The sequence below is a fragment of the Entelurus aequoreus genome, linkage group LG13 (genome assembly GCF_033978785.1).
Source record: "Entelurus aequoreus isolate RoL-2023_Sb linkage group LG13, RoL_Eaeq_v1.1, whole genome shotgun sequence".
NCBI classification, from domain to species: Eukaryota; Metazoa; Chordata; class Actinopteri; order Syngnathiformes; family Syngnathidae; genus Entelurus; species Entelurus aequoreus.
In genome coordinates, this window is record NC_084743.1 from 30856168 (window position 1) to 30914955 (window position 58788).

At 39.0% G+C, this 58788-nt stretch overlaps 3 protein-coding genes across 6 annotated transcripts; all 3 read right to left on the bottom strand.

The window, feature by feature from the left end:
- Positions 1-3120: 3120 nt before the first annotated feature.
- Positions 3121-33347, bottom strand: LOC133663297 (zinc finger and SCAN domain-containing protein 21-like). Of its 4 annotated transcripts, none has more exons than XM_062067671.1 (4): positions 32762-33347; positions 9280-15306; positions 3280-4640; positions 3121-3210 (listed from the first exon to the last, which is right to left on the bottom strand). In XM_062067671.1, exons 1-2 carry the CDS (start codon positions 32952-32954, stop codon positions 14408-14410), a joined length of 1092 nt encoding a protein of 363 aa, XP_061923655.1. In that variant the 5' UTR covers positions 32955-33347; the 3' UTR covers positions 3121-3210; positions 3280-4640; positions 9280-14407. The 4 variants fall into 4 exon arrangements, with proteins under 4 accessions (XP_061923655.1, XP_061923658.1, XP_061923657.1 ...); XM_062067674.1 differs by having other exon boundaries at positions 3154-3210; positions 9280-15303; XM_062067673.1 differs by having other exon boundaries at positions 3154-3210; positions 9758-15306.
- Positions 33348-42067: 8720 nt separating this feature from the next.
- Positions 42068-44693, bottom strand: LOC133663827 (serotransferrin-like). Its single transcript, XM_062068528.1, has 3 exons — positions 44616-44693; positions 44380-44534; positions 42068-42178 (listed from the first exon to the last, which is right to left on the bottom strand). The coding sequence occupies exons 1-3, from the start codon at positions 44659-44661 to the stop codon at positions 42143-42145; spliced, it is 237 nt and encodes a 78-aa protein (XP_061924512.1). The 5' UTR covers positions 44662-44693; the 3' UTR covers positions 42068-42142.
- A 2420-nt stretch (positions 44694-47113) lies between these two features.
- On the bottom strand, positions 47114-56552 carry LOC133663299 (serotransferrin-like). Its single transcript, XM_062067675.1, has 17 exons — positions 56405-56552; positions 56167-56321; positions 53432-53531; positions 53162-53353; positions 52232-52361; positions 52109-52161; positions 51772-51935; positions 50301-50454; positions 50074-50237; positions 49912-50008; positions 49568-49588; positions 49220-49381; positions 48218-48368; positions 47901-47968; positions 47652-47833; positions 47368-47557; positions 47114-47289 (listed from the first exon to the last, which is right to left on the bottom strand). Exons 1-17 carry the CDS (start codon positions 56448-56450, stop codon positions 47246-47248), a joined length of 2073 nt encoding a protein of 690 aa, XP_061923659.1. The 5' UTR covers positions 56451-56552; the 3' UTR covers positions 47114-47245.
- Between the last annotated feature and the right edge of the window lie 2236 nt (positions 56553-58788).

A 58788-nucleotide genomic window follows, 5' to 3' on the forward strand; every position in this document is an offset into this window, starting at 1 on the left:
GTTCTTAAGTGGGACTTTAATAATGACAGGTTATATGATTATTTAATTTTGTATTCTGGGCACTTTATAATGAATTTGTTGGCTTTTTTTTGTAAAAACAACAAATAAATAAAAATGTTATAAAAGTCTAATTATTTAACCGTTTTATCTAAATATGTTCTAGAGATATAAATAAAATCTTTAAAAAGCCCAAAACCTAGTTAGTTTTACACATGTTTTAAAAAACTAGTTTCAACGAAATCCATGCAATAATTCGTTTTTGTTTAGCGCATAAACATACCAAGTGTGTGTTGGGCGGCGACATTGGGTTTAGAGTGGGATGAGGTTTGGGGGGTTTGGGGGCTTTCAGGAGTCTTTAATCAGTCAATCAATCAAAGTTTACTTATATAGCCCTTAATTACAAGTGTCTCAAAGGGCTGCACAAGCCACAACGACATCCGCGGCTCAGATCCCACACCAGGGCAAGAAAAAACTAAACCCAATGGGAACAATGAGGAACCTTGGAAAGGGACCGCAGATGTGGGGACCGCCCCCCCTTGGGTGACCGGTGCAATGGATGCCGAGTGGATACGGTTAATAATGTGAGAGTCCAGTCGGTAGTGGAGCCAGCAGGGGATCCTCTTGCATGTAGACACGTCGGGGTGCAGAGACGTTACTGACTGATGCATACGGAGTGGTCCCTCCTGGGTCCCGACTTCATGTGAAAGTCCAGTCTATTGGGAGACCAGCAGGGGATCATCTTGAATGGAGACGAGTCAGCAGCGCAGAGACATCACCAACTGATGCAAAGAGGAATGGTCCCTTGGGTCCCGACTTGGAACAGTTAGCGCCTCCTCCGTGGAGGCTGATTCGTAATCACCGGATAACCTCTCCACGCAGGAGAGTGGGGGGGGGGGGGGGGGGGGGGGGGGGGGAGCAGAGCAGAAAAGAGAGACAGCAGATCAACTGGTCTTGTGTATCGGGGCGCAGAAATACGACCCTGGTCAGGAGAGACCAGTGAGGACTGACAATGGATGGTCACATTAAAAATTCCACCTTTAAAAATGTTTAGGGAATATTTTGTATATCATTTGCCATATTAAATGTTTTGTTTAACAAAAAAACTATTAAACAAAAAAAAAACATGAAAAAATAATAAAACTTATAATCGACGGATAGATCTGACGTTGATCTAGAGACTTAAGTGTATAATATATTTTAACACTTTTATGAGTGGAACCCTGTGGGATCCCCAATAATTTTAGTGGGATTTACAAAAAACTGTCATTGATCAAAACATAATAATGATGGTGTTATAAATAATTGACCTATTTAAGGCTCCAATTAATTTTACAACAAATATTCCACTTAAAAAAAAATTGGAGAAACTATTGCATATTTTGTGTTTTTTTTACCACAAAAACCAGGTTTTGACAAAAAAAAGCATAAAACATAAAAAAACATTTTATATAAGCAGTTTGACCTGAAGTTGATTCAGAGATTTAAGCGTTGAATAAAAAAATAGTAATACAGCATTTGTTTTTAACCTTGTGATGACTGAGACCCTCCCGGGTCCCTGAGACCAAACTTGAGGGGAGCCCGAAAGGTTAAAAACAACCTATTTATTGTATTTATTTTGAAAATGAAAAATATCAAAATGTCCTCCGCATGCATTATTTTTCAGTGTGCCACCCTCAGTGGAAACATTTTGGACACCCCTAGTTTACACCAGTGATTCTCAAACTTTTTTCACCAAGTACCACCACAGAAAACACTTGGCTCTCCAAGTACCACCATAATGACCAACAGTAAAATACAGTAGCGTAGTGGGCCTAAGTATTCATTAAAAACAAGGCAAAGGTTTTGTTCAACATATATTTAATATTTTGGGACACTGTAACATTACGCATGGTTTGAACAGTAACACTGTGTTTGAATATTTAACTAAGTGATTTTTTGGTGTATAACTGGATGGAGCTGTCGTACCACTAGTGGTACTCGTACCACAGTTTGAGAATCACTGGTGTACATCACCACACATAAAGATATAGAAGATAAAATAAGTCATTTTTTAAGTGTATGACAAAATAAAAAACAAACCAGTTTAATGAGTGTCAGGATGTTCTCAAAGAAGACACTTTGAATACGAGACATGACGCCAGCACATCGCGGTCGGTGACCAGACAATATTTTTATTTTGACAATAAAACTTTTTAATGGAATTATCCAGAGTAAAGATAATATGTGTATGTTTTGTTAGTTAGTAAACAACCACGGGTGTCGCACCAAATTCTGGGCCCCCATACACAAGACTCCCAAAAGGCCCCCTATCGCACCCGAAACCCAACGTCGCCGCTTCATAGACACACACTTATTAAATGATTGCATGGAGTTGGTTGTAACAAGCTTTTTAAAACACATGCAAAACTTAAATTAGGTTAATGAGTTTTTAAAAGTTTGGATTAACATATCTAGAACATATTTAGATAAACCCCCAAAATAATTTGGTTTGTTTAGAAAAACCAATGAAAGTTTTTTTGTTACAAAACATAGCCAGAATATAAATTCAAATAGTTATTTAATGAAATATGATTATAAATATCTCAAGTTTTCCTTTTTCCAGAATGTAAAATACATCAGTATTATCATTAATGCGCCCCCTATCTTTAAAAGCTAATAACAACCGCAGTTTATAACTTTAATTGAGGGTCTTTGAACGCACCACAGTTACAGTATCTGCAATGAGATCCAAAAGTAAAACCTGTATGTAACTTTCTCCTGTGCTACCACAGATAGATTTATTATGTTTTTACCTTTCTTCTATCACCTCATCTTTGTTCCAAAATGTTGGTGCTGTGTGCGAATGCTTAAAAGTGAGCTTTGACGACGTTATGAAGGCTGTGTTGAGTGAAGTGTTCCAGGTTACCTTTACTGCTATCCAGGTAAAACAAACCATTTTGTACTTTTTAAAGTAGTCTTAGACATTAAATGTTATTGACGTAACCTTACTTATGAATTTTCACAGCTGTATTATTTTGTATTAACATTTATGTCTAAAAATAAAATAAAATTACATATTACAATACAATCCCATTTAGACAACGTAATTGACATGTAAACCAGAAATAATTCATTGCATATTTTGTATTTACAGTAAATAGTTAAACAGCTCACCCAAAATAGCGATCTTTTTGTATGTCGTATAGTCTGGGCTTGTCTCCTCCTCCTGGACTGGAGAGCAACACGGGTGGGTAAAGGATCAAGGAGGATGCGGATGATGATTGTTGAACAAAGACTTACTTTATTGAACAAGCCATCATCACAACAGGTGCTGCAGTATCTACGAAGAGATCCAGCCGAATGATACTCTGCATAACAGACAGATTAAGAGTCATCTCTCTCCCGCCTGTATGTTAGCACACATGTGTATGGAACGCCTTACACAACATGCTATTGCATAATACAGCAGATAGTACAATGTGTCTGATAATAATAACCACAAGTGTCATTTAAACACATTAGAACAAAACCAAATACAGTGAATCCACAAAGTTTTCACAGCGCTTCACTAATTCCACATTCCACACAGAACTTTGGGAATTTCCAATCCACACTTTGACCAGGAAAAGTTTTATTCATGAGTATGTGTCCTTGTGTGTGCTATCAAAGCTATCTTTTGAGAAAACATTTTACCACAAACGGAACATGGAAAAGGTTTCTCTCCGGTGTGTATTCTTGTGTGTCTCGTTAAACCATCTTTTTTAGTAAAACTTTTACCGCACACCAAGCAAGAAAAAGGTTTCTCTCCGGTGTGTATTCTCGTGTGTGTGGTCAGGAGATCATTCCGAGTGAATTTTCTACCACAGACCAAGCAGCTGAATGGTTTCTCCCCAGTGTGTGTTCTCATGTGACTTGTTAATTGCGTTTTTTGGGTCAATCTTTTCCCGCAAACTGAGCAGATAAAAGGTTTCTCACCAGTGTGTATTCTTATGTGGTTAACCAATGTTGAACTTTCATGAAAACCTTTGCTGCAAATTGAGCAGGAGAACGATTTTTTTCCGGTGTGAGTTTTTAAGTGTCTTTTCATGTAATCCTGTCGAGAGAAACTTTTTTTACAGACTGAGCAGGCAAAAGGTTTTTCTCCAGTGTGTCTTCTCATGTGTCTCATTAAAAATGCCTTGGCATTAAACGTTTTGCCACACTGAGAACATTTAAAGTGTGCGTTGTCAGTGTGACGTGTCTTATCAGCTGTGGAGTCTTCATCATCGGTGTCAGCTGAGTGTGGCGACGTGTCTTCACTATGTGATAGTGGAGCAAAGAGGTGGTCTGCTTGTGATCCTCCACAGTGTTCTCCGTCAGCTTTTGTTATCATATGTTGAGTTGAGCCACTGCTTGGAGGCTCCACCTCTCTCTTCTCCTCACTTTCACCTTTGTCTTCATCATCTTCACTCTTCACAATGACACAAATCACTGGAAACTCTTCCGATCCTTCAAAATTATTTCCCTCCTGACTGATGCGATGTTCTTCCTCCTCCTCTTTTATATGGGGGGGCTGTGACTCCTCCACTTCCTCTTTAAAATGGGGCAGATTCACCCTCTCTTGCTCCATCCTATAGCTCCACTCCTGCTGCTCAGGGGTAACAGGGTCTTTTCACAGGCATCTGCAAGACACAAGAGGACAAACACTTGCTTTAGCGAATCAGGCTTTGCTCCATCACCTGAGACACACCCTGCACCGGCATATGTTCGGACAATGTCACTGAGGACATTATCAGTCATTCTTGTCTTGTCTTCAAAATAATCAGACTTAAAATTTCTCACAGCTCAACGCAGTCTACAATCTGCATAATTGTTATGACACATGTACGATTATCGTTATGACAATTTGCGATAAAATTCCTGAAGGTAAGTGTTATTGTGTCAAATTTTAATCATCATAAAACCGTGACTGATTATCTCACTTTAAAACAACACAAGGTGATACGGCTCATTTCCGGGAGACGCAGATGCTAACATAAATACAAGACACATGAACGTATTTCCCCCTAACAAACACCTATTTATTCTTTAATATTAAACATTTTAAAAACGTATATATATATTTAAATATACAGTACAGGCCAAAAGTTTGGACACACCTTCTCATTCAAAGGGTTTTCTTTATTTTCATGACTATTTACATTGTAGATTGTCACTGAGGGCATCAACACTATGAATGAACACATGTGGAGTTATGTACTTAACAAAAAAAGGTGAAAGAACCGAAAACATGTTTTATATTGTGCTTCTCAAATATTTTCTGTTACGCCCACCCCCCTAGGAAAAATAAAATATTTTGCATCCCCCCGCCCACTCTCCACCATGACTATAAATAGTATAAAATTGTTATAACTATACCTCTGCATAACATTGTACGCTTATTAACATTAAAGCAAACAACACATCGGTCTTTCCTCGTCTCTCACCGTGGTTACAGTGAAGCCAAGTGCTACATACGCTTCGTCATATTCGGGTACGGCAAAAAAAACATGTTCCCCGAGGTCACACGCACCCCCCTGGCATCACACCGCGACCCCCCCAGGGGGAACCTGCCACACTATTTGAGAAAGACTGAGCTAGCCGGTGATGCACTTGTTATATTTTTTGCTTTGAAAAATGTTAATGTGAGGAAGTTGCAAACAGCACCTTTTTTAATAAATAAGAAGAGAAAAAATAGGCAAAACTGGCAATGTGTGTATTAGGGATTTCAGGAACAAATTCTATATCATAGTCATTATGACCAACATAATCACGGCTTGGGCCTAAGAACTACACTACGTTATGATCATGCAATGTAAACATCTGACTGAAACTGTTATTTTTTTTAATTGATAATATTTGTGAGAATCTTAGAATAGATGCCCGCTAATGTGATGCAAGCACACTGTGAAGACAGGACGGCAGCAATAACTTGGGAGGTACTTTTGTGTAGTACTGCAGCAATAGATTATTTTATTAATCGAGCAATCTATCGATTAGTTTGTTCGATTAATCAAGTAATTAGATAAAACACACTTTAAAGCCTTAATGCATATTTTACAGAAAAAAAATTAAGTACAATTTTTTTATGCTTGCCATAACATTCTTTTTTTCCTAATAAAAGTACATAATCAACATTGAAATTGCACTTTTAACATTTGTGCATTAATACAAGTAATAAAAAAGGTCTGTTGTTCTCCACCACATAGATGGAGGCACCCACACACCACCGCTCATATGTGCGCTGTATTGCAGCGTCTGTGTGGAAACTAGCTCTGTGTATTGCAATTTCCGGCCACTCCATGCAATTCAGATTTTGTCCATTTTTATTAGTTAATTAGTCAAACGATTAATTTAAGCAACAGAATATCAATTAAAGCCTTTTATTTAAACAAAATAATCGTTGCAGCCCTACTTTTTTGCACAACTTCAAATACAAACCACGACCCTAGTAGCCGACTGATGGGATGTTCATATCTTCCTGTTTGGATGGAGAATTAATCATAGTACAACCGTAAAAAAAAAAAATAAAAAAATTAAAAGTTTTTTGTAGAGATGTCCGATAATGGCTTTTTTGCCGATATCCGATATACTGATATTGTCCAACTCTTAATTACCGATTCCGATATCAACCGATACCGCTATATACAGTTGTGGAATTAACACAATATTATGCCTAATTTTGTTGTGATGTCCCGCTGGATGCATTAAACAATGTAACAAGGTTTTCCAAAAATAAATCATCTCAAGTTATGGAAAAAAAATGCCAACATGGCACTGCCATATTTATTATTGAAGTCACAAAGTGCATTATTTTTTTTAACATGCCTCAAAACAGCAGCTTGGAATTTGGGACATGCTCTCCCTGAGAGAGCATGAGGAGGTTGAGGTGGGCGGGGTTGGGGGGGGGGGGGGGGGGGGTAGGAGGTAGCGGGGGGTGTATATTGTAGCGTCCCGGAAGAGTTAGTGCTAAAGTATATATTTTCAAATATTTCTTATATATATATATATATATATATATATATATATATATATATATATATATATATATATATATATATATATATATATATATATATATATATATATATATATATAAATATAAATAATACGTTCATGAACGAGTATATCCGTTCGGACACCGTGTTCAATGCAGAAGTCTGATCTACAAAATGTGCAGGCAGCATACCCCTTCCCCTTCGAGCTGTCCTGGATGAACTGAAATTATTTTTTCCAATCATTTTGGAACTTGCAAGCGTACTTCTTCTTCTTACTCGTCGTCGCCATGTCTCTTCTTCGTTCTTCTGCTTCGTCTCTGTTATGTTTTTGGACATTACTACTTGCCGTAGTTTTGAAGCAATGCATGATTGGAATCCGGATGTTGTGTGTCAGTGTATTAACGTGCCGGCTGGAATAAACACACGCTGAGAAATAGCTCCGTGCTTGCCTACTTTATGGGTTATAGATAAATCTATGGATAACGGAGACATATATAATAGTCTCATTTTCAGGTGAGAGAGGACGCTAAAGGCAATGCCTTTAAGGCACGCCCCCAATATTGTTGGGGGCGTGGAAATCGGGAGAAATTCGTGAGAATGGCTGCCCCGGGAGATTTACGGGAGGGGCACTGAAATTCGGGATTCCACCGGGAAAATCGGGAGGGTTGGCAAGTATGCTTTATGGGCGCAATAGAGTACTTAAATTAGCTTCATTGTTAGCCACCTCATACCTGCAGTATAGAACAAATTAGTATGAAGAAAAAAAGAAAAACATGTGTTCTTGTCTTAAATAACCCAGGGATTGTGAATGATAGGCAAAATACAATTTCCACTTTAAGTGAAACAAAGTTTCTTTTACAGTTTATCTTTCACATCCAGCCAGGAAGTAGATGCTGTTGTAGCGTGCATACACATACTACATCACCATGACAACAAATACATCATCAAGCACTGCCTAGATCAGGGGTGTCCAAAGTGCGGCCCTGGGGCCATTTGCGGGCCGCAGGTCATTTTTTTACGGCCCCACAGCACATTTTAAAAATACGATTGAAAAAAATAAAAAACATTAAAAGTGGTATTTAAAGAGCAAACGGGTGAAATGTAACAAGAAAATGTAGCAATGTTCACACAAAGCTGCCATGTAGGCTGTTTCTTTCTTTAAAAAATAATAATGAATCAAAATTAATGTCATTATGAATTATTGACCTATTCAAGGCTCCAATTCCGTCACATTAAATATTTTGAGATATTTTTTGGGGAAAATGTTGCATATTTTGTGTTTGCCATGTAAAAAAAAAAGAGTTTTTTTTTAAAAAGAAGGGCCTTTGATTGATTTGATTGAGACTTTTATTAGTAGGTTGCACAGTGAAGTACATATTCCGTACAATTGACCACTAAATGGTAACACCCGAATAAGTTTTTCAACTAGCCTAAAATGAACAAACAAAAAACATAAACAACAATAAAACTTATAATTGACAGATAGATTTGAAGTTGATCTCGAAATTATTGTGTTACAAGTAAACAGTAAAAAAAAAGTTTTTAACACTTTAATGAGTAGGACCCTTTTGGATTCCTTACAATTTTAGTGTGATTAGTTTTTAAGTGTCATTGCTCAAAAAAATAATAATGAATTAAAATCAATGGTGTTATGAGTTATTGACCTTTTTAAGGCTCCAATTATTATATAATCTCAAATATCCCACTTAAAAATTTTATTGGGTGAAAATATTGCATATTTTGTGTTTATTTCATTAAAAAAATGGTTTTCTTTGACAAAAAGAGCATAGAATTTAAATCTTTCTATTGACAGATAGACCTAATGTTGATCTAGAGATTTAAAAACTTGAATAATAACACAAATAATAATACTGAATAATGACACATTTTTTATATTTTTTGGACCAAAACCCTTTGGGGTCCCAGGGATCAAGCCTGAGTGGAAGCCTAAATGTATATTTTTTATACATATTGTATTGGTTTTTAAAATAAAAAATATAAAAATGGCCCCCGCTTGCTTTGATTTTTCAGTGTGCGGCCCTCAGTTGAAAAAGTTTGGACACCCCTGGCCTAGATTGATACGCCTTTTATAAATTCAAAGTGTTATATTTGTTCATGGATTTCAATGACAGTTGCACGTGTTAGAAAAACACCGTACTGCACAATTTTAGCACTGCCAAGAAAAAAAAGACAGGACTGTATAGATAAGACACAAAGAAAACGGAGATTCACTGAGAAAACACGTGTTGAACAAATAGAAAGTTTATAAACATGTGAGACTGACCTGCTCGGTGCGACTTTATTCGAGGCTTGTAAACAGCGTCCAGTAGTTGACGTTTTTGTCGCTCATTCCTTTTAAAAGTACGAATATTTCTTCAAATTCCGCAGTTTGTAGAAATATTGATGATATATACTCCTTAATACAATATAAAATATGTTCCAAAATAACAAACCAAACCGTTTCGCTGCCTTATTTTCCTCGACTCTAGTTCTCCAGATCCGGCCGACGAGACATAAGGTAGTACAGTTTAGCATACTGCCTCCTTATGGTGGGCAGAGGCATTACATTCTTCATCAAATAAATTGCTTGCTTCTCGGGTGGGCTGATCACTAATGAACCCACGATTGTTATTGTGTTACAGCGCCTTACCTTGGTAAACTACGGTAACTATGAGTCCACAAACTGACGATAGAGCATTAACGTTTCTCACTCGAGCTATTTTATTGATCAAAGTACGCACAACATAGACACGACCACGTACATCCATTTTGTAGCTGCTGGTGATGTAATCACAAAGTTGCAGGGGGTCCTTAACCTGCACGCGACTGTCCTGTTTCGCGCCTGTACAAAAAACAAAACAATAATCGATTTCTTCAGATTCCAGCAGCTGTCAAAGACGAAGTATCCTTCCAGCGACGGGCAGTCAAAGCCGAAGCTCTATCGATCGCTGTCAATGACGTAAGAGGAAACATGACCACGGATGTAAATGGGGGAGGGAAGGTTTTTGTAGAGGGAAGAAATTTGGCGTGACAGTGACAACACTCAATATGGCCTTCGGTCCGTCACTCAAAGACGTCCGTGTGCAACATATACACAAATCATTATTGGGGAGTGTTACGTTATCGAAGCGTTTTAGCATAACGAACATGCGGATGATTCTCTCAGATTTCATTCGAAAACAACTGACATTTTCGAGTTTGTAGTCGTCACTGTGTCGTGCATATAATTACGCCTGGATCGACACGTTTGTCTCACTATCTGTAAAATGTATTTCAAAATAAAACACGTCTCTGACAGGAAGTAAGGTGGTGTATTTTCCAATAATTAGTTGGTTTCTCATAGCGCCTTTCACTGCAAATAATGTTTTAATGTAAACCTTTGACCATATTTTTTAATGTTGAACTCAAATTGTATATTGGGGACTTTTTTGTCCTTTCAAGCAAATATTTTCTCCAAATGGAGGGACCATTTCCATTGATGGTGTAGATCAGGGGTGTCAAACGTACGGCCAGCGGGCCGTATTAGGCCCGCGTACAATAATCCATCCATTTTCTACCGCTTGTCCCTTTTGGGGAAATATAAACATTAGAACGAAACTGCTGTTCTGTTGTGTTTGTTCGATTTCATTTCATACTTAAATCTACCATGTTCCCATTGGTTAAGTTTGGAGTTATGTTACCTTGATTTGGCTATGGTGTTATTTTGACAACTGTTTTGTTTATATTATAATTGTAATATTTGAAGGATGATAAATGAATGTGTTGCGGCAGTATGCAGATTTCACCAATGCGGTGGTTTGAGGAAACACTCGATTTGCTTTTCCAAACGTTTTTAATGGTGACCTGCTAACAGGAGAATGCTAAACAGGAAGTGCTAAAAGTTTAATGGCTTTGTAAAACACTAGGACAAAGTCAAAGTTCATTGTGTTCTTCATGTTTTTTTTGAAATTGCACCATTTTTACCTTCAGAATTTTCAACTGACTTCAAGTGTTTTGCCAAGAGGACTTTTTGTAATATGTACATTTTCAGAATGTGCTTGTTCTCTTTTTGGTCCAAGTAAGACAAATAAGGGTATTGGTTAACATTTTAAACCTCCATTTGTCACAACTTAGTTTTTTTAATTGTGAAAAATTTGCATAAAATAAGTTATATATACTTATATAATATATATACATATTATACATGTAGTAAATGCTGAAAGGGCTGGGGTTCTCAGGTAAAGATCAGGCCTTAATATACATAAGGAGTAGTAATAGTAATACAACTAATTTGGATGCTTTGTTTTATTGTTAAGAGTAAATAATACATATATTTTTTAATGGTATAGATCAGATATGCTATTTTACGACTGAAGTTGATTGACAGATTTTTTTAAAAAAGGGACGAAAAAAAGAAGAATCCCAAATGTTATTTTTCCACATACTCTTAATTGCTATTAGATTTTGCATGCTCCGGAATTTAATAAATCGGCTGCATATTTCATAGCAACCACATACTTTATAGAGCTTAACACATTTCTGGACAACAAATGAACCAAAATATTAACTTCTCACACACAAATAAAACAACTGCAAACGCCAATTTATGCATGGGAGCAAAATACTTGGCTTGCAACAGGAGAGCAACTGCAAACACTAATCTTCTGTATTACTGCAGATGTTGTGAGCTAATTCTGACAACACAGAAACTTTAACATCGATAAGTAACGATCATGGTTGATGGCAGTGAACCAAAATGTTCGTAAACAATCTTAAATGTATTATTAAGCCCTAAAATAGTTCAGTCCAGAAAGGGTTATAAAGCAGCCACAACTAACTTTTCAGTCGGTTAAATTGCATCATACACTTTGAAGGGCAAATGACCTCTTAAAATGTGTATTAGCCACTCTAGTTAGTCTAAAAATGTCTAATGTCATTTTGTATGGAGTCATAACTTATTTTAAAATCTCCAAGCTGTTAGTACCCTTTGTACAATGAGTAACACTGACACAGTTAATACAAAACATACAGTATCTGCTTCATTTAGGTCATTATTAGTGTTTGGGGTTGTAGTCCAATTATAAAATCCATTAGTCAGACATCTTTTAGACCAGTGGTCCCCAACCACCGGGCCGCGGCCTGCTACCGGTCCGTGGATCGATTGGTACCGGGCCGCACAGGAAATGTAAAAAAATAAAATAAATAAATAAAAAATTAATATTTCTGGTTCCTACATTATATATCAATATAGATCAATACAGTCTGCAGGGATACAGTCCGTAAGCACACATGATTGTATTTTTTTATGACAAAAAACCCCCCCCAAAAATACAAATCCCCCCGGTCCGTGGGACAAATTTTCAAGCGTTGACCGGTCCGCAGTTACAAAAAGGATGGGGACCACTGTTTTAGACAATAAAAGGAGGGTAAAATGATACTTACAATGATATTATAAAAGGATATTTACAATGATCTGTAGTAAAAATGTCTTTTATATCCAAATTTTTGTTTGGATTTTCAATTATGAAAAAAAACATCACCAGTGTAAACCTTAGGCATTAGACCAACCTTTGGAAAAAAATATAGGAAAACTAGCGAAAAAAGGGGTACATTCCTGTTGGGGCAAAGTGCTGCCACACAATTGATTTTTTTTGTTGAAAATCAAGACTATGTTTCCTGCAATTGGGTGCATTTCTACGCTATATTTTACCTATAGACTTATTCTCATACCAACCTCCTTTGGCTGTCTTTTTGACACTTAAATGTCCCACACATTGGCGCTGATCTACATTTCTGCCAGTGGGTGCTCGGTGTGTAAAAAATAAAAAATAGACATTTATTTTTTATTATTTTGTAAAAGGGACCAAACTCGCCACAGATTTAACTACAACAAGATTGATTTTTCAAAAATGATTTTAAACATTGAAAGTTGCCATCAATCCCACGTGGGTGCTCGGCATTGTCCGTGGGTGCTCGGGCCCCGAAGCACCCACGGGATCGGTGCCTATGGTCCCATGTAATGTACTACAGAATGTTTCGTTTTTTAAAGTAGATAATTTACTAACATTATTATCATTGAAAAATTAATGTCAAATGCATGTTGTAACATGCATTCAAAGAACTCAGAAAATGTTTCCCATTTGGCAACTCTATCCTATAGCCACACCCCCTTTGGTAATATACTTTGATTGATTGATTGTTAGTGTTGTGACCTCTGTTACATCTGTCACGTCAAAAATATACCTTTTCACTGGCTACTAATACATGCTCTAGAATTATTACTGGTTCGGAACTAACAGTGTTCGGATTGTAATCGTCCAAATATGATTAACATTAACTATTTGTTAATATTTAATAAATAAAAAAACGCGGAAGGGATTTTTGCAGACATTTCACATGCCTAAAACCTATAAACCACAGATATTCAACATTACTTTGAGCCAACGTTCCAGAAAGCTAAGCACCAGTGGGCTGGACTTCTTCCTTCACCAAGTCCTTTTTTGTATATTCTGGAGAAACAGCGTCCTCTATAGTAGACATTTGATTTTGGTCTATTTACTGTATTTTGTCAAGAGTTATAGGAGCACTCTGCTGTTTTTAAGGACATTCTGCAAAAAAGCTAGTCAAATATCATCTCTATGACAACACTCTACTGTTTTTAAGAATCTGCTGAAAAAATGTGAGTCTCTCACGTGTATATGTAAGAGCACAAATGAAGAAAAAGAGAGGACCTAAAATGGAACCTTGAGGAACACCACTAGTGTAACTAAAGAAGTTGAACAAATGACTACTGACTGCATCTGAAGTAAACAAGCTACAGCAACACCTTAGTTACATAAATCACATTACCAAGAATAACTACCAAGAAGAGGATGCTCTGAGGAAGGCCTCAGTTATGTAAATCACAAGTTTGGACAGCAGTGTTGCTAGCAAGGTTAAAATGCAATGCAAGAATCTGCCAATGTGTTTAGAATGGTCCAAGTTCCTCTATACAAAAGGAGTACTCTTGAGTTTTTAGGAATTTGCTACAAAAATGTGCCTCCCAAGTTTGAACTGAAGCCAGGGGCCGGTATGGTGTCATTCCTGGACCGGATTTGGCCCCCTGGCCGCCAGTAAAATAGAACTGCTATAAACTGAACAAACAAAATAAACAAGATTAATTATGCCACAGGTAACAATTTGAGTTGTTTTGCCTGCAGAGCATTAAGTGCTGCCTCCGGTGAGATATAACTTGAATAAACCACCGGTGGCTACATATTAGCATACTTTGCTTACTCAGTCACATATAATCTTACAGTCCTTCGCTGCTGTCACTAAGTAACAATGTACACGATCACTGGGCAATTCACACGCACAAACACAAATGTCCACCAACAATAATAAAGGCGAGGGTGTATTTCAGACCCGTGTCAGCTGCACACTTGTGTTTGTCCTCATTTAATGCTGCTGTTTTCACCAGCACACTTGTGATTGGTAAACTGGTACTTATAAGAGAATCTTTCATCACACACACTGCAACTCAACACTTTCTCACTGGAGTGTGTTCTCGTGTGTGCTACAAGTGTTCTTCGGTCACAAAAGCTTTTGTTGCAAATTGAACACGAAAATGGCTTTTCCCCAGTGTGTCTTCGCATGTGTATTTTTAAATATTGACCTCGTGTAAAACTTATACCACAGATTGAACAGGAAAAAGGTCTCTCTCCTGTGTGTATCCTTGTGTGTGATGTCAAATGTGCTTTCCGAAAAAATCTTTTGCCACAAATGGAGCAGTTGAATGGTTTCTCTCCTGTGTGGATCTTCATGTGTACGTTCAAATTTCCCATATGGCTAAATGTTTTCCCACACTCAGAGCAGCTGAGTGGGTTTTTAGCGTGCCATGCCTTATCAGCCGTAGAGTCTTCATCATCAGTGTCAGGAATGCGTGACGTGTCATCATTATCTGATAGTGGAGCAAAGAGGGTTTCTGCTTTTGATGCTCCACTGTGATCTCCATCAGCTTCTGTTGTCATATGTTGAGTTAAGATGGTGCTTGGAGGCTCCCCCTTTCTCTTTTCCTCACTTTCACTTTTGTCGTCATCATATTCACTCTTCACAACAACACTAATCACGGACAAGTCGTCAAGTCCTTCAAGCTGTTCTCCCACCCGACAGACGCTATGATCCTCCTTTTCCTCTTTAATGCGAAGGAGCTGTGGCTCCTCTTCTTCATCATGTAAGTTGGTGGGCTGTGGTTCCTCCTCTTCCTCTTTTAAATGGTAGGGCTGTGGCTCTCTTTGCTCCATCCTGGCACTCCACTCCCTCTGCCCAGGGGAAAGATAATCACTGATGTCTGCTGAGGAAACAAGAAGACAGACACTTGGTTTAAAAAGGTTCAGCTCTGCTCCATTACATAAAGGTGTTTTTCTGCACCAGCATATGTTCTTTCAATATTATTGAGGATATCACCAGTGTCCCTCACTGTACGCAGGACATCTCCAACTGATGCATAAAATAATATAATGATGTACGGACCTCTCGTCAAGTGTCTAAATGTTTTGACATGATTGTATGTAAGACTGTACGATTACACGTCATCTTTAATCGAGGTTTTAATTAGTGCTATAGCGTAATCGCATTGTTGAGCCTTGCGTTTCTTTGTCTCTCGCTTCAAACGGGGAGAAAGAGGTCTTACTCTATATCGCTCTCAGCACCTGAGCGCATTTATTTAACAGTAGAATTAAATGAACACAGTGAGCCCTTTTTTCAGTCATCCAGAATCTTTGTCTTGGTAAGCGGAGAGCGAGACCGCCAGCTTTTCACACACAGGAAGAATGGTCAGAAAGCCTCGCCACTCGCTAGTGAGAAGTGCCACAAAGTAACAAAAATTTAGTAGGATTACAAAGCCAAATGTCCTGTTATGGTAATATTTCAGTTTCACACCGGATGGGCAATATAAGCCCATCATCACTGACGAACGAGCAAGAATGCTGTAATCATGTAATGGCAACAACAAAAAAAGACAACGTCTGACCTAGTTTTTCCAACTGGGGGAAAAAATGCACTTAAAGATATTCAATATTTATATCAGTAAATGTTTTGCTTACAGAGAGGAGAGTCCATTTCATTTTTTTCCGTTTATTTATTTGAGCTGGCGACTTGTCCAGGGTGTACCCCGCCTTCCGCCCGAATGCAGCTGAGATAGGCTCCAGAACCCCCGCGACCCCAAACGGGACAAGCGGTAGGAAATGGATCGATGGATGGATGGATATTTAGGATAAAGTTATTTACGTTCAAATTACAACACATGGTAAACAATTCTACAGTAATGAGTAATAAGATAATATCATTTTAAATGGTTACTTGCATTATTATTATGTATTATGGTTACATTATAAACACTGTATTATTTTTTTTTATCGGTTACTGCTTCAGTTTAGAAGCATAATGTAGACAAAAGCTCTGAGTCTGTCTGCATAAAGCCCAATATTTTTAAAGTAAATTATGGCATCTTTAGACATCAATATGTTGATTGACAGTCTAAAAGTTACATGTCTTCCTTCACTCCATATTTTCGCAATTTTATGCATTCATATGTATAATATATGAAAATCGAGAATCAAATTACAATCACAATTTTGTAGAGAAAAATTGCAATTAGGTTTTTTCTCAAAATCGTGCAGCCCAAATTGTATATATAGTAGGGGTTCAATGATTTGTCGACATTCACGACAAAAATCACAATTAAAATTTGTCACTGACAAATGTGTCAATAATAGTTAATGACATCGTTGCTCGTGTTTTTCCGGATGAAAACGAACATGCGCTTGTCAGTGCGACTGGTGACTGCTGAGGAACAGGAGGAAGTGAAGACTAAACACGTCAAAAACATGAATAACTTGCTGAATTTGCAAAGCGGACCTTGCTTTTAATGGCAGTAGGTCTGTGATGCTGGAGCATTTGAAGTAGAGGAATGTCGGACATCTAACGGATGCAGTCGCTGCCTTTCCTCGGTGAGATAGCTTATTACTTTGCTAGCTAACAACATAGAAACAGAATTGTGTGAAAGTAGATTTAACTATAATTTTATACAAAGTCTGCCAACTAAACTTTGTCATTACACCTGTGTTCATCTTTCTAAACATACCATCACAAAAACCACTTTTCTTTCTGAAGAAGGTAGATACATTTGGTTAAGTTTTGGTTTTATTGTGGCTATTTTGAATGTCCTTTATTTACATTAAATCATTTATTTACATTACATTGTCTTAATTGTTAGAACATACCTACAAATATTTAAAGCTGAATGTGAAATCTGATGGCTAAATTAGAGCAACAGAATAAATGTACGCTTCATAATCCCAGTAGTCTACTAGTTAATAAAATAGTTGACCAGTGAACTATGGAAAATAGTTGTTACCTGTAGCTGCAGCAGCCCTAATGTACAGTATGTGTTTGGCAATTCTACTCTTGAACCCTTGCACACAAAAGGGTGAAAATGTGTCAAAACACAGTTTTATGACACCAAAAACATGGGGTAAAATGCATATCATACCCAGGAATTGAAATTGCAAAAAAACAAAAATCTATTTATAATTGATTAAATCAATGTTTTAGGAGAGTTACATTTTGTACTCAGTGTTTCCCATACACATTAACTTATTATAATTTATATTATATACACTACCGTTCAAAAGTTTGGGGTCACCCAAACAATTTTGTGGAATAGCCTTCATTTCTAAGAACAAGAATAGACTGTCGAGTTTCAGATGAAAGTTCTCTTTTTCTGGCCATTTTGAGCGTTTAATTGACCCCACAAATGTGATGCTCCAGAAACTCAATCTGCTCAAAGGAAGGTCAGTTTTGTAGCTTCTGTAACGAGCTAAACTGTTTTCAGATGTGTGAACATGATTGCACAAGGGTTTTCTAATCATCAATTAGCCTTCTGAGCCAATGAACAAACACATTGTACCATTAGAACACTGGAGTGATAGTTGCTGGAAATGGGCCTCTATACACCTATGTAGATATTGCACCAAAAACCAGACATTTGCAGCTAGAATAGTCATTTACCACATTAGCAATGTATAGAGTGTATTTCTTTAAAGTTAAGACCAGTTTAAAGTTATCTTCATTGAAAAGTACAGTGCTTTTCCTTCAAAAATAAGGACATTTCAATGTGACCCCAAACTTTTGAACGGTAGTGTACGTAATACATGTTAACTCATCTGATTAATCACAAAACAATGATTGCATTAATTAGATTAGATTTAGATAAATCATTCAATTTATTTTGACCTTACAAGGTTTTTTTTTTTTTACATTAACCGCGATACGGTTCGGGTCAGTGATCAGATCAATGCATACGTATGTACAAACACGCGTGAGAAGACTCAAACTGGTGTGCTTGCTGGCAAATTTCACTCCAAAATACTTACAACTGTCATGTTTTTGTTTTGGCCATGTGTTTGTTTTTTGGACTCTTTTTAGTTCCTGGTTGCACTTCCTTGTTTGGTTTGGTTTCCATGCTCACCCATTAGTTTTCACCTGTCATGTCACGCACCTGTTTCACGTTTTGAGTCACGCACCTGTTGTTAATCATGTCTGTTATTTAAGTCTTTCTTTCTGTTCACTCGTGCTGCGTTCATCGTCTTTGTCACATCGGTTCATGTCCCTTGCTGAACAAGTAAGTTTTCATAGTCCACGTCATAGCTTCTGCTCAGTAGCAGCTTCATTTGTGTTTTTGGCATGCTTGCCTTTTTGCTTTATTGTTTGCTTTTTTGATGGTAGTTTGAGTGATTTATGTTGAATAAATCCAAGCTCACCTTCACGCTGTCGTCCGGAGCCGTTTTTTGCATTGGAAGAACAACCCCGCAGCCAGCTGCGACCCCCCATCGTGACAGTATGAACGCAGCATACGTTCTTCCGCAGACGAGCCACGAAGAGGTGATGGAGACGCGCTGGCGAAAATGGAGGCCAGCCAGAAAGGCTTCTTTTCGCCAGCATGGCGCGTCGTTCCCCCAGGATCCTCAAAATTCCCCAACCAGCCCAGTCTTCCTCGCCGCCGCAGGAGACCCGTGCTGATGACGTCATCCCGCACACTGGTGATGACGTCAGACACCAAGACTTTTTTTTAGATTCTATTTACGCCCTCTGTCAGCCGCCCACTAAAGACTTTGTTTCTAAAAATAATCCTTTTGAGAAATTTTTTTCTAAATTTAGATTTTTTCAGACTCAGTCTAAAGTGGGGGTAGTGAATAGAATTTCTGGACAATTTAATGGGGAGGATTCTGCCCCCCTCCTGACCCCCCTCCACCCACCCCAAAAGACGGTTCCGGAGCGCGTCTGGGATCCGCTCCTTGAGGGGGGGCTAGGGCTGGGAACTGTTCAGGTGGGGCAGTTCTTCAGTCTGCCAAGCCACAGCCTCCAGCACGGCCGCCACCACCAGTCTTTCGGCCTGCTAAGCCGCAACCTCCGGTTCGGCCACCACCACCGGTCTTTCCACGCTGCCAAGCTCCAGTTGCTGCACCACGCTGCCAAGCTCCAGTTGCTGCACCACGCTGCCAAGCTCCAGTTGCTGCACCACGCTGCCAAGCACCACGTCAAGCTCCGGTACCAGCTCCACGCGGCCAAGCTCCGGTTCCAGCTCCACGCGGCCAAGCTCCGGTTCCAGCTCCACGCGGCCAAGCTCCGGTTCCAGCTCCACGCGGCCAAGCTCCGGTTCCAGCTCCACGCGGCCAAGCTCCGGTTCCAGCTCCACGCTGCCAAGCTCCACGCTACCAAGACCAAGACCCACGCCGCCAAGACCAAGACCCACGCCGCCAAGACCAAGACCCACGCCGCCAGGACCAAGACCAAGACTGCCAAGACCAAGACTAAGACCCACGCCGCCAAGACCAAGACCCACGCCGCCAAGACCAAGACCCACGCCGCCAAGACCAAGACCCACACTGCCAAGACCAAGACTGCCAAGACCAACACCAAGACCCACGCTGCCAAGACCAAGACCCACGCTGCCAGGACACGCCACGCCAAGCTTTTCCGCCCGACGCACCACGCCAAGCTTCGTCATCTGCTACTGCCACGTCGACGAAGTGCCTGCCTTCTCGTCTGCCACGGATGTGGCCGCTGCCTGGTCGTCCGCCACGCCGGGTGTGCCCACCTTCTCGTCGGCCACGGGTGTGGCCCTTCCCGGGTCGTCCAACTCGCCGCCGCCAGATGACTATGCCTCGGTGGATTCGGGGCCACTTGGCCTGGCGACCCACCGCCATGTCCCCCTCCCACCCTCCCATGACTCTTGATCCTGTTTTGTGTTTTGTTTTTTGGACATCTGGGATCTGTCCGTAAGGGGGGGGGGGGGTTCTGTCATGTCTGTTCATGTTTTTGTTTTGGCCATGTGTTTGTTTTTTGGACTCTTTTTAGTTCCTGGTTGTACTTCCTTGTTTGGTTTGGTTTCCATGCTCACCCATTAGTTTTCACCTGTCATGTCACGCACCTGTTTCACGTTTTGAGTCACGCACCTGTTGTTAATCATGTCTGTTATTTAAGTCTTTCTTTCTGTTCACTCGTGCTGCGTTCATTGTCTTTGTCACATCGGTTCATGTCCCTTGCTGAACAAGTAAGTTTTCATAGTCCACGTCATAGCTTCTGCTCAGTAGCAGCTTTATTTGTGTTTTTGGCACGCTTGCCTTTTTGCTTTATTGTTTGCTTTTTTGATGGTAGTTTGAGTGATTTATGTTGAATAAATCCAAGCTCACCTTCACGCTGTCGTCCGGAGCCGTTTTTTGCATTGGAAGAACAACCCCGCAGCCAGCTGCGACCCCCCATCGTGACAACATTAATGAATTTTAGGTAAAACTGTTACCAAGTTTTGCGCAAATAAATGCTTTCAAGTAAAACATTTAAAAACAATGTATATAAATATAGATACAGTATATACATATGTATATATATAAATATATATACATGTACAGTCATATAGATATATATACACACACACACACATATATATATATATATACCTATATATATATATATATACTGTACATACATACATACACACACATACTGCATACATATGTACACACATATGACATATATACATATGTGTGTATATATATACATGCAGAGATATACATATGTAAATAAATATAGACATATACATACATATGTATAAACACATATATAGTCATATATATATACATATGTACATTTATATACACACACACGCGCACACACATAGTTACATACATACATATTACACACATACATATACATGTACAGCAGTGTGTGTGTGTGCAGAAAACATCGCACAGGGCGATGTGATGCGTCTAGTGCAGTAGCCTTGGAGTAGTAGTACCTGTAGTTAGTGCATGCTGCATGCCGCTTTTGCTTGCTATGCTGCATGCTGCTTCTGCCTGATACTCATTGCTTTCAGCTAGTGCCGCCGGCTAGCCCTCTGTCTCAGAGGGCGAAAAGAGGAGCCGAGTGCATAAGCCTCCTCAGCCGGTACATAGCCTCTCCATTGTCAAGACTCGTACATGCCTCCTCGTGGCCACACACGGTAACTGGAACCTCGCGGTTCCAGGCTAAGTTGTACGGGATCTCGGAGCAGCAGGGGGCCCCAGAGACGGGGCATGCAGGCCCACCGGTGTGTGGACATGCCCTGGTGCCCAGTCAACCCCTGTCCCAGCTATGGGTAAATAACCCCAGCTATGGGCGAATAGTGAAAACCGCCTCAACGGTGGACCAGGCGGAAGATGGCGGCAGCGGAATGCACCACAACGGCTGGGAAGGCGGATGAAGGCTGCAGCAAAGACGGGTCCCCAGTCGTCTTGGTCTCCATGCCACTGGACCCTGGCCCGCTCAATGCCAAGGACTGTGTGGTGGCTGACCGTGCACCAGTCTCCCCACATTAAAAGATTCCACGCACAGGCGTCCTCCATATAGGACCCTACGGAGGACAGTCATACTCGTTTCGAGTGACCGCCGCCGACGACGACATGTACAGTATATACATATATACACACACATATATACATATATACACACACATTTATATATACGTACAGATATATATATATATATACATATATATATATATATATATATATATATATACATATATTCATATAGATATACAGTATATATACACTTATATATACATACATACACACATATATATACAAATACACGCATCGTATATATACACATATATACACACACACACACATATTACATACATACACACACATATACAGTATAATATACACTTATGTACATATTACACCCACACACACACACACACACACACACTTGTATATGTAAAAGTGTATATATACAGTATATACAGTTAGGTCCATAAATATTTGGACATTGACACAATTTTTAGTATTGCAGCTCTGTACAACACCCCAATGGATTTGAAATGTAACAATCAAGCTGTGCTTTAAGTGCAGACTTTGAGCTTTAATTTGAGGGTATTTACATCCAAATCAGGTGAACGGTGTAGGAATTACAACACATTTTATTTGTGCCTTCCACTTTTTAAGGGACCAAAAGTAATTGGACAATTGGCTACTCAGCTGTTCCATGGCCAGGTGTGTGTTATTCCCTTGTTTTTTTTCATATATTTCATTTACAAAGAGCAGATAAAAGGCCTAGATGTAATTTCAAGTGTGGTATATTCATTTGGAATCTGGGGAGGTCATCTCTCAATATGAAGTCCAAAGAGCTGTCACTATCAGTGAAGCAAGCCATCATTAGGCTGAAAAATCAAAACAAAGCCATCAGAGAGATAGCAAAAACATGAGGTGTGGCCAAATCAACTGTTTGGTACATTCTTAAAAAGAGAGAACGCACTGCTAAGCTCAGCAACACCAAAAGACCTGGAACAACACAGAAAACAAGTGTGGTGGATGACAGACAAATCCTTTCCCTTGTCAAGAAAAAGCCCTTCACAACAGTTGGCCAGATGAAGAAAACTCTCCAGGAGGTAGGTGTATCTGTGTCCAAGTCAACAATTAAGAGAATACTTCACCAGAGGAAATACAGAGGCTTCATCACAAGGCGTAAACCATTGGTGAGCCTCAAAAACAGGAAGGCCAGATTAGAGATTGCCAAGAAACATGTAAAAGAGCCTGTGCAGTTCTGGAACAACATCTTATGGACAGATGAGACAAAGATCAACTTGTACCAAAATTATGGAAAGAGAAGAGTATGGAGAAGGCGAGGAACTGCTCAAGATCCAAAGCATACCGCCTCATCAGTGAAGCATGGTGGTGGTAGTGGCATTCATGGCTGCCAGCGGAACTGGATCTCTTATATTTATTGATGATGTGACAACTGACAAAAGTAGCAGAATGAATTCTGAAGTGTTTCGGGCAATATTATTTGCTCATATTCAGCCAAATGCTTCAAAACTCATTGGACGGCGCTTCACAGTGCAGATGGACACTGACCCGAAGCATACTGCGAAAGCAACCAAAGAGTTTTTTAAGGCAAAGAAATGGAATGTTCTGCAATGGTCAAGTCAATCACCTGACCTGAATCCGATTGAGCATGAATTTCACTTGCTGAAGACAAAACAGAAGGGAAAATGCCCAAAGAACAAGCAGGAAGTGAAGACCGCTGCAACAGAGGCCCGGCAGAGCATCACCATGGACCATACCCAGCGTCTGGTGAGGTCTATGTGTTCCACACTTCAGGCTGTCATTGACTGCAAAGAATTTGCAACAAAGTATTAAAAAGTGACAATTTGATTTATGATTATGTTAGTTTGTCCAATTACTTTTGGTCCCTTAAAAAGTGGAAGGCACATATAAAATGTGTTGTAATTCCTACACCGTTCACCTGATTTGGATGTAAATACCCTCACATTAAAGCTCAGAGTGTACACTTAAAGCACATCTTGATTGTTTCATTTCAAATCCATTGTGGTGTTGTACAGAGCTGAAATACTGACAATTGTGTCAATGTCCAAATATCTATGGACCTAACTGTATACTACTTAAAGTGTATATACATACACACATTAAGTAGTGATATAAGCACCCTTTGAGAAAAAAAGAGGAAAGTTGCTGCCATGCAAACCCACAAAGAAAAAATTGTGAATCAAGACTACATTTCCTGCAATTGGGTGCATTTCTACACTATATTTCACCTTTAGATTTATTGTCATCTACCTATGTCTTTTGGCTGTCTTTTTGACATTTACATGATTGTTATATTATTTAGTAGATCATTTACTAATATTATTCTCGTTGAAAATGAAATGTAAAATTCTATAAAATGCATGCAAAGGACTGGGAAAACATTTCCCATTTGGTAACTCTATACTGTAGCGCAGACCTGGGCATTCTGCGGCCCGCGGGTGCATTTCTACACTATATTTCACCTTTAGATTTATTGTCATCTACCTATGTCTTTTGGCTGTCTTTTTGACATTTACATGATTGTTATATTATTTAGTAGATCATTTACTAATATTATTCTCGTTGAAAATGAAATGTAAAATTCTATAAAATGCATGCAAAGGACTGGGAAAACATTTCCCATTTGGTAACTCTATACTGTAGCGCAGACCTGGGCATTCTGCGGCCCGCGGGCCACATCCGGCCCTTTGTATGTCCCTGTCCGGCCCGCGTGAGGCCAATCATAAATTACAAAATACATTTAAAAAAGTATCTATCTCAAGTGTGCAATACAATGGTGCTGCTTTTGTTTTGAAAAGTGTTATTTGTATTACTTCCGTGTGGACGTATGCTTGTGCGCGATTGTGAGTGAATGTGAACAGCGGCAATCACAAATTACAAAATAAATTTAAAAAAACATCTATGTCGTGCGTGCAATACAACTGTGCTGCTTTTATTTTGAAAAGTGTTATTTATGGGCGTATGTACGTGTGTAACCTGTGAGAGAAGGTGCACAGCGACAAGTGATGCACGGTTATCCCCGAGATGCTAAAAAGAGAAAAGTTGATGACGAATGGCGTGTTTTCAACAAGACATGGACTGCCAAGTATTTCTTTACAGAAATTAAAGGTAAAGCCGTGTGCTTAATTTGTGGTACACATGTTGCTGTGTTTAAAGAATATAGTGTAACGACATGCTGAAGTTGATGTTTTGATTGATTGATTGATTGATTGAGACTTTTATTAGTAGGTTGCACAGTGAAGTACATATTCCGTACAATTGACCACTAAATGGTAACACCCGAATAAGTTTTTCAACTTGTTTAAGTCGGGGTCCACTTAAATTGATTCATGATACAGATATATATTATCATATATACTATCATCATAATACAGTCATCACACACAAGATAATCACATTGAATTATTTACATTATTTACAATCAGGGGTGTGGGGGTATGGACATCAAGTAGTGGACATAGAGAGAGAGAGAGAGAGAGAGAGAGAGATCAGAAGGCATAAGAAAAATAAAAAGTATCTGCATTTGATTGTTTACATTTGATTATTAGCAATCCGGGGAGGGTGTTAGTTTAGGGTTGTAGCTGCCTGGAGGTGAACTTCTATTGCGGTTTTGAAGGAGGATAGAGATGCCCTTTCTTTTATACCTGTTGGGAGCGCATTCCACATTGATGTGGCATAGAAAGAGAATGAGTTAAGACCTTTGTTAGTTCGGAATCTGGGTTTAACGTGGTTAGTGGAGCACCCCCTGGTGTTGTGGTTATGGCGGTCATTTACGTTTTGTTCTTGAGTTGCGGAAATGAGGAGTGAGGATAGACGTGCGTGTAGAAGGAACGAGATAAGTTGAGCTGTGTTAGTATAGGTTGCTCAATAAAAGTTTAAAAAGAGCGTCAGACTTGGTGTGCACTTCTTCTGGACGCTACAATTGGTGTCAGAAGTGGGATGAAATGCCTCCCAGTTCACCTTGCCATCAAACCTGGGAGTCTTCATTGAGGGCGGAATTCCCCCATGCCAAGCAGCGTGCGCTGCACCTGTAGACGCTGCACCTGTAGACGCTGCCTCTCTCCTTCCTCCCTCTCTCTCTCTTTGCGGCGAGCTCCTCACGTCCGGGAAATGCTTGTAATATAAACCGTGGGTTTCTTGAATAAATATTGCACCGAAGAGACAACGTCTGGTCATTTTAAAGGAGCAACACAAGCCATTGCATTGACAGGCTACTCTTTGACCTACTGTATGAATAAGTATTTTCATTGTGGGATAAATAAAGTCTATCCTATCCTTTTTAGCAAAGCTGAGGTGCAAGCCTGACCACTTCATATTGGCTTAGGGTTACACATTCTATACAATATACGATAGAAACTGTATGAATATGTGGGGAAAAAAATCTATCCTAACAATTCTTGTTTAGTCTACCGGCACTAAAAAAATACTGACAAGTTTAAAAAGGTACTAAATAAAAACTGTACTTTTTTTCACACGAATGCTGCGAATTATATTATGTTTCCAGTAATATCATATGGTACATAGTGAGTGAGCCAAAACAGACAGCGGAAACAGCATTGAGAGTCAGACAGAAAAAAGACTGAAATGGTAGAATGGCAAAGGCGGCACCTTTACTTGTTGATAAAGCGCAATATGGAAGTCGCTTGGCTTCAAAGCAAATGAGAAATGCCTCGCCAAAGGTGGCAATACTTTTAATTTGGCTGCACCAAACCTGCACAAAGATTTTAGAGACCGACAGGAAAAATTGTAGTTCACAACTCGTTCCCCTGTCATGCCCATAAAAACACTACCTAGACTAATACTACACAGATAAGACAAGTAGCAAGTAACAGACACACTGTTAAACAAAACATGTTAAAAGGTGGAATTCCGTCCATTCACTTGCATTCGGCTGTTTTGACTCCGCTAAGACTTGGCTACAAGCCAACCAGCTCAATGTGGCGTCTACGTGTTGTAACGACCTGATGTTGTTAATGTTTAAAAAAAAATCTCATTCAAGGACGTACAATTTGGGATATAATCCAACACGGGGCGAATTTTCTGGTTCACTGTCTTATATTTATTTTACAGTATGATTGACTGAAGCAAGTAGACACCTGGGAAATGGAGACATCCTGTCACTTCATGGCTCTTCTCAAAATGTCTGCCTTCTTGTTCTTACCAAGGGCATATATACTATAGTCAAGGAGGGGGTTTGTCCTTTGATGTCAAATTTGACTCAGATATTTTGGCAACAGTTCCTGTGCAAGCTTATCTTGATGAGATTGTGGAGTATCTCAGCTCACGAATAGCTCACACTCTAGCTGCATTATTGACTGCATTGTCTGAGACTGAAATTGAACATTTATATTTATATACTATTATGTACCATATTAATTACATAATTGCATGCAGAAATAGGATGGAACTTTTAGTTAAAATAATAAAAAAAGATCAATTGAAAGGTTTTATTTGCATCATTATTACCTTAGTGTTTAATTTGGTCTTAAAATAATGCTAATATTGTTTATCAGCAATCATTTGTGGTGAAATATATCGTCCAGCAAAATTTGTTATCGGCCCAAGCCTACAAATACTATAAGTATTGTACCATCATACATCAGCAGCTAAAGGACTGTTTTAAAATAGTTTAATTGTAATTAATATGATGAAGAATATATCAAATATAAATTGTTATGGTAAATGGAATGGATTCTTGCATTATTTGAGTGTATATGCTGCAATGTTTAGCATAAAAAATCTTGATATATAGTATAAATAAACTAGATTAACAAATCTCTTTTAGGCTAAAGACATAGTTTGTTGACATTGCTAAATATTGTTGGAAACTAAACATTGCGGACTAGCAGTGAAATAACTAAATGTAACTGCAGACGCAAAATTATAGAGGACAGCAAAATATTTTGCTTTCAACAAAATATCAACTGCAAAAATTAAACATATATATGTTTCGAACAAATTGCCTGGCAACAATAAAAATATAACACCGATAAACAATGATTACATGGCAGTGACATACTCGTCAATGTCCATCAAATACGTTACTAACCGATGCAGGAACAAGCCGAACATTGTCTTTCATGGCTTGATGGGGATAAATCATCCAAATGTTTAGAAGTTATGTCCCTGCTTACTTTAGTACTTCGACTCGTTGCGAATCTGGAAAGAAGTGTGGTCGACCAGAACATTTTTAAACCATTTAGAAATATTTGACATTTCTTCAGTCGCGTCTCTTGTCAAGCAATAAAGAATATCATAATATTTATAATGTGAAACACAGGTGTCAAAATCAAGGCCCGCAGGCCAGATCTGACCCGCCACATAATTTTCCATCCATTCATTTTCTACCGCTTGTCCCTTTCGGGGTCGCGGGGGGTGCTGTAGGCTATCTCAGCTGCATTCGGGCAGTAGGCGAGGTATACCCTGGACAAGTCGCCACGTCATCGCAGGGCCAACACAGATAGACAGACGACATTCACACTCACATTCACACAATAGGGACAATTTAGTGTTGCCAATCAACCTATCCCCCCATGTCTTTGGAGGTGGGAGGAAGCCGGAGTACCCGGAGGGAACCCACGCAGTCAGGAGGAGAACATGTAAACTCCACACAGAAAGACCCCGAACCTGGGGATCGAACCCAGGACCTTCGTATTGTGAGGCACATGCACTAACCCCTGTTCCACCGTGGTGCCCCGCCACTTAATTGTATGTATTTATATTATATGTGGCCCGTGAAAGCCTGAAAATAATAGGGGCCAAAACTTTATCTTTTCTTGCTAAATGTATTCATTCTTTCCATTTTGACAGAAAAAAATATGTACTTCATGCGATTGCATAGTTCTTTAAATTGTAATATTATACAATAATGCAACAAATGCTACATTATCAGACATTACAATTTTTGTATATATACTCAAATCGGTTTGACCTATGATTTTAAAGATAAAGTTAAAAAAAAAGTACCAATGATTGTCTTACACACACTAGAGATTATCCTCTGCCTTTGACCCATCACTCTCACCCCCTGGGAGGTGAGGGGAGCAGTGAGCAGCAGCGGTGGCCGCGCCCGGGAATCATTTTTGGTGATTTAACCCCTAATTCCAACCCTTGATGCTGAGTGCCAAGCAGGCAGGTAATGGGTCCCATTTTTATAGTCTTTGGTATGACTCGGCCGGGATTTGAACTCACAACCTACCGATCTAAGGGCGGACACTCATACCACTAGGCCACTGAGCAGGTTAAAGCAAGTTATCCATCAAATTGTACACTGTAAAATTGACAATAGATTTTACAGTAAAAAAAACCCTGTCCATTTTACGGTAAAATTCTAGCGACTGAGCTGCCAGTTTGATTGTTGTTGTTTTTTTTACCATAAAATCTACAGATTTTTAAAAAAAATGTGTATGTAAAAATATATATCATTCAAATGCATCGGCAATCATGTAATATGAGGCAAATCCTTTTACATTTATATTCATGTATATTCACTGTTACACACCGCCCTCTGAAGGCAGTCATGTGGCCCTCAATGAAAACAAGTTTGACACCCCTGGTCTAAAAGTCAAAGTTAAAGTACCACTGATAGTCACACACACACTAGGTGTGGTGAAATTAACCTCTGCATTTGACCCATCCCCTTGTTCCACCCCCTGGGAGGTGAGGGGAGCAGTGAGCAGTAGCAATGGCCACACTCCGGAATCATTTTGGTGATTTAACCCCCAATTCCCACCCTTGATGCTGAGTGCCAAGCAGGGAGGTAAAAGTATTTTTCTCTTTTAAAGGGAATGTTACATGTTAAAATAGGGATGTTTTGGTGGAGTCAATTGATTTCAATGGGGCTGATTTGAGATACAGGTAGGGCTGGGCGATATGGCCTTTTTTTAATATCTCGATATTTTTAGGCCATGTCACGATACACGATATATATCTCGATATTTTGCCTTAGCCTTGAATGAACACTTGATGCATATAATCACACCAGTATGATGATTATATGTGTCTACGTTAAAACATTCTTGTTCATACTGCATTAATATATGCTCATTTTAAACTTTCATGCAGAGGGAAATCACAACTAAGTCAATTGACCAAAACTGTATTTATTAAACAGTTATTAAGTAGTGGCACAAACATTCATGTCATTTCAAAACAGAAAGTGCAAGATTGTCAGAGACATTTTAAAACAAGCTATGAGTGCACTTTTGTGCATGATGTCACTAAGATGACATATCAAAACAACACTAAATTAAAGTGCACTTTTTGTACGGAACGCCACTACAATAGTTTAAAACAAATAAAATGTGCACTATTGTGCATGATGTCACACAAGATATTTCAATAACTGTCAAATAAAAATTAGCTGCATAATAGGAAATCAAATAGTGTATGTCCTCCGCTATGTGGTAGGTTACTGCGGACGTTATCTCCTTGTGTTGTTGACGATTTTTTTCATACGGTGTTGATGTGGAAACGGTTGCCTCTGCATTTTGTTGGTGTGGCACCGAACGGAGATGTTGACATGCGGAATAGGCACTCTTCATTCTCTAACAGGTGACTTTTCAAGTGATGCTATATATTAGCAGTAATGCTACTTTTTGTAGCAACGCTTTTGCCCCACACTTGAGAAATTACGGTTGTTTGTTCGACATATTCCCACTTGAAGCCAAACCACCGCCAGACGATGGACCCCCTGCTGTTTTTCTTGGGAATTCATTCTTCCTTCATTTATTACCAGATTTGCACCTTATTTTTCTCGTATTACCACTCGCACCACAGCTAACGTTACCCATGCCGCTACCTCTCTGCTCCGCGAGGGCATATACGTATGTGACGTATGTAAGAAGGTGCGCTTGTTTTATGTCTCTGTGAGAGGGAGAGACAACAAAGAGTGAGAAGAGCCTGTAGTGTAATGCCCACAGCTAAAAGCAACTGTGTGAGAACGTATACTCGAATATTACGATATAGTCATTTTCTATATCGCACAGAGACAAACCCGCGATATATCGAGTATAACGATATATCGCCCAGCCCTAGATACAGGTGTTAAATTAGGAGTTGGGTGGTATCATGAACCGAGCTACCACATTTAGGATACATTGCCCAGCTTTAAATTGGCTCAAAATAGTAACAAGCAGTACTTTGCTAAAAGTGACCTGTAGGCTTCTTACACCTTTTCCATGGCCAAATTCAAGCACTTTTTAAGGACTTTCAAGATCAATTTTCCAGGTTTTCCAGTACCCTTCAAAAGGCGAAAACCAGTGTGAATCAATCCATAGCCTTGTTGTTTGAGGTCACCAAATGCTGTCTGTAGGAAAAATACGGAAAATCTGCCAAAACCTAAGCCTAACATTGAACCAGCAGTTATCCTTAACTGAATGGGGCATAGAGAATGAAGCAGTGTTTCTGTAGACTATTCAATGTCATTGGTGTTTGCAAACGTTGTTTACTTGTTTGTTTGTATCATCATCATTCCTTACAATAAATAACATGAATTATTATTGGTTACTTGTTTGTTTGTATCAAATTCATGCATACATTATGTTCATTAAAACGACAACCTCCCGGCATGATGGACCGATCACTGACACTGTCCTCTTGTGGGCGACACAGTACGGCTCTGGCATGACAACAACCTAATGTAAGGGCTTGTGCAATGCCAACAGATCAAGCGTGTAGCTTTCATTTGTAAGGAAACTTATTTTTTCCCATTTTATAATTAGCCTATTGAGTCAGACTGCCGAGAAATATGATGAACATTTCATAGCATTTACAAGCACTTCACCCAAAATTCAAGCATTTTTCAAACCTTGAAAACACAACATTAAAATCCAAGCATTTTCAAGGTTTTTAAGGACCCGCACGAACCCTGGACCTGACAGTGTTATAACTAGGGATGTCCAATAATATCAGACTGCCGATATTAGCGGCCGATAAATGCTTTAAAATGTAATATCGGAAATTAAATCGGTTAAAATCGGTTTCTAAATTATTGATATCGGTTTCAAAAAGTAAAATTTATGACTTTTTAAAACGCCGCTGTGTACACGGACGTAAGGAGAGGTACATAACGCCAATAAACCTTAAAGGCACTTCCTTTGCGTGCCGGCCCAGTCACATATTATCTACAGTTTTTCACACACACAGAATGCAAGGCATACTTGGTCAACAGCCATACAGGTCACACTGAGGGTAGCCGTATAAACAACTTTAACACTGTAACAAATATGCGCCGCACTGTGAACCCACACCAAAGAATGACAAACACATTTCGGGAGAACATCCGCACCGTAACACAACATAAACACAACAGAACAAATACCCAGAACCCCTTGCAGCACTAACTCTTCCGGGACGCTACAATACACACCCCCACTACACCCTAACCCGCCCACCTCAACCTCCTCATGCTCTCTCAGGGAGACCATGTCCCAAATTCCAAGCTGCTGTTTTGAGGCATGTTAAAAAAAAATAATGCACTTTGTGACTTCAATAATAAATATGGCAGTGCCATGTTGGCATTTTTTTTCCATAACTTGAGTTGATTTATTTTGAAAAACCATGTTACATTGTTTAATGCATCCAGCGGGGCATCACAACAAAATTAGGCATAATAACGTTATTCCACGCCTGTATATATCGGTATCGGTTGATATCGGAATCGGTAATTAAGAGTTGGACAATATCGGAATATCGGATATATGCAAAAAAGCCATTATCGGACATTTCTAGTTATAACTTAAGAAGTACAGTTTATTTAGAACACGTTACAAAAAACAAGTCATGGTATAGATTACACAAAGAAATGGACTTCAACTGGAAAAAACCCCCATAATGGATTAGTGCTAATCAACACATAGAAAGCCTATAAAGACTAACCTGATATGTGTGACTCCAGTCGAGGCTTAAAAAGGACGTGCAGTAGTTGACGTTGTCGCTTGTTCTCCTCTTTTATTCGAGACAATTCCTCCTCGTACTCTGCTACCGTTCTTTCCAACACAACAAATATTTCTTCTACAGCCGCAGTTAGTCGCTGATTCACCAACACTCTCAGCATGTGTACGTTATACATCTCCACACAATCACAACACTTCACACTCACACCCTATATAACCCTCACCCTGTTAGCAGCTAACAAGCTATGATGCTAGCCGGAGAAGCATCTCGCGCACTAAGACTATTTTATCCTGACATTGATAATTAAATATGTCTTTTATACGACATACATATGTACATAATAGATAAACAATAACACTGACTTACTCGCCGCTAGCTGCATTATAATACGATGTGCTTACAGCTAGCACGCTGCTATCTAGTAGTGGTAGAGGTACCACCGATACCAAGACAAGGATTGGTATCGGATCGACACAAGAATGATAGAATATAGTCCTCTCCTGGTCAAACAGGTAACGTCTCTCTCTCTGTCTCTCTCACCCTCTCTCTCTCCCTCTCTCTCCCTCTCTCTCCCTCTCTCTCCCTCTCTCTCCCTCTCTCTCCCTCTCTCTCTTTCTTCTTCTTCATTGTCGTTAGTGCATTACCGCCACCCTCCGGATGTGAATGATTTTTATTAATAACTAGAAGGCTACTATACATCCATCCATTTCTACCGCTTGTCCCTTTCAGGGTCGCAGGGGATGTTGGTGCCTATCCCAGCTGTATTCAAAATATTATTATTGTATATACAAATATATTCATTTTAGGAATGTTTAGACACCTCACGATTCGATCCGATTCCAGTTCTTGTGGTGACGATTCAATTAAGAAATAATATATATATATATATATATATATATATATATATATATATATATATATATATATATACACACACATATCAATCAATCAATGTTTATTTATATAGCCCTAAATCACAAGTGTCTCAAAGGGCTGCACATACACACACACACATATATATATATATATATATATATATATATATATATATATATATATATATATATATATATATATATATATATATATATATATATATATATGTTTTTGTTGTTGTTTTTGTTTTTTCTTAATTGAATCGAAGTATAAATATAAATCGATTTTATATTTAGCATGTATCATTTACATTTACATTTAACATTTGTATTAACATTTACTATTTAGATCAGTGGTTCTTAACCTTGTTGGAGGTACTGAACCCCACCAGTTTCATATGCGCATTCACCGAACCCTTCTTTAGTGAAAAATAAAATTGTTTTTTTCAAATTCAAGACAAAGTTATATGTTTTTGGCAGAGGTGGGACCAAGTCATTGCTTTGCAAGTCACAAGTAAGTCTCAAGTCTTTGCCCTCAAGTCTCGAGTCAAGTCCCGAGTCAAGACAGGCAAGTCCCGAGTCAAGACAGGCAAGTCCCGAGTCAAGTCCAAAGTCAAGACTGGAAAGTCTCAAGTCAAGTCACAAGTCATGCATTTTGAGTTTCGAGTCCTTTCAAGTCCTTTTAACCACAGACTAATATTTTTACACACATTGTGTATGCTTTTAAAACGTTGTATTTATTTATTAAAACAAGTGCATTTGAAATAGCAGGAAAAAAAATAGTACTGACATTGCAATTCATAATAGCACTATTAAAGGCCTACTGAAATGATTTTTTTGAATTTAAACGGGAATAGCAGATCCATTCTATGTGTCATACTTGATCATTTCGCGATATTGCCATATTTTTGCTGAAAGGATTTAGTAGAGAAAATCGACGATAAAGTTCGCAACTTTTGCTCGCTGATAAAAAAAAAGCCTTGCCTGTACCGGAAGTAGCGTGACGTCACAGGAGCTAGTATTCCTCACAATTCCCCGTTGTTTACAATGGAGCGAGAGAGATTCGGACCGAGAAAGTGATGATTACCCCATTAATTTGAGCGAGGATGAAAGATTCGTAGATGAGGAACGTTACAGTGAAGGACTTGAGAGACAGTGATGGACGTATCTTTTTTCGCTCTGACCGTAACTTAGGTACAAGCTGGCTCATTGGATTCCACACTCTCCTTTTTTTATTGTGGATCACGGATTTGTATTTTAAACCACCTCGGATACTATATCCTCTTGAAAATGAGAGTCGAGAACGCGAAATGGACATTCAGTGCCTTTTTACTCCACGACAATACATCGGCGAAATGCTTTAGCTACAAGCTAACGTGATAGCATCGTGCTTTAACTGCATATAGAAACTAAAAAATAAACCTCTGACTGGAAGAATAGATAGAAAATCAACAATACTATTAAACCGTGGACATGTAAATACACGGTTAATGCTTTCCAGGCTGGCGAAGGTTAACAATGCTGTGCTAACGACGCCATTGAAGCTAACTTAGCAACTTAGCAACGGGACCTCACAGAGCTATGCTAAAAACATTAGCTCTCCACCTACGCCAGCCAGCCCTCATCTATTCATTAACACCCGTGCTCACCTGCGTTCCAGCGATCGGCAGAAGGACGAAGGACTTCACCCGATGCGTTTGGCGGCCCGGAGACGTAGGAAGTCAAGGTGAGGTCGGCGGCTAGCGCGGCTAGCGCGGCTAGCGCTCCAACAAAGTCCTCCTGGTTGTGTTGCTGTAGTCCGCTGCTAATACACCGATCCCACCTACAACTGTCTTCTTTGCAGCCTTCATTGTTCTTTTAACAAATTGCAAAATATGTCCAGAATACTGTGGAATTATGAAATGAAAACAGAGCTTTTTGTATAGGATTCTACGGGTACCATAACTTCCGTTACTCTGACTTCGTCACGCGCATACGTCATCATACCGCGACGTTTCAGCCGGATATTTCCCGGGAAGTTTTAAATGTCACTTTATAAGTTACCCCGGCCGTATTGGCATGTGTTGCAATGTTAAGATTTCATCATTGATATATAAACTATCAGACTGCGTGGTCGGTAGTAGTGGGTTTCAGTAGGCCTTTAACCAGTCATTTTAATAGTGTAAACATTTTTAAACATTCAACTCATTCCTTTACAGAATAAACACATTTGCAAAAACAAGTGCAACTGTACTTATTTGTACAAAAGTGTTAACATTGTATGTCCATGGCATATTGCATTGTAACTAGTTCCACAGCAGTTTCTATTCTGTTCTTACCTTATCTCATTGAGCTCATCTCATACTGTATGTGTGTTGATGTGTGCGTACACATGAAAAACATAACAAATACATGAACATAACAATGAACAGAGTTGTACTTTTTAGATGTCAGGGCCCTATGCAATATGTACACATATTCTTAATATAGTATACATTTTAACTGACCTTTATTTGACTATGTTTGTCTTTTTGTAGGTGGCTAAAATATGCGGTGCTGCTGACCGCCGTCTAACGTTACGTTATTGTGTGTGATACATTGAGTAACGTAACGTTATGTGTTAGGTACCTCATGCAACCCTGCTTAAAAAAAATCACTTGACAAAAAGTATGAATAAGGTAGCGAACTGCAGTGGACGCAACAGATTGCCGTGTTTGCAATGACGTTATAACCACAGACATCTTATAAGTAGACGCAGCATTGGTTGCTGTGACGCGAGCAATTTGCATCTTGAAGTGGTGATGAGGAGCCGGCGAGTAGCCTAAACTGACAGTTGACAGGTAGAAAACAAAGATGCCGGGCTGGTGTTCAGCGTTTTCCTGCTCAAATGAGCGGACTGTTGAAAATAGGAATCGGGGGATTACTTTTCACAAGTAAGATTTAACATTAATGTACTATTGGTTGTATTTTATGAAAATAACATTACCACAGAGTTGAGAAGGAGCAAAGATCTTCAATATTTGTATGTGAAAATCACAAAGAAATCTTCTGGGGGAGGATGACGCCCCTAAAGGGGTTTGGTTTACAAACTTTCAGCCCCACCTAAAACAAAATTCACCAGCCGCCACTGATTATGATGCATTCTCATTTTAGGCAAAATATAAGACAATACTTTCTTAACAGTATAATTGTAACCAGGAATAAGTCTTCAAGTAACAATATTCAAATACTAACATTGTTGGGTAAGACAGCATTTGGTTTTATTCTGAATCCAGTGAAACAGATTGGTGGTTTCAGCTGATATAAAGACTTTCAGGTGTTTATATATGTTTAAGTATTTGGCAGACGCTTTTATCCAAAGCGACATACATAAAAAATACATATATAACAATCACTGTAAACATGATCATTTAAGGGAAGAATGTAATACAAAATATCAATACAAAGTGTCAAGACAGAATAAACTCTCTGCTGCTGCAGCAACAGAGATACAGTATATAAGATATATAGATATCTAATGTATTCATACATTGTTTATGTAGGATATACACATGTATATATAACCTAATCATATTGTTTCTTCAATTTAAAAATAGCTGACCGTTTTTTTCCCCTTTCTCTGGGGATTATATTCCCAGTTTTGATCTCGGACGTCTGGTCACTTATAGCGTATAAGAATATTATATTACTGTTAAGCAAACTATGAATAATAAAACACGCCAAAACATGTGTCCTTTATCATAGCTACACGTATGACAAAAAAGCGCGTGAAAATCAGTGGTATTCAGTGAGGTAAGATGAATTAAATGTGCTGACAGTTCATTGCTCCTCCCAAATGAATTGCACTAGTGGAGAGGATCACCACTCCAAGATGGCGGCCCCGCGTCTCGTCTGCGCCTGTAGGCAGTAGCGCTCCATGCTGCGTACCCTTATAAGATGTCTATGGTTATAACGTTAGCAGTGAGTTTACAGCCTCACTGATTTAACTACACAGCAAATAAAAGTCACGTTATTTAGCCAATAAACGTTAGCTTACATTCAAAACTTACCCTTCTTTGTGCATCTTCAAATGTCGAACGAAGTTGGAAGTTGTTACGTCTCCGTCTATAATATTCGAACTGCATGATTTGCATAGGGCTATTCATTTTTTGTTGACCGAGTCGTAGTTTTAATACCCGAACGAAATTAACTTTGGCATAATTGTTTCTCACTGCCGCATTGTTTGACAATTCTTCTTCATTGGTTGTCCTGCAATTTGATTGGATGAGAGCTGTGTGATGAAAACAGCGTATATCTAATTTGATTGGCTGTTGTACTGAGAGGACACCAGCTGACAGGAACAACACGCTGATAGACACAGACGAAGAAAAGGAAAAATACGGAGCGGCGCGCTCCCAAATAACTTTTTAATCTTTGGGTTTTGGGGAAAGTAGCAAGTCATGTCAAGTCAAAAGGCTCAAGTCCAAGTGAAGTCACAAGTCATTGATGTTAAAGTCTAAGTCGAGTTGCAAGTCTCTTTACATTATGTCAAGTCGAGTCCAAAGTCATCAAATTCATGACTCGAGTCTGACTCGAGTCCAAGTCATGTGACTCGAGTCCACACCTCTGGTTTTTGGTAACACTTTAGTATAGGGAACATATTCTAAGTAACAAAGACTTAATTTAGAGTTTTTTGGACACTAGGGGAACATATTCTAAGTAACAAAGACTTAATTTAGAGTTATTTGGTTAGGGTTAGGGTTAGGGTTAGAGCCAGGGTTAGGGTTATAATAAGGCCATGCCGAATAAGGCATTAAAAAGTACTTAATAATGACTAGTTAAGAGCCAATATGGTACTAATTTGCATGTTAATAAGCAACTAATTAATGGTGAATATGTTCCCCATACTAAAGTGTTACCATGTTTTTTTTTACTGGTGCACAACATGAACCGTGCATGAACATCACCTTGTTCAAAGAACAAAACCAACACAGTGCATAAACTCACAACAAATTACACACCTGCAAATCAGTCTGACTTCTGCTGTTGCCGTATCCGTAACACGCCGATAGGGAGAAGTTTTTATTTACACGATGAGTCGGGTGTGTTTTGACCTCCACCGAACCCCTGATTCCGACTCACCGAACCCCTAGGGTTCGATCGAACCCAGGTTAAGAACCACTGGTCTAGAGTTGTACGGTAAACCGGTGCTGTTAAAGTACCGCAATACCAATTGAAATCTGTACTAATCTGCCTTTGAAAAATACCGGTACCGTTCTTTCATCTGAATGCCGCTGTGACTACAGAGCCGAGGCACATGTTGAAAGTCAAAACGCACACTGCATGTAAGTGATAACATCTTGGAGTGGAAGAAGGGCAAAAATGACAGCATTTCTACTGGTTAATAAAGAGGGTGTATGAAGCGCAATATTGAAGTATTTGGGCTTCAAAACTAACAATAAAAAAGGTGACGCCGTGCTGCAAGTGTTGCTTTAAAACATGCCTCGCTAAACGTGGCCATTAGTATTACCACCTTTGCTTCAAACTTAGGTCAACATTTAAATAAGCATTCAGATCTGCACAATGAGTTATAGTGACCGGTAATGTAGTTACACCTGTCCTGTTCAGCTCTGGTGCAGACCGTAGTCGAGGAGCACAAGGCAGATGTTCCCTTCTGGGTTGTTTTCCTTGATGGGAACACCCTTCACTTTACAATGGCAATGGGTCTGCTCAGCTCCACTTATGGGTCAGAATGACGAGGCCGCCGACTTGTGACAAATCTTGTTGTTGCATTTTTAGTTTTGCAGGACACAACCAGACCCGTTCATCACTTCTGCACAGTGCACGCACTCCTTCTCTTTATTCACCCACTCACTGTAACATCACTCAGCCAACACGTTGACATTCCTGCAAACACAAAGATGACTCGAGTTAAACGCTCCCCTGTTGTACACATGTAGATACGTAGACACGAACACAACTGCTTGGCTAGATGCCAAATATTTGCGTCAACTAATGCAAGTGAAATGACTGAATTGTGTAACAAACAGCTACAATGTGTTTTACCTGCTACATGGCCTATTTGTGTACATTTAGCCATTGTTTTGTTTGTACTTGATTGTATTAACACAAACCAGGAGTGGCAACCATAAATCATGAAACATTTAATAAGCCAATAAAGTTGTTTGTTTATCCTTGATTATAGCAGACTAATATGGACAATTGTAAGTTGTTCTTTGAGTGAAACAAAAAATGCCCAATGTGTTTAATGCCTTTTAATTTATATTTTAACCTCGTAAAATTGTTATTTGAGTGCAATAGGAAACATGTATTGCATTGTAGGATTTTCTGTTAAAATAAAGCCAATATTGATTAGTAGTGATGGGTTGAGGCAGCATGAAGCGTTTCGACACATTGCAAAACTGTATTGATACTGTGTCACTAAATACTGACATCAAAAATCCCTACAGGCAATCTATGGACCGACTCAACTGACACTGATTTTACGACCTAGTGTATACAATAATATAAACCAGGGGTCACCAACGCGGTGCCCGCGGGCACCAGGTAGCCCGTAAGGACCAGATGAGTAGCCCGCTGGCCTGTTCTAAAAATAGCTCAAATAGCAGCACTTACCAGTGAGCTGCCTCTATTTTTTAAATTTTATTTATTTACTAGCAAGATGGTCTCGCTTTGCTCGAGCCCTTCACATTAATCAGTACCCAAGAAGTAGCTCTTGGTTTCAAAAAGGTTGGTGACCCCTGATATAAACCAAGTCATTGTATTTCATATCTTAACTTAAATAAAAATATATTTTTATCTTTTTTTAGATACAGTCAATAAATAATGTGAACATGTATCATAACATGGAAATCTAAGAGAACATGTGAATGAGATTGCTTGTGGACTGGGATTTTTTTTTTTTTTTTACACATTTTTATTTAAAAAAAAAAGTTTTTCCAACGTATTAAATTTTAGGCGATTTCTCTTCTTAGGTATTATTTCTCCGGCTGTAGAAAAGACCCGCCCACAGGGCACAAAAGAGACGGGAGTGCAGAGGAAATTAAGTGCTATCTGGAAGAGGTTTGGGAAGGTGGTCTTCTGTTGATCCCAGTATTTCAATGGGTCCTGGGACCTAGTTACATTTCCCTCTGCCAGGTAACGTTGGACCTCTTGTATGGCATCTGCAGTAGAGTTTTGTCTGCCTTCCCACTTCCATATTCAGATGTTTCCAAAGGCTATCTTAAAAACAACAAATATGCATTTTATCACATGATTTGAAACAAACAAATAATGCTGAATAAATGCCTGAAGTGGGTGCAGACAGCTGTTCTGCAGATGGTCCTGGCAGGGGCTTATTTGTGCGTTCGATGACAGACGCACATTGGGAACGTAGCCGAATGACGGCGTCATTCAATTTACAAGAACTGCGGAACACGAGTGATTTAAATTCGGGGTCAAGAAATGTTGCTAGGGTCAACACACTTAATGACTCCAGATTGGAAGCAGTGTCTGTGACTCGACGCTTCAAGTGTTCATGGAGGTGTTTGGCTGCCTGTGTTTGCAAGGTTGAAGCACTATGCTCTAGTGCAACGTAGAGCATTTTCATCATCAGGATGACCTTTGACCCTGACCTCTTCTCAGACAACTCCACTGTGGCTTGATGGAAAGGAGCAAGCACAATAAGTGTTTCGCCTACAATGTTAAACTCATCAGCTGTAAGTGGAGTCAAATCTGTTTTTAGAGGCCAGAGATACCCACACTGACTCCTTCTCATCATGTAGCCTTGACAGCATTTCATATGTGCTGTTCCAGCGTGTTGCCACCTCATTGATGAGTTTCAGGGTTGGCCATCCCATCTGTTGCTGCACTTGAGCAAGCTTCTCCTTATAGTGCTCGATCTAAAGTATGTGACAATGTGCCTAGCTTTGTGTTTGATGGATGCAAGTGGGGGGATCTGGTCACATGATTTTCTAACTAATAAATTAAGACTATGTGCAATGCAAATTGAGTGTCGAATTTGGAGCTGTCCAGTGAATGCAATCATGTTTGGTGCTGAGTCGGTCACAAAACACTTTAGTTATGGCCCAGTCCGCCATCATGCCCCTTTTGACCTGGGCCAAATTGTCAGCAGTGTGACTTTGTGGAAAGTATTGCACTCCCAACAAAGATGTACACAACTGCAAATGATAATTTATGTACTGACAGGTAAGAGCCAAGATGTCCACATGTCAGCTGTTATACTCACTGCCACAGCTTGCTGTACTTCCAATTTCACTCGTTCCCGTTCCTCATTTTTTCACCAGCATTTTTTTGATGGTCTGAAAATAACACCAAGTCAAACCAAAAGCAACTCAACATATTTAATTTAAATATTAAATAAATTGGATGTATCAACTAAAACTTTAGATAATTTCCACATTAACCTTTTTGGTAGGCAAAACATGTGATGGCTCAAGGACATGCACCAGTTCCCTGAACCCTTCACTCTCCACAATGCTGAGGGGCTGGCAGTCCTTGACAATGAAGTTCAGCAGAGCCTCATCCAGCATCTGCTTCCTGGTAGCTTGATGGTTAAAAATGAGATAAAGAAGAAGGGAATTAATTATCAAAAAAGAAACTGAGTAAGTTGTAGAATGGCTGTATACCTGAGTTTATCCTGAGTGTCTCTGGAACTTCATTTTCATGCCTGGCCCTATAATGCCTCAGCATTGAAGAGGTGGATTTGTTAATGTACGACAATTCTGTCGTACAAATGCGACATTTAAACTGCAGAAAATATGAATAGTAAACTAAGAATCATTTTGAATTCTAATAGATCTAGTGGAAACTGAGAGAACAGGATGAAACGACAAGGAAATGAATACCTTTTTTTCCGATATATGAGCAAAATATTCCCACACGGCGGAAATTTTTTTTGCCTGAGGCTGCTCCATGATCTCCGACGACGATAAATTACAAAGGACCAACGACAGAAGTGCAGCGATTCTGTTGGCAGCAGCATCTCGTTGACAGATGTGCTTCCTTATAAACAGTTTGGCGCGCAGGTGTCAGTTCGACACAGTTTGCGTATCGGTCATGTGACCGAAACAGCTCATGAGCGGTCACATGACTTTCTAAAAGCGGTACGCGCACCGACACAGGGTTTTGCTCTGAGCTCGACGCATGCGCCGATGCATCGGTGTTGCCGGACCCATCACTATTGAGAAGTATCAATATACATTTTGGTGCCGGGACAACCCTACTTTGGTCATAATTTCTGCACCTTTACTTTTATGCCTGTAGCTCCAGACTTCTGTTTGATTTGTCATTACTGCCACAAGTGGTAATAACTATTAACCACTGCGGCACACAACTGAAAAACATTTTTTGGCGGGCCACTAGCGTTCCAACAATGGCAGAGTCGTGTATAGAGAGTATGACCAACTCTGAGTTGGTCCCCAGCATGGCGCCCTGTAGTCACATGAGGCTTTTGACCAGATGATCTAAATCAGTGGTTCTCAAATGGGGGTACACGTACCCCTGGGTGTACTTGAAGGTATGCCAAGGGGTACGTGAGATTTTTTTAAAATATTCTAAAAATAGCAACAATTCAAAAAATCCTTTATAAATATATTTATTCAATAATACTTCAACAAAATATGAATGTAAGTTCATAAACTCAGTGAAGCACAAGCTCAGGTTTCTCACTAAAATGTCTGTCAAAAAGAACTGTGAAGAGAAATGCAACAATGCGATATTCAGTGTTGACAGCTAGATTTTTTGTAGACATAATCCATAAATATTGATGTTAAAGATTTTTTTTTGTGCGGAAATGTTTAGAATTAAGTTCATGAATCCAGATGGATCTCTATTACAATCCCCAAAGAGGGCACTTTAAGTTAATGATTACTTCAATGTGTAGAAATCTTTATAATTGAATCACTTGTTTATTTTTCAACAAGTTTAGTTATTTTTATATGTTTTTTTACAAATAGTTCAAGAAAGACCACTACAAATGAGCAGTATTTTGCACTGTTATACAATTTAATAAGTCAGAAACTGATGACATAGTGCTGTATTTTACTTCTTTATCTCTTTTTTTCAACCAAAAATGCTTTGCTCTGATTAGGGGGTACTTGAATTAAAAAAATGTTCACAGGGGGTACATCACTGAAAAAAGGTTGAGAACCACTGATCTAAATGATTGGTTTAAAGCCCCTCACGTGACCACAGGGGACCATGTTGGGAACAAACTCTGAAAACGAGTTGACTCTGAACAATGGTTAAGAAACACGGTCATAATCCTTTTTTGACTAGCATTAACACTGCTATGTTTGAAGCAGCAACTGTTGATTTTGGGAAACGCGTGACATTCAAATTAGTATACCGATTCAAATAACTCTATTATAGAAAAATACATTAAAACAGAAACTAAATCCTTAGTGTCATTATGCAGCAGAAGTCGCATTACATAACAGTGTGCACAAAAGGACTCGCTTGTGTTGTTGGTCACAATTCTGGGGTTCTTGAATGTACCTCACTTGCCGTGACAGTAATTAGTGCATAATGGCAAAGTGCTGTATTGTGGCTGCTGTTGACAAGTTTTCAAAAATGCCCCAAAAAAGCCCATCAGAGGCTTCGTACTAGCTTTCTTGCAAAAATGTTACTTGCACAATATGTTTCCATCTGCGTAATATTGTTTACTTCAGCAACAGTTCTATTGGTTTATTTGAAAAATAAAAGTGTGGTAATATATGAGTGTAGAACACAAAGACAACAACTCACATGAATGGCAATGATACAATCCATTGAGTTGGTCCTCTTCACACAGGTGAACACAGGCGCTTTGGCTGCGAGGTCCATACATTTTTGGTACTCTTTGTCCGACTTGACGCACAACCTCACCTTTTCCGTGTCAGCAGGGGCCGACCAGACAGCGGCTGCCAGTGGAAACACATGTAGAAGAAAAACCCAACAAATTTGCACAACAAAGTGTGTGTTTGCAAGCAAATAGTTTTTACCCAGGCAGGCAAGAAGGAGGTGGACCAGGACGAGAAGGTGCTTCATGGTGAAAGGTCTCCAGGTCAGCAGGCTGAAAGGTAGCCTGTGTGGCCTTTTATAGCAAAACTCTGAAGTCAAAAACATAAAAAAGGTGAAAGACACAGCTTGCCCACATTTCCTAATTGAGCATGTGTGTGCTCAGTACACAAAATGTCCTCATGGGGTGCAATCACACTTTTCCAAATGATATATATTATGGGTTATACTTGTATAGCGCTTTTCTACCTTCAAGGTACTCAAAGCGCTTTGACAGTATTTCCACATTCACCCATTCACACACACATTCACACACTGATGGCGGAAGCTGCCATGCAAGGCGCTAACCAGCAGCCATCAGGAGCAAGGGTGAAGTGTCTTGCCCAAGGACACAACGGACGTGACTAGGATGGTAGAAGGTGGGGATTAAACCCCAGTAACCAGCAACCGTTGGATATTTATCTCGCTTATCTCACACTTATATTACTTTTCTCATGCTTAGCTCATTTATAAATGTTAAATATGAATGCTAAATCCAAGTGTTGAATAAAGATGTTAAATCTAAATCTAAATGTTAAATGTTATACATGAATGTTTAATCTAAATGTAAATGTTAAATCTAAATATTAGATTTCAAATATATTGTTAAATCTGAATATAAATGTTGAATTTAAAAGTTGAATTTAAATGTAAAATCTAAATGTTAAATAAAAATGTTAAATGTAAATATACATGTTAAATTTAAATTGTATACATAAATGTTTAAACTAGTCAATCTGAATATAAAAGTTAAACAAATGTAGATGTAAATGTTGAATATAAATATAAACGTTAAATCGAAATGTTGAATCGAAATGTTAAACTTAAATATAAATATTAAGTATAAATGTTAAATATAAATATAAACATTAAATCTAAATCTAAAAATTGAATTTAAATGTTGAATACAAATGTTGAATACAAATGTCAATTCTAAATGTTAAACCTAAATGGTAAAATGTAAATGTTAAATATGAATGTTACATATAAAGGTAAATACAAATGTTAAATCTAAATGGTAAATATAGATGTTTAATCTAAATGGTACAACTGTTAAATCTAAATGTTAAATATAATTTCTAAATGTAAATGTGTATGTGAAATATAGATGTTAAATATAAATTTGAATTTGAATTTAGATTTGACTCCCTCGAATGGCCTTGATGCTATCAGAAACAGGCTGTTCTGAAGAACTCCCCCTGAGGACTCAACGATGGACGCTTTTGACCTTCCTTTTTTTCCAATAACACCTGGTGAAGTTGTGCTGTGAGGGTCTCCAAAATGTCTGGGTTTCGAACAGTGCTCTGCGTTGAACCCTCCAACCACCTTTTAGAGGGGGAATGAGGTATAGAGTCATCCCACCCCAAGCTTCTCCTTCAAAGCTCCTGTAGCAAAAGCTAGGCAGGAATGGTGAATGGAGCCATCAATCTTGAGGGTCATAGTGAGCTGACCATTGACAAAACACTGCTTCCTTCCTATCAACATAACATTTCAAATAAATATTGAACAAAATAGAGCAGAAAGTAAAACATATCTGCCCCCCCCTAAGGAGAGCATGTACTACCCGCTCAAATCCAAATGGGTGATGCATATTCCATAAATGTTTTTGTAGGCCTTATAAATGGTAACCCTGGCCTTGAGGGCTACATAGTCCCAGGGGGGCAAGACTTGTAACATGGCATTAAAGTGTTGGTAATGATTACTTGGTGGGTTTTAGCTGGTTGTGCATGAAGGAAAGGGTGTAACTTATCGTTTCCTGCTGATTTCCTGTTGTGCTTGCGTTGAAAGTAATGCAGGAAAGAAAATATATAAAAGTTAAATCTCCTGATATCTAAATGAGCACCATTGAAATGTATTAAAGTATACTAATTTAGTTTTAAAAAAACACTGGCATAAGTGCCTCACTTGGTGTGAGCTTCAATGTTTGATTTTGGTTCTATAATTCTCTACATGCTGCTGGGATCAAAAACAAAATCAATTTTCTTGCATTTGTGAAAATCTGTTTCTTTTAAAACTCTTGCACTATATTGCACCACTAGCTTTAAGAGATTTATTTTGGATTGTCTTAGTTGACTCCCCCTTAATTATCCAAATTGCTAATTCTGCAGACAGAACTTTAGTCATGTGACCAGTTTTAGAGTGCTTAATGTCCAAATTAAAGACCGAAGTTTAGTAACAGACCTTAAAATCCAACGGTCTTGCGCCGCATGTCAGAGCTGCTACATCTCTCCGCAGTTTGAAATCTTCACTAATACTTTAGTATTCTTCTGTTTAGGTCATGCAGACAGTGGTTGGTTGGTTTATCCACAAAGATAAAGAACATTTATAGGTTAATGTTGCATTGCTTGATTTGTGTATTGATTTAAAAAGTCAGATATAATATAATCATGAAAAATGCCCAATTTTTGACCATTTAGTAACACTTCAAAACCAGGACTCCACAAGTCATTGAAAGGCTTTATTTGAACAATAAAGTAGGTGTTGGGAAAACATAATCCAGGAACAAGGAAATATGTTGTACAGAGTAACTAGGGACAATCCAGTTTGAGCCAGTGAGGGACACCTGAACCACCATCTAGTTTGACTGGCAGCTGTGGGAAGTGCACAGTTTCTCCAGATCTGTAAAAAACAGTTGAAAGGAATAAGTCAAAATACAGTTATCTACCATAATTCCATTTTGTGAGGAACAGTACACACCTGAAGTGACGTCACTGCACTGCCTCAGCACGTTCATGGTGTTCATGTACCCCATTCCTAAAAACTTCTCGTAATTGGACCCAGCAGGAACTTCTTGGAGACACTTTGTGGAGTCTTCGAAGAGCAGATTCTTTCCAGACTGTGACTCAAACAATTTGAAATTGGTAGTGCTGCCCCTTCCAAACTTGGCCTGTGGGGGAAAAAAAATGAAATTGATTAAATGATGCGAAGTACAGCAAAATTCATTAAAGTTTGTCTAACTCTAAATGTTTCTGTATTCTGACCTGCTCATCCTGGAGAATACGAACAAGGTCATTGCGGGTCTCTGGTCGTGTCACCACAGCGTGTGCTGGGGTGGCTGCCAGGTAGCAATCTTTAAACTGTGTGACTGGAACCGAAGGCTTCCTGGGGCAGATTAGTTCATAGTCGCTGCTGGAGAGATTGTGAGCCCATGCTGGACCATTTCCTGCAAGAGGCACATTTTTTAAATGTTACAAAGATGATGGCTGAGGATAAAAGACTCAAGTCTTTACCATCGCTGTTTTCTTTTACAGTTGTGTGTTTAATGAAGGCAACGTCACCAGAGCCATCCACAAGGCATCTAAAATTGAGGAGCAAAATGTATTTCATGAAATGTGAAGATCTTTAAATTCAGGGGCAGCCACATTCAAATTGAAGGCAAGGGACCACATTTATAAATAACGTGAATTAAAGATGCTAACGCGTACACTAGGTTATAACTAAACAAAATCTTGGCCTTGTGTCATTGTGACAAATACTGAATTACATCTAAAAATTTAGTCAATGCAGAGGGCCAATAAATTTGCCATAATCACTGCTACCATCCTACCTAAAGGCACCAGCGTAGCCGTAGTATTTTTCCTCAGCACTGGCCTTGCACTTGAACTCGTCAGCCACAGTTTTGCCGCTGCCGGCGCACTGAGAACAGAATGGGGAGTCGGCCGGCGCTCCGGGAGCACAACCGCTACTGAAGAACTTGGCTGAGGAAAGTGGGGGAGATATTTTTTAATGTACAAAGAATGCAGTTTTATTAGCAAAAAGAGATCAGGTTATGCACTGGGGAATAGTAATGTAATGGGGCAGTGCCCCTCAGTTTTATAGTCAGAGCAATTTTGAATGTGTCAAAATAGAAAACATTTAATTTTTTAGTGAGCAACTTCAGTTGCAGTGCAACTTCATTAACAACTTTTCTGCGTTATCAACTAGTGAACAATTTTGAGAACCAATTTAAACTCATTTTATGTTGGGTTAATAAATTTTTTTAAATATGGCTTTAAGTCAGAAAGTGTCCTTGTGGCGAATGAAGTGAGTCTTTTCAAACGTCAGTATTTCGTTTGAAAAGAGTAATTAAAGTGCAAAATAATGTTCCAAAGTACCACTAGAATAAGTCTGACCTACCACTGGTAATAGAAGTTATAATCTTGCACTTTTGAAGGGGGATTTTACTGTATGCAGCAGGGTGTTATTGATACTCCTTAAGGTGGTGACAACACTATGGTCTTCTGACAGCAGGCTTCAAATAAAACTACAAAGTCTCACTCTGCCATTAGGATTATGCACCATTTGACCCTAGAAAGTAGTATTTTATACCAACTGTAAGTATTTGTTATTTGAAATAATCATGGTGAAAGGCTGATATCACTAGCATATAGGATTTATAATTTAATTAGCACTTTTGTATCTTTCTAATTGACACAATTTCTGCGTGTTCTACAGTACTTCAAAGTATAAGCGCTGAAATGGAACAGAGTCTGGAAAACCTGCAGAGCGAGCAGACCAAAAATGCTTGACATAAATTTTATTTCCCCCCCCATAAGAAAAAAGTACTTACTGAAGTCACAGTCATTAGTTTGCTTATAGATTTCCCCCATGGGAATGTTCCAACCAGCCGTTCTGCCAAAGCCCGTGTGGCAGGATCTCATCCCCCTCAGGTTGTCCCAGGTCACCCCTGAGCCCCTCTTGACCACAGCAACAGCAAAGTAGGAGGCCGATTCTACATGCATATCAACAGAAGTGCTTGCCAGATATTCAGAAATAAGTGAATGATCAAATTCATGCATATGCAGGAGGTGGATATCAATGAAGGTGGTCCAATTGGTTGCCATCTAGTCCAGCTGTCAATGTTTATCACCCTTCTGGTCTAGCGGCCTGAGATCAAGCTAAGAGGACAGTTGCTTACCTTCAGGTATGCTGCACATTACTGTGGAGGGGAAAGGAAAAAAAAAAAAAAAGTCAGAATTCAGTTGCTTTCTTTACAATGTCATGTATTTGTGTAAGACAACTCTTCTACTCCTGCACATTTGTCAAAAAATGCACCCCTACTGTGTCACCTGTGCAAGACAGACTTTACATCTTATGTTTCTCCACAAGATACAAACTGTAACCATAAACCAAATAGTTGCTCTCATCTAGACTACCACAAATACATTGTAGCCCTGTGGAGAAACACATGGCTAGCATATCTTACAAAGCATTTCTAAGATAACCTATAGGGGGCGCTACAAATCACATTTCCTTATGTACCTTCATTGTACTGCTCCACCATGGCTGGAACCAGACCACACTTCCCAGCTGAGAACACCTCTCCTCCATCAACTGCCATCGCATCTGCTTCTTTGCGCTAGTGGAAAGATTCCAAAATGTAATCTAATTAAAAAAAACAACAAAAAAAAAACAGGACTTTACCAGGATCATTTTCAAGCAGGCTTCAACTGTGGGGCCTTCCTGGCAAATAATTTTGCAGTCTCCATCCACCATAGAGTTAAAGCTCCATTTGTCACACTTGCTGGTCTCAGCAGCACCCACTGCACACCATGTGATGGCACCGCTTTTGTTAGCTGTAGTGACCTCTGGAAAAAATAAAATAAAAATAAAATGACTGCTTGCCTTATAAGTTCGTATGTCATTAATACCTTTTGTCAGGGAGCGCACAATGCCCGTGTATGTGGCACCCAAATACATGAAGGAGTTTGTGTTGTCAGGCAGCTTGACAAGTGACTTAGTAGAATCTTTAAATATCAGGTTCTTGGCAGGAGCGTACGACTTCGAGCAGAACAGGTTGAAGTCCTGGTTTAAGGGGGAAAAGTTAAATCACAACTACAATACCAAGGATTGCTGAATAGTACATTGTCAAACATAGCATACAGCAGAAACATGTATTTAGGTTCAGTAATCAGGCAACATTTAGATGTTTCTTCATTAGCAAGTCTTAGTTCACTGATCTGAATTACCCTCAGAATAAATCAGTTGATTCACCTAAATACCTGCTTTTTAAAAGTAACTCAGGTGTAAAACATTTTGCTCAGAGGGCACAGAGGGAAAAGCTTGGTACAACTAAACTTCAGATGGTTCTTTGGGCCAAAATAGAATTACATTCTGAAAAAGTACATTCCAAATAAACCTTTAGACAACACTTCAAGTTGGTTGAAAAGCTGAGGAAGGTGCAAAAAAAAAAAAAAAAAAAAAAAAAATCCTTCAATATACAAAGCCACTGAACTGCAAGTTACAGCTTTTGGGATAAAAACAAAACTAGACCCTTGTACCAAATACTGTTCCCTTACATTAATCCTGCACTAACTCACCCATACAAACTGAGGTAGAAACTATTCAAGTGGGCCGAGTTACTCCCTCCCTTGTAGGCATCACTGTCTTGATGTTAAAATAGCTGTTCAACGAACCAACCGTATGAACAAGAGTGACAGTATTGTAGTAAATTGCTGTTCACGTTTAAATTTTTACAGAACTATTAAAACGCTACATGAGACACTGCACATTAGTGTTACCAATTGTTTTGCCTCCTGATACAGAATCTTTGAGCTTCCACAAGTGCAATCAATATCACATTTTGAGTGGAATACAATTTCAGGAAGTTATTTAAGTTCTTGTGTGTAACTTTGTTTTATTGATGCCAACAAAACTTGCAAATATGTGGTTTCCCATTCACTTCTGTGAATAAGATATTCTCAGAACACTCTGAATTCACTTCTTTTTCAAAGAGACATTTTGTGGAAATGAGGGTGCCAAAGTATGATGTTTCTCAAAGCAAATTACTTGATGTTTCATATAAGTGGAGGGAGGAGCCATAGCCCTGTTCTTGCTCACCCCAGTATGAACCAATTTACTTGTCTAACAGAATTGCTATCGTGACATCCAGTAGACACATTTAGAACAGCAGTTTCATTTTTACACCTACCAGACTCATCTGTTGGGCACCATGTTTGACATCCCTGTTCAACATTAAGTCATAATTGAGATTGTAAATTGATTTAACATTTGGTAAATACATTATAAAAATTGCTAAACAAAATTAAAAAAAAAGAAAAGTGGACCTGGTACCAATAGATGACACGGATTCTCAAACCGCATTAGAGTCATGCATCTTACCCGCACTGTGGTGAGGCTTCTCCAGATTAATTCTGCCAGCTGTGGGTCCTTGCAGGTGACGACAGCATGAGCTGGTACTCTGGCCAGGTGGCATTTTTTGTAATTGTCCATGGGTGCCCTGGTGTTGTCAGGGCACAGCAGTTCGTAGTTGGCCTTGTCGCCATCTGCAGGTGGGAAACAGCATTTTCCTGCAATGCTCAGTTTTGACAATGTTTGCAGATGGCACACACTTTCCATTTAAGTTGACATAATTCAACCTACAGTTTAAAGCAGAAAGGAAAACTGCGAAAATGTACTTCATGTAATATAAGGCTCAGTAACACTCTTTGGAACTTACCAGGCACAGTCAGATGATTCACAAAAGCCACATCCCCATTGTCCACCAGGCACCTACAGGAACAGTTCTCATCAATTACCATATATCCAGACATTATGCTTGGAAAAATGGATGCAAACTGACTGGAACGCGCCGCTGTAATCGTAGTAGGGCTCATTGTGGGACCGTGAGCAGTCTCCCTTGCAGCCATCACACAGTTTGGTCTCGTTGGCCGCTCCGGGGGCACAGCTTTTAGAGAAGAAGCTTGCCACCGCTAGGGAGAAAAAATAAGTCTGTCATGAGACATGCTTAGATGTCAAACTTCTAAAGTATAGTATTTAAGTAGTTACACATTTTTGGTCATTTCTGTATGCTTTTTGTAACATTTAATGTAAGTGGACTGACAATCTCAAGCAGTCTGCCAGTAGGTGTACCCCATACTACTTAAACATTAATTCACCCAAAAAGCAACATGTTTAATAAAAAGTAGTCACATGGGTTGGTCTAACAGGGGTGTTTAAACTACAGCCCACAGGCCCGCTAGAAGTCACAAGTTTAGTATGAAGCCTGGCCCGCGGGGTGCTTCCAGCTGAACCTTAATATCTGTCAGTCTCCTTGCTGTGAAATCGCCACCATCTTGTAGTTTATTTTTGGGATTCAGATCTATAATCATGAAATTCACCAAGTGTTTGAGCACAGGTTTATAAGAGCCTTACTACTCAGAACGTTAACACATGTTACATAACCTGCTCGCTGAACCTTAGATACAACCAATACAGAATTAAAATTAAACCCATGTAAACACGGCAATGCAAAACACTCCACACTTATTCTGTTTGGTGCAATTTAGCTGCGTGACATTTGTTTTACAAAACTTTAAGGGAGGTCGTCACAGAAGTAAATAGGGTAGGAGTCAAACAATCAGGGTCTGATGTAGGGGTTAATAAGTTGTCACTTATCAGTTACTTTACATGCAGTCAGCTTTTGGCCCTTGGCCAAATGTGGCCCCCAAGCCAAAAAGTTTGGACATCCCTGGTGTTTAACATGCGAGATGGCTTGACAGCTGTCACTCACCCTCCTCAATTGGTTTGTCGTCCGTGCTTTTCCACTTCAGTATATCCATAGACACCAGAGTTCCAATTGGAATGTTCCAGCCAGCAGATTTCCCCAAACCGGTGTGGCAGGATTTCTTCCCCTCCAGCTCTTGAATGCCAAATCCGGTGCCCTTTTTAGCCACGGCCACCGCATAGTAACAGCTCTCGGACGCTAAGGTGGAAGAGGTTAACAAGTTCCATTTGAAATATTTTGATAATCAAATGGACTTAAATTAAATTGTTATCTTACGGGAGCCATAGTGCTCAGCAATAATGGGATGCAGTTTGTAGTTCAGTCCAGCAGTGTAAATATCTCCTCCATCCAAAGTGATTGCATCTGCCAAACCACCCTGTCAGACAACTGATATTTAGATAACCTTTTCAGGTAATATGTTTCTGCATGAGATTTCTAAACTGAATTATAAATTCATTCAATGAGAAAAGTAATAAGGTCAGGCTCAATTAGAGGCTTCACTTTAAATCTTTACATACTGCCTTTTGGGATCATTAGGCTACACAGCATCAGTTTCCACAGATACACATTGCCAAACAGAACTCCTCCATCCAAAGCAATATCATTTGCCAAACCACCCGGTCAGACTACTATTTAGCTAAACTTGTGAGAGATTGTTTCTGCATTAGAAATCTAAAAACAGAGTGTATATCAGACCAGGGGTTCATAACCTTTGGCCTAAGGGCCCAACATTTCCAATACAAATGTGTCTCGGGACCATTCAAATCTGAACATTAAATTAGTAATCTTACTCTTGATTTTAATCATAGTCAGTGTATCAACAATATGAAACCATGTGTTGATCAAAGATAACCCTTAGGTCAAGCTGATTAGAGAACTTGGTACCAAATATACAGCACAAGGGTCTTTAAACAAAGATCCACTTGCATACAATGTTGCGATAAAATAAAAAATCAATATTTTTAACCAAACTGTCAAAATTAAAGTGCAAATTAAAATAGTTTCACCACTTTAGGCTAGGATTATACGGTAAACCGGTACTTTTAAAGTACCGCAATACCAAATGAAAACTGTACTAACCTGCCTTTGAAAAATACCGGTACCATTCTTTCATCTGAATGCCGCTGTGACTACAGAGCCAAGGCACATGATGTTGAAAGTCAAAACGCACAGTGCATGTAAGCAATAATATCTTGGAGTGGAAGGGCAAAAATGACAGCATTTCTACTGGTTAATAAAGAGGGTGCGTGAAGCGCAATATGGAAGTGTTTGGGCATCAAAACTAATAAAAAAAGGTGACGCCGTGCAGCGAGTGTTGCTTTAAAGCATGCCTCGCTAAACATGGCGATTAGTATTACCACCTTTGCTTCAAACTTAGGGAACATTTAAATAAGCATTCAGATCTGCACAATGAGTTATAGTGACCGGTAATGTAGTTACACCTGTCCTGTTCAGCTCTGGTGCAGACAGTCAAGGAGCACAGGGCAGATGTTCCCTTCTAGGTTGTTTGTTGTTGAGGGGAACACCCTTCACTTTACAAACGGCAATGGGTCTGCTCCGCTTACGGGTCAGAAGGAAGAGGCCGCCGAGTTGTGACAAATCTTGTTGTTGCATTTTTAGTTTTGCAAGACACAACCAGACCTGTTCATCACCTCTGCACAGTGCATGCCCTCCTCTTTACTCACCCACTCACTCAGCCAACACATTAACATTCTTGCAAACAAAGATGACTCTACTGTAACAGCTCCCCTGTTGTACACATGTAGATACGTAGACAAACACAATTGCTTGGCTAGATGCCAAATATTAGTGTCTACTAATGAAAGTGAAATGACTGAATTTTGTAAAAAATTGCTACAATGTGTTTTACCTGCTACATGGCTTAACTGTGTACATTTAGCCATAGTTTTGTACTTCATTGTATATTTCTTAAAGCACAAACCAGGAGTGGCAACCATAAATCATGAAGCATTTAATATGTCAAAAGTCTTGTTTATCCTAGATTATAGCAGACTATATGCAATATGGGAAATTGTTGTTTGAGTGCAACAAGAAAAACAAGATGACCTTTAATTTACATTTTAACCTTGTTATTTGAGTGCAATAGTAAACATGTTTATTGTATTATAGGATTTTCTGTTAAAATAAGCCAATATTGACATTTTTGGTAGTTCCATTTCGAAAAGTATCAATATACATTTTGATACCGGTACCAAATTAATGGTATTGGGACAACCCTACTTTGGTCATAACTTTTACACCTTTACTTTCATGCCTGTAGCTCCAGACTTGTCATTATTGCCACAAGTGGTGAAATTGTGTATTTACAACCAGTTACCACTGCGGCACATAATTGAAAAACATTTTGGCAGGCCCCTAAGGAGCTCTCGAGTTCCAACAATGGCAGAGCCGTGTATAGAGAGAATATGACCAACTCTGAAAGTTGGTCTCCCAGCATGGTGCCCTGTAGTCACATGAGGCTTTTGACCAGACGATCTAAATAATTGGTTAAAGCCCCTCACGTGACTACAGGGGACCATGTTGGAAACAAACTCTGAAAACAAGTTGGCTCTGAACAATGGTTAAGAAACATTCTCACAATCCATGTTTGATTAGCATTAACACTGGCGTGTTTGAAGCAGCATCCGTTGATTTTGCTGTTTTTTTTTTTTAGGGAAATGGGTGACATTCAAATACCTCTATTATAGAACAATAAATTCAAAAAGAAACTGAATCATCCACAAAGTGTCATTATGCAGCAAAAGTAGCATTACATAACCGTGTGCACACAGAAGGACTCACTTGTGTTGTAATAATAATGGTCACAATTATGGGGCCCATCAGATGTACTTTCTTGCAAAAATGTTACTTGCACAATAGTTTTCAGTCTGCATAAGATTGTACACTTGAACAGTTCTATTGGTTTATTTGAAAATTAAAAATTAAGTGAAAACATTTTGCATGAAGAGTGTTTGGTAATGTTTGAGTGTAAAACAAAGACAACAACTCACATGAATGGCAATGATACAATCCATTGAGTTGGTCCTCTTCACACAGGTGAACACAGGCGCTTTGGCTGCGAGGTCCATACATTTCTGGTACTCTTTGTCCGACTTGACACACCACCTCACCTTTTCCGTGTCAGCAGGGGCCGACCAGACAGCGGCTGCCAGTGGAGACACACATAGAAAAAAAAAACCCATCACATATGACCAACAAAGTGTGTGTTTGCAAGCAAATAGTTTTTACCCAAGCAGGCAAGAAGGAGGTGGACCAGGACAAGAAGGTGCTTCATGATGAAAGGTCTCCAGGTCAGCTGACTGAAAGTTAGCCTGTGTGGCCTTTTATAGCAAAACTCTGAACTCAAAAACAAAAAAAAAGGTGAAAGACACAGCTGGCCCACATTTCCTAATTGAGCATGTGTGTGCTTAGTACACAAAATGTCCTCATGGGGTGCAATCACGCTTTTCCAGCTGATATATATTGAATATTTATCTCGCTTATCTCACACTTATATTACTTTTCTCACGCTTGGCTCATTTATAAATGTTAAATATGAATGCTAAATCCAAATGTTGAATAAAGATGTTAAATGAACATTTTGAATCCAATTGCTAAATCTAAATCTACATTTTAAATGTTAAATATAAATGTTTAATCTAAATCTAAATGTTAAATATAAATATTAGATTTAAAATATAATTGTTGAATCTAAACATAAATGTTGAATTTAAATGTAAAATCTAAATGTTAAATAAAAATGTTAAATGTAAATATACATGTTAAATTTAATTTGTATACATAACTGTTTAAACTAAATAGTCAATCTTAATATAAATGTTAAACATAAATGTAGATGTAAATCCATCCATCCATCCATTTTCTACCGCTTATTCCCTTCGGGGTCGCGGGGGGCGCTGGAGCCTATCTCAGCTACAATCGGGCAGAAGGCGGGGTACACCCTGGACAAGTCGCCACCTCATAAATGTTGAATATAAATATAAATGTTAAAATCCAAATTCATCCATCCATTTTTCTACCGCTTGTCCCTTACGGGGTCGCGGGGGTGCTGGAGCCTATCCCAGCTGCACACGGGTGGAAGGCGGGGTACACCGTGGACAAGTCGCCACCTCATCACAGGGCCAACACAGATAGACAGACAACATTCACACTCACATTCATAAATGTTGAATCAAAATGTCAAATCTAAATCTTAATATTAAGTATAAATATTAAACATAAATATAAACATTAAATCTGCATCTAAATATTGAATTTAAATGTTGAATATAAAAGTTAAATACAAATGTCAATTCTAAATGTTAAATCTAAATGGTAAAATGTAAATGTTGAATATGAATGTAAAATATAAAGGTAAATAAAAATGTTAAATATAAATGCTTAATCTAAATAGTACAACTGTTAAATATACATGTCTCGATTACTGTAACGTATTATTTTCGGGTCTCCCTATGTCTAGCATTAAAAGATTACAGTTGGTACAAAATGCGGCTGCTAGACTTTTGACAAGAACAAGAAAGTTTGATCATATTACGCCTATACTGGCTCACTTGCACTGGCTTCCTGTGCACCTAAGATGCGACTTTAAGGTTTTACTACTTACGTATAAAACACTACACGGTCTAGCTCCATCCTATCTTGCCAATTGTATTGTACCATATGTCCCGGCAAAAAACCTGCGTTCAAAGAACTCCGTCTTATTAGTGATTCCCAGAGCCCAAAAAAAGTGTGCGGGCTACAGAGCGTTTTCTATTCGGGCTCCAATACTATGGAATGCTCTCCCGGTAAAAGTTAGAGATGCTACCTCAGTAGAAGCATTTAAGTCCCATCTTAAAACTCATTTGTATACTCTAGCCTTTAAATAGACCCCCCTTTTTAAAACAGTTGATCTGCCGTTTCTTTTCTTTTCTCCTCTGCCCCCCCGCCCCCTCCCCCCTTTGGAGGGGTTATTCCGGTTCCGGTGACCATGGATGAAGTGCTGGCTGTCCAGAGTCGGGACCCGGGGTGGACCACTTGCCTGTGCATCAGTTGGGGACATCTCTGTGCTGCTGACCCGTCTCCGCTCGGGATGGTCTCCTACTGGCCCCACTATGGACTGGACTCTCACTATTATGTTAGATCCACTGGGGACTGGACTTTCACAATATTATGTCAGACCCACTCGACATCCATTGCTTTCAGTCTCCCCTAGAGGGAGGGGGAGGGCGGGTTACCCACATATGCGGTCCTCTCCAAGGTTTCTCATAGTCATTCACATCGACGTCCCACTGGGGTGAGTTTTCCTTGCCCATATGTGGGCTCTGTACCGAGGATGTCGTTGTGGCTTGTGCAGCCCTTTGAGACATTTGTGATTTAGGGCTATATAAATAAACATTGATTGATTGATTGATTGACATGTTAAATATAATTGCTAAATGTATATGTGAAATATAGATGTTAAATATAAATGCTTAATCCAAATAGTAAAGCTGAGTATAAATGTTATCTCTAAATGGTAAATTCAAATGTTAAATATAAATATTAAATATACATGTTAAATGTAAAAGTTAAATATAAATGGTAAAATGTAAATGTTAAATATAAATGTTGCATATAAACATATATGTTGAATA

Bases quoted from the DNA above. Each gene is read 5' to 3' on its own strand.
- LOC133663297 (XM_062067671.1), bottom strand. From the start codon at position 32,954: ATGTATAACGTACACATGCTGAGAGTGTTGGTGAATCAGCGACTAACT. The intron at 15,307-32,761 runs GTTAGTCTTTAT...TTGTTTCCTCAG, and splicing joins ACTGGAGTCACACATATCAG to CAGACATCAGTGATTATCTT.
- LOC133663827 (XM_062068528.1), bottom strand. From the start codon at position 44,661: ATGAAGCACCTTCTCGTCCTGGTCCACCTCCTTCTTGCCTGCCTGG. The intron at 44,535-44,615 runs GTAAAAACTATT...TTCCACTGGCAG, and splicing joins CCTCCTTCTTGCCTGCCTGG to CCGCTGTCTGGTCGGCCCCT. The intron at 42,179-44,379 runs GTGAGTTGTTGT...TTAACCATCAAG, and splicing joins ATTGTATCATTGCCATTCAT to CTACCAGGAAGCAGATGCTG.
- LOC133663299 (XM_062067675.1), bottom strand. From the start codon at position 56,450: ATGAAGCACCTTCTTGTCCTGGTCCACCTCCTTCTTGCCTGCTTGG. The intron at 52,362-53,161 runs GTGAGTGACAGC...TTTTCTCCCTAG, and splicing joins CGACAAACCAATTGAGGAGG to CGGTGGCAAGCTTCTTCTCT. The intron at 49,382-49,567 runs GTAAGCAACTGT...ATATGCATGTAG, and splicing joins AATGTGCAGCATACCTGAAG to AATCGGCCTCCTACTTTGCT.